Source organism: Drosophila tropicalis, unplaced genomic scaffold, assembly GCF_018151085.1.
Source record: "Drosophila tropicalis isolate 14030-0801.00 unplaced genomic scaffold, ASM1815108v1 contig_158, whole genome shotgun sequence".
Taxonomy (NCBI): Eukaryota; Metazoa; Arthropoda; class Insecta; order Diptera; family Drosophilidae; genus Drosophila; species Drosophila tropicalis.
Genome location: NW_027172602.1, coordinates 10577241 through 10639071, shown reverse-complemented (window position 1 = coordinate 10639071; position 61831 = coordinate 10577241). Strand labels below are relative to the sequence as shown.

Genomic DNA, 61831 nt, shown 5'->3' with positions numbered 1-61831 from the left:
TTAGAGGGGAGGGCAAGCCATAAGTAAGTAGTTGGAGGAGGAAGTGGAGCAGGACTAAAGAAGGACTAGTGGGAGCCTATAAAAAAGCGAACCAACGAACGAACGAACGAATAAACGAGGCGAACCAAAAAGCGAAACAATGGGAAACAGAAGCAGATTCACCTAGTCAAGGATTTTCTTCTTTTTCGTTTCTTTTTTAAGTGAAATGGAATGGGTTTGGAGGTGAATCCCCCCACGGTTGTTTGACGATTTACGAGTTGGCATTTTACTGCTCAACTGGACCATGAACTTTGTGTGTGTGTGGGGGTTATAGGTAGTGTGGCCAAGAGGAGGCCATTGGGAACTTCAGGTTTAGCTATATCTACTTTCCAGTGTCCTGTCGACTTTAGCTTTATTTTATATTACATAATTGGGCGTGTAACGAGTCTAATTGAGTTTTTATGTTGTTGCTTCAACCAGAGACACACACACACACACACACACACAGACGACGATCCTGTTGTACATTTCTATAAATATATGTTAAATGCTGTTGTTGGGGCATTTTTTTTTGCGTTTTTTTGGGTTTTTTTGTGTTGCGTCTTTTGGGGTTTTTGTGTGCAACCCTTGTGCTTGTGCAATTTTATAGCCGCTGGTCATTGCCACGCCCCCACTGGACTGCCCACAATCCACCTTCACCCACCCATTTGCAATTTGACCTAAAGGCTAATGCGTCTAGCTCATTTTTGCGTTCACTCGTCGGGGTCACCAAATCAATTAACTTTACTTGGGCAACATGTGTTTAATATCCTTTTCAACTTCCTGCCGACTGTGTCGTATGGAGAATTAAAAAGGGAAATCAAAGTCCAGCACATTCATACAGACACATGAAAAACATGCACACACACACACACACAATCATTTGGATTACAGAAATATAAACTCTCGATTGATATGGAAAATGAAAAGAAATGTTTGTGTTCTCTTTTTATCTCTTTTTCCCTCTCCCCCTATATTTTTCTGAGATCGTGATAGACTTGGAATATTTCTAGATTAAATGGCTCCACTTTGAACTCTGCCACAATTTACTAGATTTCTTTGTGCATTGTGTGGCATTGCATTTTTCGCATACTGATGCGTGTGTGCGCCATTTAGCTTGATGGGCCACGCCCACCCGCTGCCATCAACGATGCTGATGTCCTTGGGCGTGGAATTTGCGATGCTAATGAGAGAGAAAGGGCAGGCAGTGTCGACGACCAACTGCTGGGCGAAATGTATGTCCAGGCTGTAAATTGTCAAGAGTCAAAGAAGAACGAAGGAGTGGGACCTCTTTTGCCGCATTGCGCGTGCACAGAAGCCCTCTTGCCCTCTATTGTCATCTCGCTCATGTCCATCTAAAAGTATGTATGTGCGTGTGTGTGTGTGTGTGTGTGTTGCACAGCATGTTGGCAACGTTCTGTCATCGCCCGCTGAGACAGCGCACGCGATCTTTTCAGCCTCTGACGTTTTTCAACGAAACGGAACGGAGCGGAGCTCGCGCCTGCGGCTTTACGATATGCATTTTGCTTCATTGGAATGCCCAAGAAAGGATCGGCTATTGGGCTGTCGGGTATCGAGAATTGGGATCTCTACGATCGGAAAGTTAGAGGTGTCTACCTCATGCCCACTCGCTGTGCTCCGTCGCGTGCATTTGAAAAGCGTTAAATGTGAAATGCGTGCTGAGCGCACGACCAAAATGACGACAGGACACAGCACAGCACAGCACGGCTCAAGGTTGTAGGCTCTAGGCTGATGGCTTAAGGCTGAAGGTAGTAGCACCCAGATTCCGCTAATGGCAAACAGAGACACCGACTCCATGCCGTGCAATTGATTTGCACCTTTTCGCCTGCCGGACTCAAGACTAGTGCAAAAAATTGATCAGCAATTGTGTTTCCTCCTCTTGTTTGTTATCAATTACCATAAATGTTTCAGTTTATTGTTAGATGTATTCTTCCGATATCCTATCAGGAGTCCTTCGATCATTAAGGTTTGCACCCACCAGCAAATGTCCCCCCCTCTCAAACCATTATATTCTTACTCCAATGGATTTTCCTCTTAGTTAACGGCTGCTGCAAGCAACCCCATCCACCCGTCCATGTTCGTGTTCTTGCCCCACGGCTCTTTCCTTCGGTTGTTGCGCTTTGTCAGCCATTCAACTTCAACCCATTCCCCTGGTTTCTTTTTGCTTTATGGTGCAAAATTTTGTTCGTTCAGTTTGGTGTTGTACACGTTTTTATCCCCATCGTTTTCTTCTCTGTCTTGTGTCGTGTACCCAGTGTTGCAAAAGTCCATCTAACGAGCAGAGCCAACAACAAATTGTCATTGGGTCGAACACATTTGTAGGATAAACTCGTGGTCGTTCATTCTCGTTGATGCTGATGATGCCCGGCTGAGTTTTCTTTTTTTCCCCCTTTGGTGCTCATGCAACGGCTTCTGTTTCTGCAACATGCTGCAATTGTCTTTCCCGAAGGCCTCCCGCACACCCGCTTCTTGTCTGGCTACTGCTGCACACATTTTTTTTGCGGGTATCCGATATAGTTGGGTCAGCGCTTGTGGCCAGAACGGTTCTGGTTGCTCGTCATAGAGGAATGGTCAAAAAAGGAGCAAAAAAACTCGAACGAAATGGCAACAAGGTTGCATGGTGCATGCACGGCCAAAGCGTGAGAGTGATAGAGGGAGAGAGAGAGTCTGAAGAAGAGTTTGGGCCAGGGAAGAGAGTTAACGTTATTGAGTGCAAATAGCAATTTCGCAACAATTCGGACTCAGTGTAACAAAAAAATAGGAAAAAATAGCAAAAACCAAACGAAAGGTTCTGTGTTTTGTTCGTTTTTGCTTTCAGCACTTTAGGCCGAGATTCGCCAGGATCCCCCCTCGCGGCCTGCGTTCTCAAACTGGCCAAAGGATCCATCTATCCATCCATCCATTCTATCCAGCCTTCCTTGACATTCTTTGCGTCTATTGACTTGACTTGCTTGTTGTAGTTGTTGTTGTTGTTGTTGCTGTTGCTGCTGTTGTTTCTCCAATCCAATTCATTCGCCGCTTTTCACATCGCACAATGAACTGTCAAATCTTTTTTCTTCTTGTTTTGTTTTGCTTTTCGAGTTGTGTTTTCTTTTTTTTTTGTTTTGTACATTCCTGCAGTCGATTTTATTGGATTACGGTTTAGATTGCACTACGTGCAGAGTTGCTGCCCGAGTGGTGGTGGTGGTGCGCGATTGTGGCGCTAGGTGGGTGGGGGGGCTGGGCGTGTTGGGTGATGGAAAGTGCAGCATGTTGTTGTTTAGAAAACATGCAAAAAACTTAACGCTTGTCCTTGTCATCCGGTTTGGCTCCCAACTCCCTCCCAAGGGGACGTCTCTTCTTAATTTTTGTTTGTTTGCTTTTTTTGTTTTTTGGCGACGCATTCCAACAATATCCCTTTAGGTAGGAGGCGGGGGCGCATGGGGTCAGCAGCAGCGGGTGTTAACGAATTGAAATTTGTTTGTTTGTTCGTCTGTTTGTTTGTTTGTTTGTTTGCTGTTTGATGTTCGATTCCGTGCGCTTCCGTTGCAAAAATGTACGTGCAACCAAATGCAATTGGGCAAAGGCGCAAGACAACAGGATGGTTGGGGCCAGGAGAGTTTGGTGAGCTGGTTGGCGAATGTATGGCCTGTCGATTTCAACCCTCTTTTCAACGATACTTTAAAAAAGCACTCCAACTAGTTTAATTTAACCAAAAACCTTAGTTACTATCTTTTGATAAGGGAAAGAGAATAACAATAAAAAGGAAAAAGGGGATTAAACTCAATTCATTTCTATTCGAAATTATTCATTTTAAGGCATCAAGAATTCATAAATTTCAGTTTATAAACAGTAGTGGCCACGAAATTAGATTATCTGACTTTAGTTATTAGCTCCCAGGTAATATAATAGATAAGAATGGGAAACAGCTTCAACAATTTACTAAGTTCATCTGGTTCGACAATTGACCAAGAGATGGCGCTGTATACATTTCAAGGCTCTCAGTTGGCCCATACGAAACGTCAATTTCCTCTTCCCATTTCTCTCTCTCTCTCCCTCAATTTTATATGCAAATGTTTTTTGGGTAATTAATTAGCAAAAATAATGAATATGGATTGGTGTTTGTTGTTGTTATTCCTTATCTCTTTCGTTCGACAAATCCGATTTGTTAGGTTTTTTATTGGGTCCTTGCAAGTTGATTTTGGGAATGTTGTTAATAATGCTGCATGTTTAGCTCCCATGCAGGGAACTCACTAGCTCGCATGTCAAAGAGCCTTGGCTAAGCTAATTAAAATTTGGCCACAAAGCACAGCAACAACAGCAACAACAAAAAGGAGACACAAAAAACCAAAGGGAAAAACAACAAGCAAACGACCGGGTCAAAGAGCAGAGCGTATTTTAATTAAAAATTTCAGCTAAGCATCAGCCATCAGCAGTGGAGTAAAAAAAAAAAAACAGGAAAGGGAAGGGATCAAAAGCTAAACGCTATCGCTGATGCGGCGACCACAAAAAGCTGCAGGACATGAATGTGTGTAGATGTGAGAGTGTGTGTGTGTGTGTGTGTGAGGATTTTCTTTCTTGCCAGCTAATGCCCAACATATGCGTCAGATTAGACTAATTAAATTGCCAGATATTTTCAACAAACAACAACAACGACAACAACAACAAATTTTCGTAACCAATTTCCAAGCCGGCCAACAAAGTTAATCGATAAAGAGTGAATCCTTAAAAATATCGTAAAACACCCCCACCACACACACACACACACACACAACACACATATCATCTACCAACCCACCTACCCTCCCCACCCACCGCTCCTCAATTGATTGTTTAGTTTCGATGCATTGTATGCACTTTGCATTTGGTGTGTGTTTCGAAACGGCGGCAACCCTTTGCATTTATTTTGTTTTTTGCTTTTCTCGTTTAGTGTTCTATTGTGTTGTTGTTGTTTTTCATTGGAAATTTCACCGTCCTGTCCTGACGTCCTGACTGCTTTCCTTGCCGCCTGCCTGCATGTCGGCTTCTTACAACTTGTCAGTCATTTGAACAAAACTAATTTGCATGTCATTTCTTTAGCACTCTTGAAATTTTTGCTATGCACGAAATGTGCTGATGACTCCCCGCCAACCACCCACCCAACCACCCAACCCACCCACACATTGCCCTGCAAATTTTCGGCACTCATCACTCTTGGCGAGGAAAGTTTAGTTAGTTCTTCAAACACATCAAGAAACTGTTTCCAAAACCTCTTTGACTTCTTGTGGTTCACAAGTCCTCCCAAAACAGAAAGATACTACGTGATATAGCAACTGGATAATACTTTTGATTTAATTTTTTGTCGTTGTGATCGGTTGGTCGCAATGGTGCGTTAAACCGAATGGAATTTTGATTGTTCCATCATATAAATACTCTTGAAGCACGCCTCGCCAAATTTTGTTTGCCCGAATTCAACTTGAATAAATGATTTCCAATGGAGTAAGGAGAGGAACAACACAATTGGCTCAAGGTGGGTTTCCTAATTTCGCAAAAAGGTACTCGAATGCAATTTGTGGATTTTGGAATGAGGAGGATGTTGGGGGGTGAAACTGGAGCTTGAAGTGGGTAAAACTATTGGCCAGAACTCAATTTGCAATTCGCAAACACATGCCAACAAATTAGAGACTTTGCCTACGTCATTTGCTCCTCCTTCGCCTGCTTCTTCTTCGATTTGAGGTGTCCATTAAGCGGCATCGCCATCTGGCTCGAACGTCTCTGGTGACAACAATGCTGTGGCTAACCATAATGCCGTCAAGGATACATACTGCTCGTTTAGATTCTTCTTATAGGTGTCAATTTCAGCGGCAAGGATAATCAATTGGTCCTGAATAAAATCGCAAAGTCGTAAAATCTCAATCATTCTTCCCTCATGGACATCAGTTATCACATCACACTGACTGATGTACTGTTCCACTAATGTCATGACTGTAACTTGATCAAAGGCTGAGGAGCCATCAACCGTTGACGTTGTATTACTGGCAAGTTCCATGAGGTCCGTGTCCGTATATTCTTCTCCCATCTCGGACGACTGTTGACTCAGTTCTGGCGTGGCCAATTGAGGATCGAACATAGACTCGGCATCGCCTCCACCACTATGAGCACTCTGATTCAGCGGCAACTGGTCCACCATCGCGTCGGGGTCACCACCCACCATATAATTGATATGTTCCGTTTCCTGTTCCCAGCCACCATCATCATCTCCGACATCAACCTCTTCGTCGTCTGAACCATTCACCATCATCACTGGTTCGTCGCCTGTGTCGCCATCTTCTCCTCCTGCTCCGGCTTCTCCTCTAGCGGTCAAGGCCAATACTGCCTCTGTGACACCTTCAGGTACAGCTCCGTGTCGCCTATAGAGCTCTGGATTATGATGCAGGACCTCCACGTTTTGCAATGGCAAACTCTCAATATTATCGAGGTTCTCCAAAATTTCCCAAATGCTATCATTCTCTTCATGATAACTTTCATCAAGGTTATTGTTAGCGCTATTGTTTGATTCCATCCTTATGTAGTCTAAATACACTTATTGAATTTTGTTGGCCGAAACTTTGAACAAATTGTGTTTTTTTTTTTTTTTGTTGTTTTAGAACTGTTTGTTTTATTTCTGAGGGTTTTCAAATGGGTGCTACTACCAGCGTGTCTGTTTTAGGAATGAAATTATCTGGGAATGATCTGAACCTATTCGGTTTGGCACACTAACTCAAATCTTGACAGGAAAACTCACAGCCTTCTTGATAAGAGAACTATATAAATCTGATGCCAAATATTTTGCTAAGTTTGCTTAGATTAAAATCACATAAGGTCCATAGAAAGAGGTGAACTTAGTGTTTGCAGGTCAAGGTGGAGGAACGAACCAACGGACCTATCATTCTGCAAGTTGAAGCTACCAAACCCCAAAGAGGAAGGGCATGTGTAAGTAAGAGAGACAATTGGCTGAAGTTTCTTGGTACTTCTTCTATTTAATATTATACAACAACACAGAGAACCCGTGAAGTCATCTACAGGACTTTGGCGGACCCCGAAGCCTGCATTAACCCATCTTTCATAGTCCAGGTCTAGCGAACTTTGACACTTTTGGTGAAGATATATTAAGTTCTCTCTGGCGATCAAATTTATTAACAATATTAAACAGAAAAGTAATTATTAAGTAGATAAAATTATATATATACATACATACATAGGTGGTTATTAAGTCTTATGCCGCACATGTTGTCATTTTGTACGAAGGACATAAGAACAGCTTAAACAAATCATATTACACAAAAAAAGAGGAAGTACACACACACACTTACACACACACACACACGCACAGAGGAGAAGAGAAAAAAAATGGCAAAACTTTACACGCTTAAAAGCGCATGTAATTGGCTTTTGAAAGGTTAACACGTAGACATCGTCCTTTCGGCCAGGATGGGGCATGGTCTATGGGGCATCTGGTTGAACAATGAAGCACGGTTGAGAGTTCTGAGTCCTGGCGACACTCCTGCTCTTGGGATGCTAATAACAATAAGTGTCGGTCGAACGTTTGAAATATGAGCGACGCAGGCGACCGACCGACCGACCCAAAGGAGACACCGTACAAAAAACCCTTTTGCAGAAAGAAAACAACAACTACAACAAAATTTGTTCCCTTTGTTGTTGTTGTTGTTGTTCTAGGTTTATATGTATCTATCCTCCTATCTCTGTCTGATTTTTATTCAGTTTTTTTGTCGGTTGATTTTGCCCTCTGCTAATTTTTCGTGCTACCAGCAACTTAACCTGTGAATGTGTGTGTGTGTGCGAGTGTGCGAATGTGTGTGGCACTAGCGTTTGTTATATATCCTTGAAACTTTTTTATTTCCCCCATCCTCACGCCACTTCCATTTCCGAACTCTTTTGCTTTCGCTCTGCTCTTTGCCATTTTTGTTTGTGCCTTTTGCCTTTGGTTCGTTGTTAGCTCTGACGTATATTTAACATGCCGCACCGCAACTCACCTCCTCCCACCGCACCGCCTCACCCCACTTCGAACCCCCCAAAACAAAGCCAACATTTTTGGCTACCGATTTTTGAGTGTTGGCATGTTTGCTGTCAGACAAATTGTCAGAAATTGTATAGCCAAGCAGCATATTTTCCTCAGCTCTCCCCCTCTCTCTGTCTCTCTCTCTCTCTCTTTCTCCTTCTCTCTGGCCTCGGGTTTTTCTGAATTGCCTGGGCTAGATTTTTCATTAGGCCTGATGATTGGAAAAATTGACAGGCAGAAAGGTGAGTCAAAAGCGATAACTTTATGTGCATCAAATAAACAAAACAAAGCAAAAGAAATCGAACCAAAAAAAAAATAATAATAAATAATAGCTGAAATAATAGGCAAGCAATAAAAAAACAAAAACTTAAAAATTCATTTCAAAAAAGTCAAACAATTACAACAAATAAACACTGAAAATTTTGTCATTTGAAAAGATTTGAACTGAGTTTTGATTCTACATGATATCTCAGTTAACAAATTTAGAACAAATTAACATTCTTTTAAAGTTAATTGTTATTGCATTTAGAAGCAGGTGCTAATATAAATATATGTACTTATATGTAACTCAGCCATAAGCCACCAAATGTTCATTGTCTTAAGCCATTTCCATAAACAATTTCTTCTTGTTCTTGCTCCCCTCCATGAATTCTGCTAAAGTGTCTTTTCTTCCTTTTTGTTTTCTGTTGGTAAAGCAATGTGCCATGTTTTCACATTACCACAAAGTGTCATATGTAGGGCCCATTACAAACAAACATTAATATTAACTTCAAGTGGCATAGCTTAAAAAATGTTTAATTAGCCACAAAATATTAAAAAAAAACAACCAAAATGAGGCAATTTTGTATGTTGGAAAGACAGAAGAACCAAAGGACCCAAAAGGAGCTTACATTTAAAGTCTTGAATGGTTAAACTTGATAAGTTTGGACTGACAATGAGTAGAAGAATCTTGATTTCTTAGCTTAGAGAAGCCTTTAGGTCGTAGGTTTTGTTTCAGTTCTTGTCCTTGACACACATTATTCAAATATACATATGTACATATATAGGAAATGGCCGCCGTATTTGGTTTTGTTGTTGTTATTGTTGATGTGTGTTTGGCATATGTGTGTTTTATATTAACGATGGCACTCTAGAGGATGTGTGTGTGTGTGTGTGTGTGTTTCAGCCCATTGTTTGGTTATCTAATGCCCGCTGGGTGGTGCTGGACTGCTGTGTGGTGGTTTGTTTCGTATAATGGGATAGAGAGTGAGAGAGAGAAGGAGAGGTGGAGGGGGAAAGGTTGATAAAAACAAAAAACCAAAGATACAAGATACATTCATCATGTTTGTATGTCTCTTTATACGATTTGTGCCCTGCATATGGATGTTAATATTATAGTATACCCCAAAAAGAAATAAAAACCACCCCCCACCACCACCCCATAGCCCTAAGCGCCGCGTCGTCTCATTCCCCTTTTTGTTGGCTTCAATAGCATTTGAAGTGGTTGGTTGTGCGATTTGGATTTTGATTTCAATACCACTCCAACAACAACTGCTGGCCGCTGGGAAAATCGCCTTAAAAAGTCCATTTGGTGTGGCCCAACCCTCTGATAGGATATATGTATGTACATATCCATATACATACATACATATATAGATGTATGTGCATGTATTTATTTGAAACTCAGGAATGGGTGACGAACCATTGGCCGTGCCATTACCCTATGGCCATGGGGTTGCTTTTTCATTATCATTTGCCTCTGCACATAAATTATTTATTGTTACGCGATTTTCCCAAAAAGATAACATACACACAGAGAGACACAGAGAGACAGAAAGAGAGAGAGAGAGAGAGGTTACAGTAGCAGGACGAACGAAAGTTTTATTTATTTTGGTCGCGAATCTCCATTCACTTTTCTTTCTTCATCATCTTTCTGTCCCTCTCTCTCTCTCTCTCTCTGTGTGATATGTTTGTATCTGCATTCACCCCAAATCGCATCCTGCCCTGCTTTCCGGATGTAAATAAATATTTATAAGTTTCTGTTGCCTTTGCCACATTATTGCAAAAGAGAATTCTCATTCTCATCCTTCAACCATATTCATGCATCATCATACGCATCCTCATCCGCATTATCCATAAACATCCATTATCCATTATATCATTTTATATGCATTTTGTTCTTTCAAGCAAATAGCTCAAAGGCGGCAAATATCCCAAGTCCAAATATATGGATTACATGGATTTATCCCATATAACAGAATCTTATTAGCCATTTAACAAATTATCCTTAATAGAAACTTCTACTGTGATTGGTTTTTAGTTAATTGAAGTTATTTAATTCAATTAAGTTTTTAGTCTGAAAGTTTTGAAATGAAAGATCTCAAGACTGGCAACTTTACTTTAAAAGCCCACAAAGTTTAAACAGGTCGACAGTGATAAAAATCTTGGCATTAGCATAATCAATGAAATTTATAGCTTTTTTTCTCAATGGTTGATTTACCCATTTCAGTCCATTTGCAGTTATGAACTAATTGAATTGTTTACTTAATGGAACATAGATTAGAAATGCGAAAAGCCAAAAATTGATGCATCTCCAATTCATTCATTCATATGTCATGGCTTTATATCGATCCATGGGAATTGTGTGCCAATGTTTGGCAAAAATGTAAATTTTTCGTAAACCATTTAAATATAATTTAGTTTTATTTTCTCGCTTTTTGTGCAATGAAAAGAAACAAACTAGAGTAATAATAAAAAATTTGTTTTCCACAATTCAGTGGGGAGTCGAATTAACCCTTTGAGTGTAAAGTATTCATTCAAATACACTTTCATTTCAATTTTTTACTCTTTAAATACTTGACTTGACTTGAAAAGGACATTTTAGGAAATGAGCGAAATATGTATAAAGATATAATTCGTTTGATATAGGAGTGAAGTGACTCTCGCTATTAACAAATGTGCCCAGTTGGTAAGGGTATCAGAAAGCAAAAGGGGGGAAAAAAATGGTAAGCCGACTAAAACCACCAAACAATGCCACTACATTAGCAATGCCCCATACCGGCCTCCAGCCTACCCAGCTTCGTCCCTTTTTTGGTCCTCCGTTGCATGGTGGATGATTGCCCTTCAATGGTTGCCCGTTACCTCCTTTACCAAATAATTGAACTTTTGCGCCGGGCATACACAAAATACGTGAAAAAATCTCCAACGTGAGTTGGCTCTCCCCTTCTTCTCTTCCTTTGTGTTCCTCTGATGCACTGGCCAAAAGAGCGGAAGTTAACTTGCGTGTCCCCCCTCAGACACACACACACACACACAAACAAACCTCATCCACACATTTTGGAGCTGTTGCTGGCGGCTCGTCTCATTCGGTTGCGGTTCAAATTTAATATTCACTCGCGCAAATAATCCAACACAGAAAACAAACCAACACAATGGCAAAATGGCGCTGCTAAGCTGTCATATGAATAAGAGCCAACTCGACGAGTGGGGCGGAAGGTTGGAGGTTGGGGGGTATTGTGGGCGGTCTGTGCAAACTGCAAACTGCAAGTGAAGTGTTGTCTGTGGCTAGCCAGACTCTGACTCTGAGAGCCAAAGCAAAAGCCAGTAACAGGAGCAGAACCAGAAGCCCATCGAAGAGCGGAGAGGCGGGTCAAAATGTTATGTTTATTATATGCCAAAAGGGACTTCATTTACATACATATATCCTCGCACACACGCACACATCCTTCCATTTCCACTCCTTAGACCTGAAATTTAACAATTTCTGTACTCAAAGTTTGTATTAATTGTGATTGATTAGATATTTCAACTTTCGAAGTTCTTATCTATGTCTATTCAGCCTTTATTTTTGGCTGTCAAATTCTTTTGGCTTTTGCTGCTTTTGCGGCTCATTAAAAATTTCTGGCCAATTTCTGGTCTAACACTGCGACAATGTCCGTGTTGTGTGTGTGTGTGTGAGAAATTTAGTAAGTTAGATGGAAAAGCGAGTGACAGAAATGTTGCAGTTTTTGCCTAATTAGCCACAAATTCGTGGCACAAAACGGTAAGCGATGTCTGCCGTGTGTCTCTTCCTTCTGCTCCTCCTCCCGTCTGCCGGTGTCTGCCATGTCTGATGCAGGTTCAGGACGTTGGTCAAATCACTCCGTCACTTGCCGGGCATTTTGTTTGTCCAACAAATTTTTCGGAGAACTTTTAAACCTAGCAATTAGCTAGAGCAATAATATGGCTTGATTTGGACCAGCTTTCCGCCCTCTTAGCCCTCTCTTGCATCTGAATGTGAATCTGTGACCTGACCTGGACCGACCTGATGCATTTTTCACAGCTGAAACGTTGCGGATGACCGGTGCGGTGAGGTTGGGGACGAGTGGGGTGTTAAGGATTAGGGGGAAAGTTGCAACTGAATTCCCTTTGCCCGGCTTCCGCTTCGCTCTCCGCTGGATATGTCACTGTCGCGACGCGTTGCTCTTGCTGCTGTTTGTTTTCTTTTTTTTTTTTTTTTTTGCTCTCTCACTGATGCCTCCTCGTACAACTGTCCAAGTGACAGCTGCCAAGCCCTGCCCCACCTCCATTCCGCCCCCTCATGCACCATTCCAATGCGCAATCAGTTGCAACGCAATTTGATTTTGTCGCTTCATGGCTCATGCACTGCTACCAATGGCCTCTCTCCCACTTCCATTGACCGCCCAGCCCCCCTCTTTCGGGTCACCATAAAGTGCACATGTCGCTTCGTGTTCACAGTGACATTCATTCGCCGTCACCGAGCTGCTTTGTTTTACCCGTCTTCAACCTCCTCCTTTCCTATCCATTATGCCCCATCATCCCATCGACCATCCATTCGCATGACCATAAAAAGTTTGTTGCTTTTGTTTCTTGCTTTTTTTGCCTGTCTGGCCATTGCAATTGTTTCACCTTCGATCACTAACCGACACACAAAACCGCTCCACCCACCCACACCCCCTCTCCATGCAGTTTCTACAACTTTTTGTGGATTCTTCTTCTCTGTTTTTTGTTTTCTGTTTTATTTATTTTTTTTGTTTTTTTTTGGCAATTTGTTTGACGGCTTCAAGTTGACTACAATGGAGGCGGAGATGGTGACCCCGACGCCGACGGCGGCTGCTCCGTCGCCTGCGGTTGCAAGAGTGCATTAGTCGGACAGGCTCAACCTGTCCGTTTCCAAATTGAATGATGATGGCGCATTTTCTACTTGGTGGAAAGCGGAAATAGATAAACTGTGTCTCAATTGCGGCATTTCATCATAATTGTGTTTCAATTAGGCAAAAACAAAAACAACAAAAATTAAAGTAGCATCTCAGTAAAGTTAAAATTTTGAATACTTTTCCAACACACTACCAGAAAATTTAGTGTTATACAGTGATTACTTTCAAACAGTGTTGGGCAAATCATGCTTACATTTCCCTTGTTTCCTTTAAGTTGATGATAACTTTGCTATGAATTATAGTGGAATCTGTTCCATTATAAATAATCTTCATTCCGATGTTTTTATACGTTTAAGCCCAGTCCGTACTTTGAGTTGGCCAAGTTAAGAGTGCATTGTTTTGGGGAAATTAACAATTTAACCTCAACGATTTATAGTTAAGTGATCTTTGCCTTAATTTAAAAGGCTCTCATATGTATGTATTTTTTGTTGGTTTTGCTTTTTGTTCACCCTTTGGCAAATGTTTGACCTCCACTTCATATTGCGCTGCGGTGGAGTTGGTCCTCAGCTGTTTTGATGATGACGATGACGATGACGATGACGTTGCATGGCGTTTGATTTTCTTTTTTTTTTAATCCTCCTTCTGGTCAATATTCATTCCCGCTTTGTTGGGCTCCTCTCCCCCACGTCGACGGTCCTCGGGCCGGGTGATTCGCGTCCATGGAGGGCCTTCACATGCGATTGGAGCCCATTAATCATGTCATGTAATGCCGCCATAAATCCAACAACAATTTTTGCCGACCAAGCGTTGCATTACGCCCCAATAACCGCCTGGAACAGCTCTCCCGAACCCCACCTTACCCCCACGCAGAGTGAAGGGCAGCAAACCTTTGGCAGGGACCCCCGAAATCCATTTTATTAAATGACCAAATGAAAAGTCGCGCCAGAAATAAAGAGCAAAAGAGGAAGGAAGGAAGGTGAATGGAGGCTGCTGAATGGATTGGCGGTGGTAAAGTGAGGTAAGATGCAAAGTAAGGGGTGAGACCTGGACAATGGACATGAATTTCTGCATGTATGTGTGTTGTGTGCGTGTGTGTGTGTGTGTGTGTCTACGTGGATGATGGGGGGCGTGGCTGGCGTTGCATATTTGCGGCGCGCATTAAATTTTGGCTGACAACGAACGGCGCATGAAGCATGGCCCCATCAATACACGGTCACTCGCATGTCAATGTCTCTCTCTATGTGTGTGTGTGTGTGTGTATGTGTGTGTGTGTGTTTGGCATATGTGGGCGTGTATGCAAACGCAATATGGCGACCGCAATGCTTCGAGTATTCAGAGAACAGTGAAGATAAAAATCATGGGCGTAGCCCAGTCTCATCTCCCATCTTGACTGTATCTCATCCAAATGCTGTCTAGTTTCGGAATGTTTGGCTCTCGAAATATAAATTTAACGATTCATTTTATTATATCATTTTGGCATCCTTCGGTTTTTGATCCATTCCTTGGCTACGCCTGCGGTTCAGATACAGAACAAAAGCAGCAGCAAGAACAGAAATTTTACAATATCCGTTGAGGCTCTCTCTATCTCTCTCTCTTTTTCTCTCTTGACCAAGTCAAACAAACGTTGCCATAATGCAACAACTGCAGCAACAACAACAACAACAACAGCAACAAAATCAATTGAGTGCTAAAAACCAACAATAAAAACAACAACAACAACTACCCATTGTCGTTAACGTTGGCTTCCTACCACCCACACCCATTGCCGCCCTCTCTCTCTTTCTCTCTCTGTCTCTCCTTCTTTCTTTTTCATCCTAGACAGGTAAAAATAAAACAAATATATGTTTACATATTGTATATATGTAGGTGGATCCATATAACCAAAAAATAGCACTCCAAATTAAAGTCCTTGCTGGAAATGTGTTCAATTCATTCAATCTTTGACCCTTTAATTACTGAACCTCATGTGATAGTCGTTTTAGGCACGAATAACTTTTGTTTTAAGTTTTCAAATTCCTTACAAAATTCTGCCTGAAACCCAAAACTAAATCAAAGCCAAGTTAAAGGACCCTACGAATGCATCAGTTATTAAATTGGCTGTAAATTGGATTTAATTGGCCAACTCAAAACTCTAAATTAACACATCAAAACTGTTCACTGATCAAATCAAAATTAAAGAATGAAATATTCATACTTCAAATCTTTTTCCACAATTCTGTATATACATTTGAGTCAAAGGATCTACAAATAACGATTTAAATGGTGTCATTTTAAGGCTGGAAGGATTATACACAAAACTTAAATGGATTTAATTGGCTATCAATGATTTGTTTTTGCCATTTGTAGGTCAGTGGAATGGAAGCTTTAAAAATTCCGGTTCAGTCTTTAAAACTAAATGAAAACTAAAATAGGTTTATGTCTATTTGAAGGTATGTAATGATATATGTAATGAACCATCTGAAGTGCCACCCACCTGTCCAACACTTTCTCCTCCTTCTACTGCTCAACTGTCATCCGCATCATCATCATCACCATCATCATCATCATCGTGGTGTTAGTCCTGTCTCCTGCCTGTTTCGAAATGCCAGACTCAATTCGCAAATTCCCAATTACCTCAAATGCTTCTCTGTGTGTTGTTGTCTCTCGTTGCCTCGCTTACGATTCGTTGATTCTGTTGATCCATCAAATGAAAAATGTAATGCTTCAACATTTAAACAGACACCCCCCTTACCCCAAGTTTGCCTAGCTTCGACTAATAAGTGCAATCAACTCCCATTGCAGTTCCCTTTTGTTTTTTGGGTTCATTTTGTTATTTTTTTTTTTTTTTTGTGCCTTTTTTGTATTCATTCGTTTTCCTAATGAACTGAGCGAGTTGGTGAGAGGGCAGAGGGCAGATGTGGGGGAGCGGGGGAGTGGGAGAGAGACCTGGACGAACGGCAGACGTCCGACCATCAAGTGCCATCAACGTTGTCATGATTTCTGCTTGTTAACATGGCTACCGTAGGAGCAAAACTCTCACCCCTAACCCATCACCCCTGGCTCCCTCTCTGAAACGACACACATATACTATATACTAGCTACAGTTTAATCCCCTCCCCCACCCCCCGGCCTGTGGTGGTTGTGCCATCTTTCGAATTGTGAATTCTGAAAATTTAACTCTTAACGTAGCGGTGATGTTGACTGTGAATGGGGAACCGTTGCTTTCCTACTACTACCTACTCAGCTACTACTACTACCACTCCACCCACCATTCTGATTCTCATTCTGATTCTGATTCTGATGACTGCCATAATTCCTCGTCGACATGTCAACAGAGGAAACTGTTTTCAGACAACGACAACGAGAACGATGACGATGGCGATGACGACGACGACTCTAGAAGTCTCCCGGACAGACACTCGACGTGTTAGTTCATTTTGATTGCTAATTGGTTTGTTAAACAATGGCTTCATGGGTTTTAACGAATTGGCCAAAATTTTATCAGCGAACCGACTACCGAGCCAGCAAGAGAGAAAGAAGGAGACTTCAGCTGCCATTGGATTGAGGAATTCACATGATGGTTGGCAATGGATTTGGCATGGCCCTTAGATATATAAACTGGTCGAGAATGTTAAGCAGTCTTTTGTCCTAACCTTACCCAACTTAACTCAATATTAAATTTTTGACCAATTTACTGAATGCCTTATTTCATTTGAATTTCACCTGGGCCTATCTCAATCTGAGTGACAGATCTATATTGGGCCTAACTTTATCATAAACTTATCAGACTTTTTCGAAAAGTTTTAGCTCCAGTCAAGGTCATTGCGTAAAATGGTTTTGGGCTAGATGACCATGCCAGGTATCAGGGAAATGGCCGGTGAAAAGTAATAGCAGAGATGTAGGAGATAGAGGGAGAAAGCAACAAGTGTGGTAACCGCATAATCCACAGTAACCACAAAGGCCACACACAGCAAACACACACACACACACACACACACGGACACATATACCACCCACTTTTTCACTCAGCGACACAAAAGTTGGCGCATTAATAAATTTTTGCTTGTTGCAAAATATTGAAAATTGGATCTCACCCACACACGCACACACACACACACACACACACACACACACACATGCTTGTCAGTGTTTTTTGCTGTTGGCGTGCAGCAACCACAGCACGGATTAAAGCCCTGTATGGACACACAGTGCCAGCCAGCCAGAGCACAACAATATGGCTAACAAATGCAAACAACAAAACGCTGCCCGTTGGCAATCCAACTCAAACAATGACTCGTTGATATTGACAACTTTTTAATCACTTAATAAATTCAATAAAATTAAATGCGGTTATGCGTCAACAACGACCACAAGAAGAGGTTCAACACAAAATCCCCACCAACATCATCATCATCACCATCATCACCATCATCCCCATACATACATATATCCCATTCATTCATGGAGTCAATCAAGCGTTTGACAAAAACTCAAAGCTTACAATAAACAAAGAACAATCTTCTTCTTCTTCCGCCCATCCCACCAAAGAAAAAAAGGGTTCTACCCACACAGTTTCTTGGTAAGGAGGAAAAACAACAAAAAATGTGTTTCCCCCTAAATTATGTCAAATATTTTCTTAGGTTATATAGACAAGAGGGTTTAGAAAAATCTAGAGAGTTTTACGCATTAACTAAAGAGAAGTTGGCAAATCAAGTCATTATATACTTGGATATTCTTAATGAATTGCTCAATCACAACTCAATCAGATATACAACCCCAAAACCATAGCGAAAATCAATCGAGTATCCCTTTCCTTTTGCCAAGTTGACAGTTGTGCAAAAAATAAAATAAATTGAATGACATTTAATTAGCGTGAATTATTTTTTGCCAAACAATTTTAATTTGACAAATTAAGTGGGAGACTTTAACATTTCACAAGTCAATTCCTGTCAGATACCGCTACCCCTCAACACACACACACACAGACCGACCATGGCTACACCTCAAGTCCCTAACTACCTATGTTTGTATGAGTGTATAGGAAAAAATCTCAGCAGCTTTCAGGGATTATGCTGGCTACCTACCAACGGGCCAAGTCAATCCATCAAGCAAGCTACAAGCACCTAACACCAAAAGATACAAGATACTAATTGGCTAGAGCTTTGGAGTATTTTTCTCTGTTAAGCGCATTAGAAAGCAGATTGGCTGTGAGGAGAGAGAGAGCGGGAGACACTTGGGGGATGGGGACCATCTACCTTTACTGGGGGTTAACCGCGAAACCATTGGAACCTCTCAGTTTGAACTTCATCTACTTCTTCGGCAATCGATAGGGTGACAATAAACAAATTGCCAACATTGGCATTTAAAGTGTAATTCTAAGGGAAAACCTCGCATTTAAAGTTTGCCCAGGCAATTGACTTTGCTTGCGTGACAGTGTCCGGTCAATGGATGTTAAAAATTCAATTTGACTACTATGCCCATGGACAGAGGATGGAAGAGAATGGGAAAGGGACTTTAGGCCACATGCAATCAGCGTCGAACAGCGCATTTCATTAGCAGCAAATTAAACAACCAAAAAAAATTCACAAAAATACACAAAAATTAACAAAATCTTGCGAAAAACATAAAGTACATACGAACGATGTTAATACCCTGGAAAAGGTTATGTTTTAAGCTTTAGAGAGTCCTTGTAATATTTCATTTAAATATTCCTTATAACCTTATAACCAAAACATCCTTTATACTAACAAAAGATTCGAACTTGGCTGAAATGGGGCCACAATTTTCATCTTGAATCTCATACCATTTGAATACAATTTTAGCTAGTTTTCATGGTTAATTGAAAGGCATTTAATATTTAAATAACTTATTTTTTTATCGTCACATCAAAGAGAATATCGAATTATTTGTAATCTTCATTGAGATCGAAATACTTTTACAGGAATGTATCTTATTTCTGTGAGAATGGAAGTTTTTCCATTTTGATTCCATTCCATATCCAATTTGGTTAGCCTCAACTTCCCCTTTAATATTAACCATTTTTATTTTTTTGCACCTTTTTGTACCATTTGCTCGGTATTTCTTAGCGAGATGACAACAAAAAAGCGATTGCAATTCATTTGGGCATCAACAAAAGGGATAAGAATCAAAAAGACGTTGAAGAACTTGGCTAAGACGAATTTTCTACACCCTGAAAAGGGTGTTTGGATCTTTCTCTGAGTCATTTAAGTTTTTATAGTGAATGGACTCTGTTGGCCAAAATGTCAGAGTATATAAAATCGACGAAAAAGACGAAAAATTCAAATGGAACTCGCTCATTTCGTTTGTAATTTGTATTGAGGGCGTGCAATGCGGTAGGGGTATGTGGGTACGTGTTACGTGGCATGAGGTATGAGGTAAATGCGCCACTGCCCCGCCCCTCTACACATCTGCATGTCCCACAAGCTCTTTGTAATTTCTGGCCAACCATTTTCCATTTTCCATGGTAGGGCCATTTTTATATTTTCAGCTCATTTCTCTTATTCTGTTCTGTTGTCTGTTTTCCTCTCCACCAACTGAATCGGTGTGTGTATAGGCATTTTGTGTGTGTGTGTGTGTGCGTGTGTGGGGGTTTTTTCTTTTTTTTTTTTGGCATTCTCACAGTTCCAACACACACTCTTTTATCCTTCATCGTCCAACTCCTGCAATCACATAGTCAACCTCAGTCGCGGCGGTGGACGAGCAACAACAAGAACAACCAATGCCAAATAGTCAAATAGTTTTCCACGCGCCGCATTTCACAAAAGAGACAGAGACAGTGGCGCCCAACGTGAATGCAACAACGGAAAAACATCATCAGCAACAACAGCAACAGCTACATGAACAAGGGAAAACAACTTGAACAACTTCGAAGAGCTGCAAAGCTGCAATAAAAAAATCCTACACCAAACAACACAACAGTGAACGAAAACAATAAGTAAAACAACAACAACACCATCGGAAAAGTGTAAAACACATTGCGAAAATGTAAATTTTCCATTGATTAAATGAAAAATTGCATAAAGTGGCACGACTAGGAGGACGAGGAGATCACAGGGCACTGGGCACAAGTGGCAAGAGATTCTGGCGACGTTTCTTCTTATCGAAACATAAATAACGGAAACTGAATAGCACACATTCCTCATACCTTCCATTTCCAGATTTCTTCCAACTAGAAAATAAAACAAAAACTTTTCATTTTATGACAGAATATCATTAACATTATAATTATTCAAGTCGATATATTTCCATGTCCGTCGGCAGTGGGATAGAGACATTAATTCCTGAAGCACCATCAATTGGCCGTAATGCTAAGATTTAGAGACCTTGATTTGGGTTGTAGAATATCTCGAGGTATTGAGACCATGACTAATTGTCATGTGGTCAAAGTGCAAATGTCCTTGGAAGTTGGTCAACACCTTGCCCAGCATACTAAATGATTTTCATGTACGTTTTCTTTATCTGTTTCTTTTTTTTTGTTTCTTTGTTTTTTGTCAATTGCCAAATGTCCTGCGGTTGGGTAAGAAAATTGAGTTAGCCATGCCAATTAATGTAACCATTGTTCAAGTCAGACTCAAAGTCAGAGATAGAGAGAGTTGAAACTCTGCAGGAATTAACTCCTCGTTAGGCGTATTAATTGATGGCAATTTGTAGGTTTTTGGTTGGTTGACCTTCAATTTGCAGACCACCACGACGAGTGGAACCAAAAACCATATAACGATACATAATCTGGCCATAACTGTGGGCGATTTCCAACAATTTAACAAGTTCAAATGGCTTTTTGAGCCATATTTAATCAAAAAAAATTCACGAAATTCTATTGATTTGTGCGTAAAGGAAGTTTTTTGATTTCAAATCTTGTGATAGTCAAATAAAATGAAGGACTAGAAGTCCATTTGAGTCGATGACAAAAGTGATAAGATGAGAGTTCCTCTATTCATCTTACAATTAGAAATTAGTCGTAATATATTCTCAATTAACCCTCGTGTTGAACACTTAAAGTTAATATTCATTTACCTATTTAGTTGAGACGTCAATCAAAATTATTGATATATTTCGTTTTAAATAGTCCGTTTACCCCCCACCCAGCTGTTGATATGGGGTTTTTCCTGCCTCTCCACTCTAGTCCTATCGAACAAACCGCAAATACTCAAGTGAGCCAAAGAAATAGATAAGAGTAAACAAAAAGGGGGAGAAGAATTGAATGGAAATGAACAACTGACTGAGAAGTCCGAGACACTCGATAGATAATGCCAATGGGTGATCAATATTAGTAGAGTGAGGTTTATCTCACGATCAAGTACGACTGAATTTGTCACTTATTTGCCTGGTTTCGAGTTGATAATTAAATTGTGGGATTTCTCACATTTTATTGCGGGTAATTTTTACCTTAATGAAAGAGCCGATAAGCTAAAAAATTGTTCAAGATAATATTAAAATTTCCCACAAAACAAAAAACAAAAAGAGGGACTGTTTAGCGGATCATCTAGATCATGCTAAACTAACTTCAAAAACTAAAGCTATTAAGTTTTTCTGTCTTCAATTTCGAATCTGTGAATTGTTTGTTAAATTCTTTCCAACTTTGTTTTAAAATATTTCTGAAATATTTTTTAATAATGTTTATAATTTTTTTTTTGCTGGATTGTCCTTAAATATTTTTTGTGAAGCTTTGCTGAATTTTTCGAAAAATTTACTCTAATGATTTCCAAGTTTTCCGAAAAGATGTTTCTCTAATGAATATTTTCTATTTGAATCAAAGGATCACATCCTTGTCAGCAGATCCTGTCGAATAAGTTGCTTAAAGACTAGAAAAAATAAACTTTTAAATAACCAAACCAGCCCAAGAAGAAGCATAAAGTTGATTTTTTTTTTTCTATAAATTTTCTTTTGTGTGTATTTGTTGTTTTTTGGTATTTTTTTCGCAATTTTTTGGTTTTTTTTCTTTTTCTTTTTCCTTTTTTTTTGTTTTGTTGTTGGAAATTCGTTTGTGTTATTATTTTCTTTCGCGCTAAAACTTAACTCTAGACAAAAAATGTATCTTCTTTCGCTTAGATCTAGACAAAAAATACTTAAATACTATCAATACCTAAATTCGATTTATAAAAAAAAAAAAAAAAAAATTATAATAATAATAAAAATAATTGCAAATGGAAATGAATAATCGATGAAGTAAAATGATAAAAGGGGAAAGGATGGAAAAAAAAAATTAAAAGTGAAATGTGTGTTTGTTGTTTGGTTTTTGTTTGGTTTTTTGTGTGTGTGGACAACCAGACATTGATGGTTTTCGCAAGGATCGATCGCAATGGCGATCAGGTGAAATCATCTGTGTGGCATTTGTGTGTGTGTGTTTGTGTGTGTGTGGGTGAGGGACGAAACTCAGCGCAGGATTTTATGAATCGAGCATAAAACATCAAGGGAGCCCGTTTAGCACCTAGATAGAGATATCTCCTCCGTTTGCCGGCCGGAGGCATCGTTTCTAGTTAAACTTATATGACTATATCACAATATTACTTTTCGCTCTGCGCCCAAAAAAAAAAAAAAAAAAAAAATGAAAATTCCATTTGAGTTTGTGAGGAGGTGGAAGGGAGAGGGTATCTAATAAGGCCTCCATACGGTCTTCTGCTGAACAGCGGCACTCTTGAGCTTGGTGGCCGCCGTCGTTAGGCTGGTGGTCTCTGGTGACGTTTGAAGGAGGCCAGCTGTGGGCGATGTCGATGTGGATTCGTGGAGCAGGGGCTTCAGGGAGGATGGAGCCTTCAAATCGCAACGCATACGCAATGGCATGGAGATTTGCTGGGTGGGCGAACTACGTGTCGAATCGATGGACTTGTCCAGATCGTATTCCGATTTGACCACATCGATTTGCTCGTCATCCGAATCGGCATCCGAGGCGGATTGCTCGTGTATGGAGCTTGTCTCAATCGATGTATTCAGCTTGAGCAGGACTTGTTGATGATGGTGATGATGATGATGATGCGAATGCGAATGATGGTGCGGATGGTGCGAGTGATGCTGATGATGTGGGAGTTGCGTCGGCGATGAGGACGAGGGACGCGATGAGACTGGACTCGTCTGTTGCTGGTGTTGCTGATGTTGCTGGTGGAGAGCAGCCGCGGCGGCATTTCGCGCCCGCAGACCGGCAGCGGCGGCAAAATTGTATGGATGGAAGGCATGAGGCGTCGATTTCTGTTGCTGGGCCGAGGCAGCAGCAGCTGCTGCAGCAGCGGCGGCCACATGATTGAAGGGAAACTGTGGCATGGCCATGGCAGCCGCAGCGGCAGCGGCGGCACTGGCGGGCACAGGAACGGCAGCAGCACCAGGCGGTGGCGATGGCATCATGCCACTGGATGCCGCCGGATGGTGGTGCTGAGGTTGCTGAGGTGTGCTGGCCAAAGCCGTGGCCGAGCCAGTTGTTGGTTGGTTGGATGTTGCTCCGGCTGGTGGTGGCGTTAGTTGCGATACATGGTGATAGTCTGGTGGTGTTGGTGCAGCACCACCGCCTCCACTTGGTGGCGGGGCACCACCGCCCGGCGATGTTTTCGCCAAAGCCGGATGATGGACAGCAGCAGCGGCTGCCTGATGGCGGAAGTAATCCGCATAGCCGTACGTCATGTAGGCGGCATCTAGCCAGGCGGGATTGAGCATGAAAGGATTAAAGGCTCCGGGATGTGGATAGCCATAGCCTAGAAAAAGCAAAACAAAACGAAGAATACAAATTAGTTTAAATCAATTTTTTAACTTAAATTTCATTTTAAATGGGTGGGTGGTTGGTTGGATGGTTGGATGGTTGGTTGGGGGAAAAAACTAAAAACATAAATTGAAACTAAAAAACTCACTTTGCTTACTTCTTGGCTCCCGTGGCCCATCGACCGTGACCTTAATGGCCTTGCTGTAGCTGGCTATTTGCACCGGATACGTGGCAATTGTGATGGTCAGTGTAAAGGACTTGCCTCGCCCCGAACGTCCAACGAAGCGCAGATCATTGAATTTGGCCACTTGATTCTTCATTGTTGTCGTACAGTTCCTCAGCTCGCCGCAATAGTTCTCATCGTTGCCGCATTTAATGGACACGAGCGTGCCATCGGGCACATCGTCCAATGCAATCACTTTGAAGGCACCCGGCAGGGATTTATTCGAACGCCAATGGTTGGGCAGGGCGCTGCACAGTATGGATGGTGAGCCTGTTTGGGCCAATTCTCCATGATATTCTTGGAGCATCTCATGTAGGCTGGCGAACATATCGGTCATTGAGCTGGGCATTTTGGCTGATGACGATGATGCGGACGATGATGAGGCGGATGATGATGATGTGGCGGAGGAGTTTGTGTTGTTGTTGTTGTTGGTAGTACTACTGTTGTTGTTGTTGCTATGACTGTTGTTGTTGTTACTGTTGTTAATATTATCCGGTGTTGAGCTACCCGTACTGCTGGCCGTTGTGGAGGCGGATGATACATTGGCCGCCGCCACAGCCGCTGCAGCTGCTGCAGCAGCCTGTAGAACCTGCGTATTGGCCACCGCTGCTGCTGCCGCTGCGGCTGCTGCTGTTGCTTGTGTTGATGTTGTTGTTGTGTTATTGGTAACCACCATAGTGGGTCCGGCAGGCAAATGCATTTTTGCAACCGTTTGGACTATCCAAAGTTTCAATTGTTATCAGTGTAATCCTTCTTCGTCACTTATCACTTAATTTTTTGTTTGGTTTGGTTTGTTGTGCGAGCTGGCAATGCCGTGCAACGCTTTGCACACACTTGTGGCAACACTTGCAAAAAATTCTATATTTCTGATAGATACATATATGTACATATGTATTGGTATTGGTATTCGGTTTCTGTTACACGGATATTTCACGTCGCGCAAAATCTCGTTTTAATCAGTGTGTTGGTTGTAATTGTATCTCGTTCTCGTTACTCGATATATAATTCGATGTGCGTGTATAGGTGTATGTGTGAATATGTGTGTGTGTGTTTGTGTGTGGATGTAAATATTTATAGGGAGAGATGCGTTTCTGTACGCCGTTCTCGACACGTTAAAGTCGCTGAGTGAACTGATTCTCTGCTGCGATCGTTGCCAGTATTTAAAGTAGAATTGCCAACGTCGTCAACGTCAACGTCGTCGCTGTCGTCGCTAGGCTAGCGCGCGGTCGTCACAGGGGTCTGTCTTCTCTTCTCTCTCTTTTTCTCCGACTTTCCTTCTCGCTTGCTCGCACACTCGCTTGCCCGCTTGGTGCCCGCCCGCTCGTTCACTTACTCGCTCACTCGCACACATCCTGCCTTCGTTCGGTTGGCTCTTTTGGTTTTTATTTTATTATATGCTATGCTATGTGTTTTTTTTTTTCTGCTTCTTTTCCTTTTTTTTGTTCTTCCTTCTTCGGCGATGTTGCTGTTGTTGTTGTTGCTTCCCTTGTTTTCGTACCTAAGGGTGCAGGTAGCAGGCAGCAACCACCATTGCCGCCACAACAACAACCACAGAGGCAGAGCCAGAGCCAGAACCCAGAGTTGGACGAAGGCAACGTCGGCGACGTCGCAGCAGCAGCAGCAGCAGCCACCGCCGCCGCCGCAGCAGCAGCAACAGCAGAAAAATTTTCCCATTGCGGTATGTGTGAGGGAAGTCGATTGTGGCCAAAAGGGGCGCGCGGCCGCATAAAAAAATATACACAGAGCATAAAAAAACAAGGAAAAAATTGAAAAAAATTCAAACCAGAGAGCCAGCCGCGCGCTCTCTCTTTCTCTGTTTCTCTTCCTATCTCTATTGCTCTTGCTTACTTTTATGCTCTCTCTCTGTCGCTTTCTCTTTCTCTCCCTCACTGGGAGCGCGCATTGGAAAGGAGCGCAGCAGAAACAAAAAAAGAAAAAAATGAAAATGAAGACAAAACAAACCACTAAGAAAAATTCACTCCATCTAGCTATCTCTTTCTGGCCCACAAACCCCCACAACGGGAGGTCGCAGCTCTGGAAAATTTGCTTTCTTTTACGCACATCCAAAATGGGCATGGGCATGGGCATGGGCATGGACATTTTTTCGTTCCTTGTCTTGGGTTTTCAATGTGGCAAGCGCAACAGTTCCAATCGTGAGCGCGTGTTCCTAGAGAGCGGAACAACGGGCGGGCGACCAACAACCAGGCATCCATCTAAACGCATCCTTAGCAAGTCAGGTAAGACTGGCCAGCCAGTCCATAAACTGTCCCCATGAACTGTCAGTGGGCAGAGGCGTCCCACCGATAGGATATCATGAGGACTCAATTAGTAGCTCAGCAGCCAAGGATAACCAAAGATGATACTTCGTCTTTCTCTCTAAGAATCCTACGATCGAAGAAATGATAACTTAAGACTTCAGCCCATTGTGCAGTATTCTCCTGCCATGTTATCCTTGCGGAGCACCCAAAATAAAACCAAAAAACCCAAGTCAAAACGAGGCCAATCCGCACATAGACGATGGAGGCGAAAAAATGGCTTGACAGGGCAACCACAATGAGGGGTAACAACTTGGCCACAGACATGAACTAAACGACAAGGACAACGACGACTAGGATGACGACGACGACGACGACGACGATGGAGACGACGACGATGTATTCGTCGTGTCAATTGCTTAGCAAGGGGTTAGGTGGGGGACAGAGAGAGAGAGAGAGAGGAAGGGAAGGCAAGGCATGGTGATGGACAGAGCCAACCAGAAAAAGGCCGTGCGCGAGAACGCGCCTCACAGCAAGGGGCAAAGGAGGAGATAAGGTAACAGAATCAGAAGCAGAAGCCGCCGCTATAGGATATCGTCAAAGAGCAGGGAGCTAAGATGGAAATATGGGAAAATACACGCACACTTTCCAATAAAAGCAGCCAAAACGCGCGCGCCCTCTTGCTGTGAGGGTGCCTTGGATAGATGGATGGATGGACTTGGTCTCGGACTGGTACTGGGTCTGTTTGTTGTTATTCTTTTCGGTGTTGTCACAGGTTAGAGCGTTTTCCAATGAATCCCATACAAGAACGTACAACAAATTGCTCTCCGGCGGCTCGTACGCGCGGCGTATCCTGTCGCGTTTCCCGGCAATTGCGCGGCTCGGTTCGTTTCAGTTCAGTTCAGTTCGTTTTGGTTCTCATTCAACGCCCGCTGATCCAGCCAGCACAGAAGCTATGCGTAGCACGCGAATACACACACACACACACACGCACAACATGCACAATTTACCTGTTTATCCTGAGGAATAAATTTGAAAATGCAGCTGTACCAAGGACATGGAGATCGGCAGGCGGTAGCTCTTCTTCATCGGCGAATTTGTCTCTTCTTTTTTTATGACCGTTTTTCGTTATTTTTTTTTTTTTTTTTTTTGTGACATTTACATTCCCCCAAATCGTATCCAGCATTTTTATTGATTTCAGGTAGTCCCTGCAGCACTTTCACTTAATCCTTTACTTATAAAAGTCAATCTCGGGGATTAACCAATACGCCCCGCCAAATATTTTGGGCGATTAGCCGCCTCTGGCCCGCAAAACGATCATAAAAACAGGTAGAAAATCCCATTTTGTTTTACCCACAATATATGTACGTATGTTTTCGAGTATATTTGTGTGTCCTAAATGTGGGTGAATACGCTTTTTGTCCACCAATCGCCACCAATTGCAAATGTAAAGTTTTTGATTGCACTTTAATTGCAGCTAATAAAAATTTGTTACCTACTGAAATGCTACCGATCTCTCTGTCTCTCGATCATCGATCTTCGATCATTAAATGAGTATTTATTCATGAATAAATGAGTTTAATAAACTCTTTCAACTTCTGTTCTCAGAATTGCGCATGATCAAGAGAGATTTTTGATTGGATCTCAGAGAGATCAAGAGTTCTTTATCAACTTCTTTTACCTTTTGTCAATGGAGAGTAAAGATCCACTCGATCAAATGTGTGTGTGTGTGTGTGTTGGCGAGGTGGAAAGGGGCGGAGGAACAGATTAGCCAACCGCTGATCAGCAACCACATAAAATGCACGAACCAATGAACGAACAAGACCAACGAACTACAGATTGACCGAACGATCGATTGATCGAGCACAAGGGCAATGATGGGGGATGAAATGTTGCTGTTGTTGTTGTTGTTGTATTTGTGGCACGTATACACACATACATATAAATAGAATTGTGGTTAGCCAAGCGTATACTGATCGTGGCCATGTCTCTCTCTCTCTCTCTCTGTGTCTAGCTCCGCCTTTTTCTTGAGGAAAGAAGCAGACAACTTTCTACAGTTTTTCTTTTTGGCGTCTTTGTGTGGGTGGGGGGCAGCGATTCCAGTTTGAAAACGGGAAATAATAATGCGCTCAGGGGAAATGCAACCACAGGCAACTGCCACGAAGAAGACCTTTGAGTAAGTGAATTGTGGTTTGTTGTTTTGGTTGGCGCTGCCAGCTGCCATCTACGTCGACGCCAACGCCAACGCCAACGCCAACGTCAACGTTGACGCAACAGCAGGATCTCCTCTTCCCCGTTTTTCATGCTTTCACACTCCCATTCTCTCTGTCTATCTCTCATCTCTCTCACCGAGTGAGTGAAAAAATATGCTCATCACTTCCAATGGAATATTGTTTGAGTTTTTTTTTTGTTTGCATTTTTTCCCTCGGTTTATTATTGTTCGGGGGTTGGTGTGGTGAGTTTACATCTTTCTTTTTCTCTGTTTTCACGCTGGTGACACTCCCACAATATTGTGTGTGTGTGCGTGTGTGTGTGCGTGTGTGTGTAGTGGTTGGTGTGTTGCTTGGTGAGCCCAACCCCCTTTCTCTCACCCCCACACCACTTTACTCACTCCTCTTAGCGGGCAGATGGCTGGCCACGTTCTCCTCTGTCTCTCCCCTACATTTGGATTTCTCGAGTATGTCAATTCTTTATATTTATGCTCGTGCCATTTTTTATCCTCTTCTTTCGTATAGTCGGTCTTTTCTACTTCTTTTCTGTTGTCGTTGTTGTTGCTGTTGTTGTTGAAAGTTGTTTATAGAGTGTTTCTCAGGTGTTTTACGATCGCATGGCAAGAGCCATTCCCATGGCGGGGAAAGGCCTTATAGCCTATGGGTTGGGGAGGGGGGCGGCAGCTGCTGAAATCCTTAATGATTGTTTCGAACCACTGAAACTAATGTATGCCTTTCTATTTTTGTTAAAAAAAAAGCAAAACTACAAAAAGAAAGATCAACACAACAAAATAAAAGACACATTTTCCATTTTACAATTTTTGATTTATGGCAATGAAAATTCTACAAATTTGTTTGTTTTTGTTATTGCTGTTTATTGACTTTCAAAATGATCGATCGCATCAAGAAATTGTCACATTGTTGTTAAAGAAAAACTCAAAGTTCTTATTAATAACTTTTTGTCCAAAAAATATCTGAAAAACTATAAGAAATATGAAGTATTTCAAAAGAACAATTATAATATATAAAGTATGATTAATATTTCAAGAAACATAGAAAAAAACGATTGAAAATTTTGTAGTTTTTTAATATTTAGAGAGATTCCGTTTCAATATCCCTCAAAGGTGACAAAATTTAATTAAAATTTATAATGCGTTTCTTTAAAGGTTTTTACTCAATTATATATTTATTTTTGAAGTGATCTTTTACACCAAATTCGGCATATATTAACTATAGAATGTTTTTCTTTTAAAATGTGAATGAAATTTGAAAATAAAAGCAACTATCACTAATCTGTGGCTAAACTATAAACTATGACAACATTTTTGGCTTTAACTGCAAGACCCAGATATAAAATGTATCTAAAACACAGAGAGTTGGAGATTCTCTCTCGAAAACAACAAGCTCTTAAAAAAAAATCAAACAGGAGATAATGTGAAAGGAGATTAAAGCTGAAAATCCGTTAAGCCCGCCCTGACAATGCGCCCTTAATGCGATTGCCCTTCGACAGGAGCAACAAACAGTAAACAGAATCTAAGAATTGATAAACTGACAGAGGCCCGGAAACAGGAACCAGCAACCAGTTTGATGATGCACACACACCACACACACACACACGCAAACAACTCAAATATCAAATTTCATATAATTTATTCGCCATTTTTGAATTACCAAAATAAAATGCATTACAAAATGGAAAATTTCTCTTTTTGATGTCAAAACTGATATGCCTTAATTTTGAAATGTGCTTGTATCTGTGTGTGTGTGTGTGTGTGTGTGAGTGTGTAGGGGAAAATGAAAAGAAAAAACGAGGGGGCAAGCAAATGGGTGGCATATGGAATGCATTTTTTGATGGAGAACCGATTTTAGCCATTTTTTTTGCTGTTATTTCCGTTTAGCTTACCTTTTCTCTTCATTGTTTGCTCTCAAGGAGCAGCGGCGCCCCAGGACTCAAATGGGGTCTATATAATAACTAAACTAAACTGTAACTAAATTTCAATGAGAAATAAATGTTTTTTATATATCTAACCAAATATTTTGAAACTAAGATGAGGCTATTTATGATTTCGAACCCCCTTTCTGAGCCACTGGGTGGTTCCTTCCATACTTTATTTTGTTGTTTAACCAGCACCATGACAACTCTTTGGGTTTTTGTTGTTGCTCTGGTCTGAGAAATAAAAAGAAATCACTTTTTTACGCTCACATCTCGTCACATGGCCTGGAAATCAGAGAGAGAGAGAGAGAAGAGAGAGAACGAGAGACTCTTGGAAATGGGAAAATGTGTAAATTTTTACATTTTGTTGCAAAATGGAACTACCCCGTTTTAAACTGTAGGTGAAGTGGCGCAAGGAAAGGAGTGAAGGAAAGGGGGGGGCAAAAGTCTAGAGAAATGGTTGATAATGGGTTGGTGTTGGCTTGTCGTGCCGGGGGAGGGGTGGGGAGGCTTACGCCAGTGTGTTGTTAGAGGGTTGCGGCAGCTGCGGCCACACGACGCTGCCACAAAACTAGTTTTGGCTTTGGTGTATGTGGATGGTTGGTCGTTCGGTCGGTCGGTCGGTTGGTTTGGTTTGGTTTGGTTTAGAGGGTTACCAACATTCGAGAGCGACTCGAGAAGGGCTTTTTGGGAGGGTTGGGTTGGGTTGGGTTTTTAGCGGGTAAGCGGGGAAACAGACCAAAAATTTCCACCCACTTTTTGTTGGTTAAGTTTCTTAGAATGTTGTTGTTATTGTTTTTTTTTTTTTTTGTTAAGGGTTGCAAATCAAAACGCGGTTTGTCGGTTTGTATTTTTGGCCAAAGAAAGAGAACGAGCATATCGATGAGTGAGTTAAACAGAGAAAGCTAGCAGGCAGCCAAAATGAGTGAGAGAGTAGAAGTGTGACAGGGTGAAAGACTGAGAGAGAGAGATATTTGTGAGAAAGAGTGAGAGAGAGAGAGAGCGAACACGTGAGAGAGAAAAAAGAAAGGGAGGAGCTGGGGCCTCTATTCAAGAGTTTTTCAACGCCATTATTGACACTTGGCATCTCTCGTTTACTGCCCCCTCCCCTCCCCCTTCGCTCACCACAAACCACCTCACCACGAATTGCCTGCCTGGAAGTTGTCAACTCATATGCATAATTGCCCAGTACTTTCTCTCTCTCGCTCGCTCTCTCTGTCTCATTTGTTTTCTTTTTTTTATAAATTTTGTTGGGGCTTTTTGTGTGGGTGGCAGATGTTCGGGTAAGGGGGGTCGTTCGTTCGTTTGTACTGTCGGTCGGTCGGTCCGTTGGTCCGTCGGTCGGTTAGTCTGTGTTGTTCTTGTTGTTGTTGTTTGTGTGCATTTTAGTTTGAGATTTTCGTGGCATTTTTGTGGCCTTTTGTCTGGTTAACCGTGGTTGGTTATTGGTCAACACGGAGGCCAACACACACACACACACACATACGCACATACGCTCGTTAAAGTTTGTCAACGTTGTCAACCGCTAAAAAAATATTGACTTGACCCAAGCCAAAATGCTTAATTCTCATTCAGCCAATTTAAATGCTAGACAATTTAATCATCATTTAATAAATATTTCAAAATTATATTCAATCGTTTTAAACAGTTTATTATCAGTTGAGTAACTAAATTTCGTCTAAGAACTATAAGTAGTTTCCAAGTTGAAACTTTTGAAATAAAAAGGATAAAAGTGTTTAGTGGGATAAAGAATCTGATGATGAAAGTTCAAGGTGATCTTAGAAATATTAGCATACAGATAATCTTTGCCATAAACTGAGATAGTTTTAGTATCAAGACAAAGAAAAGAAGTCTCTTAATTTGATGACTAAATTTTGAAAAACAAAATTCCACTTTTTTATGCAATTTTCGTGGGCTTTTCCTTCAAAAAAATTGAGTTTGTTCCTTTGGCTCGGCGTTCATCGTTTGTTCGTTTGTTTTTTGTCCTTGCCAAAACCGCAAAAAAGAAAACCGAATAAACAATGAATATCTGGAACCCGCAAAGGACTACTACCCAAGGGACTAATAAAAATGTTGCTCCAGTTTTTTGACCAATTTTTAGTGCAGTTTTTTTCGTCTTCTTTTTTGTTTGATTTTTTTGTTTCTTTCTCTGCTTCTTTTTTAGACCAAAAAGCGTCGCAACAATGGCTAATTCCCTATAAATGGCTCAAGGAATCTATGGAAATTTTAAGAAAAATACAAACAACAGAAAAGTCTGTTGTAAAAAAAATCATAAAAATTATTTAGATCTAGATCAGAGGCTGTGGGTCATAAATCTTTTGACCTACAAATTGGTCTACATAGAAAAAAAAAACAAGAACAAGAACAACAAAAAAAAAACACAGTCAAAACGTAATAGAAAATTCCTAGAACACTGTAAACTGTGACAAGGACTTGCATAATAATTTGCATTTTTTTTTCGTTTTTCGTTCGTTTTTCATTCAAGGCGCGAAACAAACAAAAAATTGCCCTAAAAATTACCTAAGAGATTGTAAAAATAGCACAAACAAATGAGGATGCTTATGTAATGCACACACACATCCACACACACACACACACACACGCATAGGATCGACCCATGGCATTTTAAGGAGACTAGGACTTTGAGGATTCTTTTTTTTGTGGCCTAATAAAAATACAACGAGGCAATTTGTCGAAATTCTCTAAAAAAGAGAGCAAATTTCAAAAATTTCAAACTAATTTAGGCGGGTGGTGGTTTATGATCTTACGATGGAGTACCTCAAAGTCTTTGAAATTTCCCTGTCCTGCCCATGTCCCTAGGTCGAACATGGAACTGGAGCAAACTATTGTGGACAAGTTTTTGTTGGTATTTTTTGTTTCGAAGGAGTCCTTGTTCTTTTTTTGGTATTTGCCCATAAGTTTGTTGGCCACCTGCCGTTTATTTGCAATATGTCGAGGTTTTTTATATCATTCTCAACCCTTCCCCATGCTAATTTGTGAAGTCTTTTCAGCCTATGGTAATTCAATTGATTGTCTGTTTGAATGTGTTTTGTTATCTTTATCATGGACCAATCTGCTATTGAGTTTTCTGCATGAAATGTCATATATAGAAAACAGAGTTTGGAAGACAAGTCGAAGCAAAGGAGGATAAGAATATCAGTGGAAAAGGCAGATCAAAAAGTACGATCGATATAACAAGTTAAAGAGGCAGCTAAGAGACAAAAGCCAAGTAAAATGACAGAAAAACCTTCAGCTGCATCAATTGACCAACTAAAATGTCTCAGTAGGTATATGAAAGAATATTAATAACTTAGTTTATTGTTAATGGAATGAATGATATCGGGTATTCGAGGCTGATAATTGGCCAGTATCAGAGATAGAGGGATCGTTATACCATTTCGCATTATAATCCCTAGGAGAGCCTACTGAAAATTTCCTTAAAAATCTTTGAAAATCTATTATAAAATCAGAGAAATTAATATTTTAGTGTTCTTTTGCCTGTTGGTATCGATATGAAATGAGGAAATTGTGAAAATATTTCCAAATTTTTGGTAACAAATTTGATTAGGGAAAATTGAATGGGCCCCCTCCCGAAAATATTATGCCAACATATTAGTACAAGGAAATGGAAGGCATTTGGCCACTAACCCTTTTCCCATATGTCATGCCAGGAAAATAAATTGCAAATCATTTTTAACATTCGTGGGCATTGTGGGGGGTAGGGACAGGGCCAGGAGCAGGAGCAAGCCAGGTTAGAGGCTCAGAATGCATTCGTCAAGCTCCAACTCCAACGCCAACTCGAACCTCAGACAATGGTTGAGGCAAATATTATGCCTCATGTCTAAGGATGTAAGGGGCTTGTGGGAATGGGGAAGGACTAAGGGCATGGAGAAGTGTTTTCATATTGTAAGGATGTGTTTCGTGTTGTTTATTTTACCACCCTTTGTGCTGGTTCTCCTGGTTTCCTTCATTCATTCGTTTTTTTTGTTTTTTGTTTAGTGGAAAAATAATCCTTTCCGGCTGCAAGTGCTCAACTTGAATGTTGTTTTTTCTGTGTGTGTTAGTGTGTGTGTGTGTGTGTGTGTGTTTGCTGACATTTTCGCGTTTGGCTTTGTCAGCAATGTCCTTGCTGCTGTCATTTGTTTGCATTTCCACAAAAGGTGATTGCGATTGCGATTGCGAATTCCGTTGACGTTTTTATGGCGCATTCAGTGTAAAACGTTAAAACACACAGACATACATACATACATAGAAAGAGAGAAAGAGTGGCGAGAGGGAATAGGAAGCCCTTTTTGGGCTAAACAAGGGTTAACACACGCCGACTCTCGCGCGCCCTTTTCCCATGCATTTCTCAAACTCAACTCAGCCCGACACTCCAAGGCAGCAAAAAAGCAAGAATAAAAGGACAGCGCACAACGACCAGAAAGGAAGAAAGGATTCGCTCAAGCATGACAAGCTACAACACCCGCGTCTTCTTTTCTTTTCTTTCGTTTTTTTTTCTATTTTTTGCAAATTTTTATGGTTTGTTTAACAAAACGCAACGTTATATAAGCAAACAAGGAGGAAACGCTTGACAGAAATATACAAAAAAACAAGCAAAAATAAAAGGCAAATAAAAATGTGAAAAAGAAAAACCCCTGCAAAAAGTCAAATGATAGAAGAGTTGCATTTACTTACATACGAATATCCCTTTTGCTTTTCTCTTTGCTTGTAGTTTTTATCCTTGTTTCCTTGGAAAACGACTGTCATATGCGACCTTGACTTGAGAGAAATGCGGCCTTGACTTGACTTTTTTTTTATTTTATTTCCCTTCAATGGAAAACTATGTGATTAAAGAGAGGACAATTTGAGACTTGGAGGAGTTTGAAAAACTCAATTCAAAATTTTTGATTACGTTGAGTAATTGATTGTATGTCTAGGTTACCTTAGAGTCCTCCAAGGGAGAAATATTGAAATGCTTTATTCACATTTTGTCCATCTGATTCATGGAGATTTTGAGTGGTTTATTAGGACCGCCAATAATGGGGCCAAGAAAATGGAGATTCAATCAATTTTGCTGGTCAATCTGATTTGGTTTTGGTGTGTGTTTTTTTGTTCTCTGTTTGCCATTTAATTTCGTGATTAAGTTTTATTAAATGTTGCCACTCTGATTCTATGGCTCACACTCTCTCGAATTGGCAAAATCAGGCAAAATCCTCGTAATACCCAACGAAACCCAAAAACGTGCGGACGAGTGTCAAATTAATTAAAATGTCAGCAAAATATGTTCAATTGTTGCTGTTGTTGTTGTTGTTGTTGTTTGGATGGTCATGGAGATGGATGGATGGATGGATGAACGGATGAATGTGCCACCTCATCGCCTCAGAGCCTGTCAAACTTCATTGACAATATTGGCAGGCAGGCAGGCAGACAGAAAGACACACAGAGAGACAGACCTATCGGACTGTACTGGACAGGACAGGCCTAGGCCATGCCAGGACATGGACACGGACGTGGACAGGAAGAGCGCCCTAAGCAGCACCAGTAGCAGCAGCAGCAGCAGCCGGACAAAGGACACATCAGATCGACCCCTGTCCGAAATGAGAGGAGACCCGTTTGATTTGTCATATTTTCAATTTTGCAATTCGCACGGTTGCCTCTGTCTGTCTACTCTTCTCCCTCTCTCTATCTATCTATATATGTATGCCTGCTGGTAGTATCCTGCATCCTCTGTCATCCCCCGTCAATAGTTTCGACCTCTTCTCCCCTACCACCACCGTCACTCCATCACCATCATTCCATCATCATGTTTGTGTTGCCCGTTAATGTGCATTTGACGTTTGCGAAATGAGAATCTGGGCAAATGAATTGGATTTATGGCAAATTTGTCGAGCGATTTGTGCAGATTTACATGAAGTGCCAAAGCCAAGTGGCCACTTGAGAATGCCTACCAGTCCTGGCGAGATGATAATGATGTGTCTGATGGCGATGATGGGATGACTTGAAGGCCTTAAGCAAAACGATAACTTGTACTTCAAGTTGGATTGTGGGTCGAAACAAATAAAGGATAAGGTAGGTAAGGTGAACCGCAGAAAGTGCAAAAGGATCTAAGACGAGTAATCGAAAGATTGTTAATAATTCCAACTTATATAAAAAACTTGATCGATAACAATTCTCAGGACAAGACTCTGCATCATACTTATATGTATTATGGGATGGGTGGGTGAGTGTGTACCTGAGATCATTCGCTTGTTCGTTCTTCTCGCCCGTCTAATTTCGTTTTAATCCTTTCCTTAACCATGCACCACCAAAACGAAACACGAACAATTTTCATGCCCACTAATCCGGCCGAGTTTTACGGGTGCGGCGGGCGGCTTTAGTTTCAATGCCGAAAGCGGAGCGAGAAACAATGGCATCATCTATAAAATGACAATTGCAAACAACAATGACGACAATCGCGGCAAGGACAAACAGTAGTAGTGCAGCAATGCGCGGCATTTTGTTTGCCTGAGGTTCAGTTTAGCTCGGTTCGGTTCGGCAGCAGCCCTTTCACTCCTTTTATCCCAGTCACTGCGGTGCAGTGCACTCCTTTTTGTCGGCCCTCTATTTATAATTAGTTGCAGGCAATTAAGGCAGCTCCCGCGGTTGCTCACAAGGACAGCGGCACGCACGTCTTTTGGTCCTTCAGTCCTGCCCAGCTCAAACGTTCTGCCGTCCTATCTTGCTCTCGTTGTGGGCGTCAACGCCCTTTTTGCGCCTGCGCATCCGTGTGCATTTGCAATTTGTTTATTTTGAAAACAAGCGACACCCCTTTCACTTCGATCGTCTTAATCTGATCTAGTTGCATCTCTCTCTGGCCCATCTAAATAGGATTCAGGCCCTTAATCCTTTGACTTTTCGCCTGTGACTTCGCGAAAATTTTTACTCCATGTTCTGTGTCCGTGTGTGTGTGTGTGTGTTTGTGACTTTCCGGAAAGTGTGGCTTACTTTGGTTCCGCTCACCAAAGTTGGTAATTAACATTTGCGCCTAAGCCCAGTTACCTTGGGCATAAGGAAGATCAGGCCCAGAATCCAGTTCCAACTTCAGGTCCAGGTCCAAAGACCACCGCCTGTGTGCTTATGTGGGCGTTGGCAAAATCTTTCCCTTGAAACCCAGGGGCGAAATAGCTGAGTGGGCGCGACTAGGGCGAAAGGGTTTAGTTTTAATTAGCTGACTTTGGACGCGCCTTGATCCTCGATTTCACTCTTCCAACCCAAATGATGCAAATCACAACACAACACACACACGCACACACACACACAAGAACATTGTTCAACCAACTTAATTTGTTAGTAAATATTAAAATGAAGCGGGAAACAAAAAGTTGTCATCCGCCCGCCTAGTTCAGGACATTAAAGACATATTCTACTTTAATTGTGTTAAATTTTCAACCACTGTGCATCACTCTCCACCCACTCACACCCACACACACACCTTACTTCACACAGAAATCGTGAGTGTTGTTACAAATTGAAATTAATTATGCGGGGCGTTAAGTAAGAAAACTTGAAACTTTGTTAAATTATGCAAGACAGAAGGCTCAAGGACTTCTGCCTAGTTACATAGATCCTGCCTTGCAAAGGGATGCTTAGTGTGAAATTTTTGGCAATTTTTCCGGATTCTGGTGTAAAAGGCTTGGGCGACAAATTCTCATCATTAATGCAAGACCCAAAAAAAAAAAAAAAACAATAAAAGGAAATTAAATGTCTCGCCACGTTGAAAGTTTTGTGCTGGCGCAAGGATTCCAAGGACCAAGGCGCAACCACATTAAGAACCTAAATCGCTCATAAAACGCCCTCTGTTTTTTTTTTTTTTTGGTCAATAATCAATTTTGAGCTAAACCGTTTCACTCGGCGTTTAATAACGCCAATTTATTTGCCCATATCCAGGACTTTAGGTTGGATGGAATGGAAGAAAAAAGGGTTGAACGTCATGTGAATCCAGGGATTTAGCTTCGGGTTACACGTGTCCCCTGCCAGCCAAAATGCCAGCAATTTATCTGTTTGATTTTTAGATATACCCATACAAACAAAGCCAACTCTATATATGTATGTATATATTCTGATATATATCAGAACTAAACTGATTTATTTATTGTTTCATATGATTTCATGTCAATTTCATGGGAACGACTAGCGCCGGCGACGAGATCTAGCGCTTAGATCACGCTTGAAATTCTGTATGATATTAATTCTTGGCAAGCGGGGCAAATCGGCCCCAGATGATGAGGCGGGAGCAGGAGTCTCCACTGCATACAGATTGACATCAGTCGGGGCACTTGGAGTAGCCTCGGAATCGGGTCTAACTGAAGTCGTCGGATTGGATTTCTCCTTGAGTGGAGTTGAGTCTGTTCTCTTTGCATCGTTGGGCTTATCATTCTTGGTTGACTTGGGTTTCGTTGATTTCTCATTGCCAGTATTTGGTTTTGAATTCTTGTTCTTCTTCTTTGAGTTCGAGTTCGAGGACGACGACGACGACTTCGAATTGCCGGACTTCGGTTTGCCTTTCGGTTTGCCTTTCGGTTTGCCTTTCGGTTTGTTAGCCGGTGCTGAATAGGGCAGAATGTCATCTATTTGTATTTTGCGTCTTTTTTGCGCTGGAGCTAGGGCCATTTCCAGGGCCGAGGCTGTGGCTGCTGATAATCTTGAACGATTTTCGGCTTCCAGGGCTGCAGAACGAGAAATTGGTGGTGCTGCTGGTGGGGGTGGGTGTGGTGCTCTGGGTGCTCTGGGTGCCGGTGGTGGTGAATTTACTTTGCCCTTATTCGTACTCTTGAATTTGGGTCTCTTTGGGGAAGTTGGATTCTTACTGAATACTTTTTTTCAATTTATCTACTGCTGGCCCGCTGTTATCGTCGCTCTCCGAAGACGAGTCCGAACCCGATGGTAGGCCCATTAGCGAGGCTTTATGTAAACCAAACTCATCATCATCGTCCACTGGGGGTTCATATCCCTCCGGGAATATTTTAAGCAAGCCACTGGGATCTATTCCGTCATCGGATCCAGCTGTATCCACTGAGGTGAGCTCAGGTTGTGCCCCAATTTGGCAATGTCGCCACGGTGGCAAGTTCATATTATTCTCCGTAAATGGCACCAATATGGGCATACTATTCACAGCAGGAATCCTCCGATTTATAGTAATCTTGACATTAGATATAGGAACCGGCTTCTTCTTCCTTCCTCTTTGGGACATGACTAAATCTTGCAACTCGGGTTTCTTATGGTCACTGTAATCGGCAAAAAGCTTGGCATTCATTAGCAAATCTCGGGTCTTGGCTAAACGATGAGTCGGCAAAATTTATTGGCAAATAATTCACTCGCACAATAAAGAAAAAGGAAAGAAAAATATCGTCTCACTTACTATAACAAAAGTCTAGCAAAAGGCAGTAAACTTCGTCATGCACTGGCATGCCACGCGATTCCTCTAGAATTATAGTTTTAATAAATTCAAAATCTTTTTCACTATCGACACTTGTGCTCAGTACGTGTAACTGCCCTTTCAATCCTTCGGGCATAATGAAAAATTAGAAAAGGAAAGAAAGAAAAGTTCTGACAATCCGCAGAGAAAAAAAGGGTTGCTAGGTCACTATAAAAAGCACGAGCTGAGTTTTCTATTTAATTGAAATGATGGAATCGAAACGATAAATTTTAAAATATTTGTTAATAAGATCTTTTTTAATGGCCAACAAGGATAAAAAACGAATGAAAGGAAATCAGGAATGAATTCTTTTTTAAGAAATATGAAGTTAGCCAAGTTTTCAACACATAAACTTAACATCCATCGCAAAAAATTACTATTAAAGTCTTGAAATTTTTAGTCTTTAATGGCGTCTTTAGGGATCTAAAGTGGATCTGCCTGACTTGGCTACCAAATTATCCCTAAATTCGTTGAATTTTTCTTCAATTGATCTGGCCCATTGAGACGTTCATTAGTGCTCAAATCTGTCAACTGACTTAATAATGATAATAAAGAATCGATAAACATATATACATACATGGTTGGAATATTGCCATTTGGCTATTTTAATTGTTCTCTCTACTTATTTGTGGGTATATTTTCTATGTGTGTGTGTGTGTGTGTTTGGTATGTTGTCATGACATCATTATTATTTGCAAGTCCTTTTCACCAAATGCCACCCAAATAGAATACATAGTTCAGTTGGTTAAAAAGGAACTCTTAGTTTAGAACAATATCCACCCAGGTGGCAGCCCTTCAGTCAAACCAGAAAAGAACAAAAACAAAAACCAAAAAATGGAAAATCATTTCTTTTGACTTGATGCCTGGAAGGACCCACGCAGATTGCCGCCTGATGACAACAATTAGTGCAGAATTTTGCTTTTGCTTTATGAGTAATTGAGAGGAGAGTAAAGTAGACCAAAGAAGACCCAAAGAGGCAGAGCAAGTGCAAGTTGAGAACATAATCAGCAATGGCCACGTGGGGTGCAGTGCATCCGCTGCGGGTTACTCACTGGCTGACTGGCTGACTGACTTATTTACCCCCGACAGGCGGTGAAGCGTGAAGACTCACTCAGTCAGTCAGTCAATGAAAACGCATTTTTGCTTACTCTATTGCAGACACTTCAGTTATGAATAAGGTAAATATTTTGGTAGAAACAAACGCAACAGGATATCAATTGAACAAAATCGACGAATCGGCCAGAGGAGAGGAGAGGAGAGAAGAGCGAGTCCCAACAAAATATGCCCATGTGTGAGTGTTGCGAGAGCCAACTCCGTTTGACATTTGAATAACTCAATTTGACACAAAAAGTCAATGGATGAGAGGCATCCCAGCAGCCAGCAGCCAGCAGCCGGCCACCCCGGAAGCCATTTGGAGTGCTAGAGAAAACAAAACACAAAACCTGACGAGGAAGAGAAATCAATGCGAATATTTCTTCATCAAGCAGGCAGTCAGTCAGTCAGTCGGGACAGAAGGCAGCTGCCTGCATTTTTGCACTACGTCTCAAATTGCGTAAGCCATAAAATTGTTGTTGTTGTTGTTGTTTTTTTTTTCAGTTTCTCTCTCTTTTTTTCTAGGTTCTTGTCAACCTTTCCACGAAGCAAACCAAACCATGTCACACCAAAAACCAAATGAAACTACTCACAAACCATTCGGGCACGCATCCTTCGCGTGTCGCGGTCGGTCTAAAAAACTAGCCAAAAAAAACTACTAAACTAAAAAAGAAAGGTAACAAACCCACCCACGCGTCATAAAAACCAAAAACCAAACAAAAAACAGGCACATTGCATTAAAAAATATCTAAAAAATGACGCAAATTCGCAGAAGATTACGCAAAATGCAATCGGGCAAATCGTAAATCATTTCGCATCGTAAACCCAACAAAAAACCAAAAATATTAAAATGCCATGGTTATGGTTAGCCTTGAAGTGCAGTTTTTTAGGTTTTTAGATTTTTAGGTTTTTAGGTTTGCATTTTTTGTAAGAAAAGTTTTTACAATCTCACCTCGCACCAGTTGACGTAACCGAGAGGGACAATCGTAAAAAAAAAACAACAAAAAAATTACAAAAAACTGACATGGAAAAAAAAACAACATAAGATTTTCAACTTCAAATATGTACATATGCGACCAATAAAAAAGTAAAACAAAAATATATTTTCTTGCTCATTTTGGTTACTTGGAAAACGCTTAAAGTCCTTAGAACTCTTAATATCACCTGCTGAAACAAAGAAAATTACCAAAAATTCTACAAATGATATATACATAGATGTATATTAGGTCAGTCTAAATCGGAAACTCATGTTTGCACTTAACTTGAAAGAAGTTCATTGTAAGTTAGATATCTAAGCCATTTTTGAAATGGCCCAAACCCTAGTAAAACAATTCGAGTGTCTCATATCAAAATGATAGATAATCCTGCTACATATGTACGCTTACTAAGGCAGGGCCAAAGACGAGCAATTCTGGAAAACTTTCGGAGAGAAACACAGTCTCTTCGAAGAGTATTAACTTTACTTAAATTAATTTGAATTCGAATAAACAGTCCTCTTATTTGCCATTGCACCTTTATTCCGTTAGGTGCTATCCACCAGTTTCACAGGATAATAGTTGAATAGATTATTTCCAACAATATTTACTGTTTGGATGAGACTTCAACAGGGGAGTTGAATGGTTTGTTTGGGCCTGGTTCCTTTTGATGCCCTTTTGCCTTTTGGTCATTAAGGAGCGTTAATTATTAGATTGAGTCCTTTTTTCTTTGCCGTCAAACGGGAATTCCTTGTAAATGGCATGACATAGCAAAAAGAAAAACGAGAGAAAAGTTGTGAAACAGCAGAGAGAGGGGGAGGGAGAGCAAGGCTCCGTGTGGTCTGCCACTCTTAGCCGGAATGGTTAATTATGCATTTTTTGACTTATCATTGTCGTCTTGTCATAATTAGCACTGGGCGAAAGAGATGGCACGAGGACCAAGGAATAAGGCTGAAAAGGAAGTGGAAGTGTTTGGGCTGTTGTAATTTATAACGGTTCTGCAATTCTCCACTTCTACTCTGTCCCTCTGTAGCTCTTCTCTATCTCTGTCCGTGTGTGTGTGTGCTGACACACAATGACAGCAACTGCAAAAGATTCAATTTACGAGAACAGAAGAGTCGAGTCGAGTGAACAGAAGTTGGCACTGAAATTAAAACGAAAATTTTTCGCCATCCACCCTGTCATTAGATGCCCGATCCATTGATGCCGATTCAATTGTTTGCCAAAATAGTAGGAAACAAAAAAAAAAACAAAACTGAAAATGAAAAGGGTCCTGGACCGGGAATTTCCCCTTGTAGATTGTTCGATTGTTCACACACACACACACACACACTCTTGGGGGGTGGGGGGAGGGGATATAAATGTTGTGATTTCTTAATTTTTGTTTGCATTTTTCTCAAATTTAGTAGGCTGTTGAGGTAATTACACTAATTATATGGCTCCGACTTGGACGATCTCTCACTCTTGCACTCACGCTGCCTCTGTCCCCCCCTCCACTGGTCTGCGTCTCTGGGTTAAGGGTTGCTGCTGCCACTCACATATTCCAATCGAATAGAACTTCAAGTTCCTAACAAGGTCAGATGGCGCGCATTTTCTGGATTATTTGACATGTCAAGAAGCGACAGTAGCTCGAGGTAGATCGCACATTGTTTGTGCCTTTCTGTATGTGTGTGTGCCTGATTTAGCGGGTGTGATGATATATGTATATGTATATAGATATCCTTGACATTGATGCCAGTGATTTGGATCAAGATTATGTCGATTATCATCATAGAAAAAACGAAAGGGAGTTAAACAGAAAAATAGAGCAATATAGACAGAGAGAGAGATAGATATATTGGTTCCGATAGCATATTTCCGATACTTATATTTTCTTTGTCAACAAAGTAGTCGCTCACAAAATTGCCATAATTTTTCATTCATTTGAATGCGACAACTTCATACTTTCTCATTCCATTTTAGGCTTTCAGCCGTGCGAGACATAGAACAAAAAAAATTTCAGTTCATTTTTTTTACTTTCTTGATAACCAGTGAGTTAAATAACTGCTAAAAGTAAACCAAACCAATTAAGCAGCTCCTCACGAAATTTCAAGTTCACAAACGGATCTTCTCCTGATTATCATCATGCAGCGCCATTGGGAGTTGCAAAAGAATATTTTGCATCTTACACAACAAATGCAGAAGAGTAAGTCGCAGGATTTGGTATCCTGAAATTCGTATCTTTCATTTTACTTTTGTTTTATACTTGGCAGAGCAAATCTGTGGCTTTGCAAGACCATCAATATCATTTACATCAATCAACGGTTCCAAGAAACAGCAGCAGCAGTCAAGGAAGGATCATGTGGCAAATGGCACCAACAACGGCAATGGCATAATGCCCAAAAAGCTGGAGAATGGGGCACGTATACCAACCGCTGTTAGCTATTTGATCGGCATGAAACAGAGCTCCCAGATGCCACGCAACGAGTGGCAAATGGCTAACATCAAGTATGGCAAATCGATGAGTACTTTGGAGCAGTCGGCCCGTCAGTTGTATAAGAAAGCCAAACTAAAGTCAACGGTTTGCAGGATGCAAGCCAGAAATCAACCAACCCATCAACCATCAGCAACGGTATCTGCCACAAATTTGTTTGGAGGCAAAATAAAATGCTTTGCCGCCTCCACATCTCTGGCCCAGTTGGATGATAATAAGGCCCGAGCCTCTGCTATTTCCATGCGTCTTTCTAAACTATTTTTGGTCGAGACAGATGATGAAGAGTCTTCTCTAAATCGAGACCGCGAACCCTAAATGGAAATATCATATGACAAGTTTTTCTTCACTTTCTCACCTCAGACCACCCCGCACCGGAGCAGCGACCCACCAGCAGCCTTCACTTCTTTTAATGAACTTACTGTTTTCTTTTGTACATCTCAATCATTGGTAGATGACTTGTTTTTTTTTTACAAAAAAAAAAACCAGAACAAATTTTCTGTAACGAAATAAATGATACATATGTTAACATATTTTCATGTCACATAGCAAGCGTTTAAGGGGGGAAAGAGGGGCCATACAGACCGTTCAACTAGCTAAGATAAGTAGAAATGTCTACAACGAAAATCATGAACTTTGGCATTCTTAGATTTGCCTTTCCGTTTCGCCCCACTCACTTGGGATTCTTAATTTATTCTAGCCGAGATTTAGTCGATAACTGAAGAGTCATTCTCATAAGTTGTTAGACCGCAAACTAAATAGTAACATTTTTTTGATTAGGTCTATCTATTCTTCCCCCAATGGTCCCATTTTATAGATAAATTAAAGGCTTTCAATCTATTTTAACTATTTATTTTATTTATTTGACATTAACGAAAAGCGTTGTTAATGTACTAAAACGTTCATCAAATCATAGCCTCTATTTAGGAGAGAGGAGCCGCCGTAAGGTAACCAAACATTAATCACCAAAGGTTAAATCAAAAAGTGTGAAATGCTAATCCAAAAAAATCCATAAAAATTTGTGATCATCCAAAATCAGTTGTGCAGTTTACGTCCATTTTATCATCGGGTTAATAGGTTCAAGTCAGGTAGGTAGGTAGGTCGCTCCAGTAGTGTCCACAAAGCCAGTGCCTAAAAGTATCTCTTGCTGCTAGCTCTGTACTTCGACTGAGAAGGATGCGGACCTTGCATTAGCTTTTGTTCGGCGCAAAGACGAGAGATGGGAGAATCCTTGAATGCCCCTAGGTGGAATTGCAATTTATTTACCTCGGCAGCACGGGCACGATGGTAGGCTGCTGCTGCACTCTCACTATGAGAGCTTTGATGCCTACGTTTGTTCCGTTGGCTCTGAGCTTGCACATCAGCATTATCAGAGTGGGCGTTCGTGGGAGTGTATTTCGGGTAATGAAATTCTGGCCTGGTGTCGGTTGAGTGCCGCCTGCGGAGCTCGCACTTCTGGGGCCTATAGCATGATAGGGCTTCGAATTGATATTTGCCCAAGTCGGAAGGCAACATTCTACGCGATGGAGAGCCTCTCCCATTATATTTAATGGGCGGGGGATCAAATAGTTCATCAAGTTTTATGTTCTGCTGGCCCATCAAATTCAGCAGCTTTACTTGGATATTTTCACCTCGTCCTTGGTTGTTGAAAGCAAACTGTTCTGTATTGCTAGGACGACGTGTGTTCCTTTCAGTGCAGTCCACTTGCTCTTTGCCATGTAACTTGGTTTCAGATTTTTGTTTTAATTGTCTTCCAGCCTTCGCCTGGGTCTTTTGGGGATACACGTAACGATCATCTTTCTCTGTTTTCAACTGATCCCGTTGGCGTTGCTGCTGACGCTGCTGACGATCCTGGTGTTGGTAGTGCTGGTGTTGGTGTTGATGAAGTTGGTTGTGTTTGTGTTGATTAAGTTGGTTGTGTTTGTGTTTGTGTTGGTGTTGGTGATGATTCTGGAGATTCTTGCGATGCTTATGGTGTTGGTGCTGGTGTGGATGATGGTGTGGATGATGGTGTTGGTGTTGGTGTGGATGATGGTGTGGATGATGGTGTGGATGATGGTGTGGATGATGGTGTGGATGATGGTGTGGATGATGGTGTTGGTGTTGGTGTGGATGATGATGTTGCTGGTCGTGGTGCCGATGGGACCGTCTGGGCTGTTGTTGTGGCTGCTGCTGATTGGAACTCTGCTCCTTGCTACCCTGCTCCTTGCGGCCCTGCTCCTTGCGACTCTGCTCTATGCGACCCTGCTCCTTGCGAATCTGCTCCTTGCGAATCTGCTCCTTGCGAATCTGCTCCATGCGACCCTGCTCCATGCGACTCTGCTCCATGCGACTCTGCTCCTTGCGACTCTGCTCCATGCGACCCTGCTCCATGCGACTCTGCTCCTTGCGGCCCTGCTCCTTGCGACCCTGCTCCATGCGACCCTGCTCCTTGCGAATCTGCTCCTTGCGAATCTGCTCCTTGCGAATCTGCTCCATGCGACTCTGCTCCATGCGAGTCTGCTCCATGCGACTCTGCTCCATGCGAGTCTGCTCCATGCGAGTCCGCTCCTTGCGAGTCTGCTCCATGCGAGTCCGCTCCTTGGTACTCTCCTGCTTGGGATTATTTTGCTGCGGCTGACGTTCATAATGCCATCGATAGCCATGCTTCGCCTCTTGAAGCTCCTTCAGTTCTTGCTCCCTCTTTTGGTTTGCATCACACTCTCTATTATGTTGGATGACTTTCATCAGATTTTTCATGTTCGTGCTGTCAACCTTATTAGTACTGGTGGGCACATCATCATCTTCATTATCTTCATCTTCATCATCATGATGATGATGATGATGATGATTACGAACGCTCTCATATTCTAGGAAGGGCACAACACCGCCCTTTGACTTCTTTAGTACGTTGATTCCAATGCCATTGTACTTTGGGAATACAGTCGACTGGCCAAATCTTTCGGAATAATTTGATAGGGAAGCCCTCTGGATTAATTGTGGCAGGTGAACTTGCGATATTTGTTTCATAATTTCGAATTGGGGCTTCGTTATATATTGATAACGTAGATTATTCGGACCAGGATATGGGTACACTGGAGGAAACTTGAACTGCGTGACATAATTCTTGCACAAAATGTTGTCCGTATCTGCAAAATAAAGTTTGAGAACAGGATCAGCAAACTGCATTCCTTGCCCCCCATATAGTTTTGGAACCCCACGGCCATAAATATTGCTTACTAGTCCACATCCTTGAGGATGTCCCCATTTCACTTACTTGTCTTTAGCGCCGCCAATTGACGCATCATAAAGGTAGTTTTTTTATTCATATAGGTTACACTTCTTTTCAACATTTTTGGATTTTAAATATTTGATCACAAAAAATTAAGTAAAAAATTTTATGTACAAAAAAAAACTGTGAATTTTTTACCAATATTCGAAAGAGAAATTACTTTTTAAATTTTTTATTTTTTTGTTTTGTTTTTTGATCTGAATTACACTAAATTTTTAATCTGACTCGTACGGCTGTTGATTTGAACTGATGAAACTAGGGTTTGCGTTCCAGGTACTTGACCAAAATCGAGCCGTCCAGGCCGACTAGATTGAAAAATCCAAATTTGTGTCGAAATCAGAGCCAACTTTGATACGAGAATATTTCGATAATTTTAATTCCCTTTTCGCCCTTAGATGCGGCGAATTGGAGGGCAGATTGACACTTGTGCTCAAATGAGGCGAAACAATGTTACGGGCTTAGCAGAGGCAACTTCATCATCATCATCGTACATATGTAAATGGACAACCATGAAAATCATGGAAAATCGCTGCATATAAAATGAAAATGAAAATGAAAATGGTAATGGAAATGAAGACTCCTGACTGACATATTTTATGCATTTGCCTGGCCTGGCGCTACTTCACTTCAAAGCCATCAGCACAAAGAACACAAAAAGGAAAAGGAAAATAAGAAAAAGAAAGCGCACAGAGAGAGAGAGAGAGAGAGAAGAAAAACGAATATAAAAAAGCCGAACAAATAAATAAATAAATAATTTCGACTGCATAATTTATGCATTTAATGTAAACAGACAATTTGGTTCGCACAAAGTCATCAAGCTCCTGGAACTTGAAGTTCATCATGATGAGGATGACACTGAGGTCGGCAGGGAAGAAGGCAGCAACTTGCCCACTACAAAGGCAAAGCAAGAGCTTACCTAAAGTAACAGGCGAGGGTCACTCCATGAGTTGTCAAATGAGGCCGTGTTTATCATAGATGATGTATGTATAAAGAATATCTAAAATACATTCGTTTCGACAGATGTTTCTACAAACTGAAATATATATCCATTTATCTTTTTAAGCCATTCCATAAGCCGATTCGTGCAGTTTTTTGGAATCATCTTTTAACATTGGTATGGACATTTTTGAAAGCTTTGGTGCCACCTCTCGCAGGCAGCGAATGTAGAGGAAAGTAAATGGAAAACATGATTTTTAGTTGTACAAAGAACTTACTAGATTGAGGGTTGGACTCAGGCTCAATAGAGGCCAAAAAGGAGGACCACTTGATGAGCAAATCACGGCTCATGGATCATTGACATAGCAAATTGGAACTTCCTTTGGGAGTCCTCATTTGACGATGACGATGATGATGGTGATGGTGAGTGGTGATGTAACTCCCCGAACGCACACTAAGGACACGCATACACACACACAGGGCACAGACTGGAGGCAGGTAACCGATTCCTTACAACGTAACACGAAACACACACAAATTGAAACGGAACAAAACTGACGAGAAAAGAGAGACGAGCAGGAAGTGCAATGCATATTAATGCCACTGATTGTGCCGCACAGATAACTAAGATGCGATAAAAACCTAGATACAGATACTGAGAGATGTAAGCAAAGTCGGCTACTTGAATTACATTTACATGGACCTCCCCCGCACACCCAACAACCAAGAGAGAGAGAGAGAGAGAGAGAAACAAAAACCGTCCTAAGTACATTAACAGAAGATGCGAATCAAACGAGATCTTTGTTGCAGTTTTACTTATTATGTCAGAGGCTCGGATGGATGCATCGATATATATGTATATATGTTTAGATGAATGGATGGATCCATTGATGCTTCTACAGTCTGTTTACCTTACCTTATGTACATATATATAGATATCTGAGATGGAGGACGAGCAGCAAGAGAGAATGTATATAGATGAACAGCCAAAGATACGCATAATGTGCGAAATTGTCTCATCGTTCCTCAGTCTGTCTGTCTCTGTGTCAGTCGTAAAAACTTCCAGAGCAGAGATCAAAGTGTGTGGCGGCGCCCACATGAAAAGCGAAAATGGCAAAGGCAAAACTTAACAAAAAAAAAAATGGTAATTAATTTTACTTTGTTGCAAATTAAAAGCATGTAACCAATTGATTTTCTTCTCGAATTTGGGAGCAAATAATTCAAAATTTTTCAGGTTTATCAAGTCTTACTTCGAAATGCTTGGGAATACTTAAAGGACGCTTTTTGCGTTGCAAAGTATGCAACGAAATTGTCTGCTAATCTTTTCATATTTTTCTTAACCACATTAATTATTATAATTGCTTTAGATTTCTATATAAGACATATGAAATTCTGCTTAATCATCTAAAATATAAACAATTCCTCTAAAACACTTAATTTTCATTAATTTCAAGTGTCTCACAACACCCAAATTTTAATAGCTTTGTATGGATATTAATCCCAGGTAAGAATTACTTCATTACGTCAAGTAGGCCAGGAATAATCTTTCTTACTATCCCAAAAATTACCAGTCATAATCAATTTATTTAAAGTTTACAAAATATTTAGCGTCAGTTACATTTTTATGATATCCTTGTGAGTCCGTTCACATACGAAATATTTCTTGGAACAACTGCTAACAAAAAATTACTATAGGCCATGGTTCATTAGCCAAAAAATGACGTCTTCTTTCTGTTTTGCCTGCTTTGTTTTGTCTACGCGAACGAGCATTAACATTCATAATCTTTTATGGCAATTGAAATATTTCGTTTGACAACCTTAATTAGTTTGTAACGTGGAATGGGATGTTACGGGATGGGATACCAACTGGCTACTTCCGCTTAACCATTTCACATGTGCATTGTGGATGGTGGATGGATGATTGAACTTGGTGCAACAGCAATTTGGGCTCATTAAAATGAATGCGCGCCGCGTGAAGCTGAAGGAAGAAACGTTTATGTGTCCAAGCTGTGGATGGGAAGGAGACCCAAGAGGAGATGCAGATGGAGTTGGTAAAGAAGTAGTTGTAGTTGCTGTTGTAGTAGTAGTAGTAATAGTAGGTAGTAGTAGGAGTAGGAGTGTCATTGCATCGTCGTCGCCGGCGTCGACAACATGTGGGAAATGAGCAATAAAAACACAAACTAAAAAAACCCAAAAAAAAGGGGCCCAGGAAATCGACGACGAACGAAGACAATAGAATTGCGGCGGTCGGTTTGGTTCGTTTCGGGCCTATACTTAGTAATTGTTGGCGTTGGTCATGGTGAACCGTAACAACAGCAACTGACGGACACAACGTTGCAGATGGAGTTAAAGGCACAGCCGGGGGAGAAGGAGGAGGGGGAGTTAAAATGAAGAACAAGTGCAACCTACAACACGTGCGTCGCGTGGGAGCATTCACATGCAAACCGGCCCATGACAGTGAGCGTAATTTGCTATGGTACAAGGCGATCATATGATCGCAACATCGACAACCAATAAGTTGGCTACAAAGTCGGTATTAATGATATAAAATGTTGCTTTGATTTCGTTATTCTAGTTAAGGCTTGAAAAAGTCAAACGAATGTTGAGTGTCAAAATGATTGGAACTCTTTGTAGTTATACTTTATTGATATAGTGTATGTGATTCTTGGCCTGACCAGGGTCTAATTAGGTGCCCTAATGCCATGTGGACGACGACAGCAGCTGCTCTTCTCTCTCTCTCACCTCTCTCTGTCTTTTACCGCTCATCCTTTTATTTAATTTTCTGGTGTTTGCGTAGGTTTATGTAAATTAGCCCCAGGGCCAGCAAGTGATTCCTAGAAGGTTAACCAGCCCAACTCTTTCGTTCTTTCCATTCACATGAATAAGACAAATTTTTATGTTGTGTGTGCCCATATACGCACACACACACCCACACACATACACACTCACGCACGCACGCACACAAATTTGTTTCCATTTACATATAGCACATAGGCAACGGTTTTTCCTTTTTATGACATTGCGCACCCCGTTGTAAACCCTTTTTGGGAGGCGGCGGCGGCATAAGGTCCTAGCTCGATCCTGCAGACCACCGTGATGGCCGTTGGCCACTAGCCGCTAGCCACTGGCCACTGTTGATTTTTCGCGGTCTAATAAAACAGAGAAACAGTAAATAGAGAAAATAATAAAAGGAAAAAGTAAAAACTAACGAAAGATCCCGAGAAAGAGTTGGACTGCATTTGTGTGAGTTTCCCTTTCCTAGGAAATCACGACCAAGAAAACAGCAGCAGCACCAACAACAACAACAAAATCAGCGGCCTTCTTTGTGTCTTGGGTGTGAGCATTTGCATAACCCGCCTGTCGACGCCGAAAATTCATCTCAAAAGTGGCCAGATTTCAAAAGGCAGACCTGCTAATCCTTTGGTTTTGATTATGTGCATTTTTTTTTTTGGCTAGAAATCCAATAACTGATACCATTTGCTTTCAATAGTTAAGAAAGAGAGAGAGAGGAGCAATTTGTAATATGTCTTAAAGGACGAGCCACAAAGAGAGATCCTTTAAATGCTCGACGGCATAAGGCGTTCATCGAATCCGTTTGAAAGGATGTAGATTCTGTTTTCTTTATCACAAAAACTTTTAATGAGTTGCATAGAAAGCTGATTGGTTCTTTTAAGATTGACCTTGCCCCACTTTATATGGCTAATTCTGTCTACTATTTGAGCCTTAATTCTTAGTATATTGCTTAATTATAATAAGTAAACATTAAAAAACAACAAACTAACAATAGAAACCCACATAAAACGTAAGCAATTTCTAATGATTGTTTTGTTTTTTACAGGTTTACCAAGTTGGCATCACTGACTAACAACTAGTTAGTCTTGACTAGTGTGCTAAACTTTGATATTTGCTTATAACTAATGAATGGGTGAGTGACGGACCCATTAACAGCCATGCGGATGGATGACGTAGATTTGGTAGTATGTTTGATATTGCACGCGATCAGGCCACTGGGCAAAGGCCTTGCCTTTAGACTGATAAGAGCTATCAACAATTGTTTTCAATTTTCTGTTTTTTGGGTCGCTAAATAATACGATAAACATACAAGTTAAGTATTCAAAAAAAAAAAAAAGAAATATATATAGTACATCACTTGCATTTCATATGTTTAAAAAGAACATAGCAAAATTTATTATTTTCCTTTCGTTTTCTTTTTTCATTGTGTGTGTGAGTGTGGGTGTGGGTGTGAGTGTGTGTTGATAGCGTGCCAAAAGTATTTACAATTAATGTATGTATGCTGAATCCAGATGATGTATATAACAAAGATGATTTGATTTGATTTGGATATGTTTGTATGTATATGTATATGCTATAGATCGTAACAGTCAACAATTTTGAGGTAAATGCTATGCTCGCTGGCAAGTAAAGCGAACTTTGGATCGAAGCTGATTTGCTCCACTGTCTGATCGCACAATTCGACTTGATGCTGTCGTAGAAAGTATATAAGGCCCAATTTGATCTGCAATTGTCCGATCTGCATTCCAATACAATTATGCGGCCCCGCACCATATGGCAGATATGACATTGGCACTTGATGGGACTTGTTCAATGCACTGAAACGTTCTGGATCAAAACGCTCCGGATCGGGCCAATACTGAAAGGAAATGAAATGAGTGGAAAGAACTGATGGCGCGATGGAGTGGAAGGAACTCAACTCACCTTGGGATCGTGATGTATGGCCAAATTGGATATGTATATGGGCATACCTCGCCTGGCATAACATTCGGCATGCGGACGTAGAGAGTAAAATCGTTTCTTGCTTGTCGGTGTGCATTCTCGCTCTAGCAACGGGACAATGGGATACTTTCTCAATGTCTCCTCGACAACCATGCGCAGATACTCCATGCTGGCAATACGTTCGTAGCTCAAGGATTCGCTGCCATCGTCGCTTTGGCGCCGAAATGCTTCGCGTATCTCGCGGCGCAGACGGGCCTGCATCAAGGGTTGTTTGGCCAACTCATATAGGGCGAAGGACATACTGGACGAGCATGTCTCAATGCCAGCCACCTCAAAGCTGGCCGCTTGGGCGGCTAGAAAATCCTGATGATGGGTGAAATGCGATTTATCCTGCTGCAGATCAGCCTCCTTCTTCAATGTTAAAAGCATTTCAATGAGATCATTGCGCAAAATGCCGCCACGTTCACGCTCCTCGATGACCAACTGGATCACACGGCGCAGGAACTCCGAATGCGATTCGGTGAACAGTTTCGAGCGCAACAGCGGCACCAATTTGGGCAAATAGAATATCACAAAAAAGTCTATAATTCGTCGCATATTGGGACGAAAGATGTCCTGGCAATGTGAACCGATTTCCGACTGTGTATTCCGCAGACTGTACGATCTCAGGCCGAAGGCAATGCTGGCTATCATATCAGTGTTGTAAAGATCACAGATATCCTTGATGCTAACAATGGCTCCATTACGATCAGAGGTTGAGTCTCCACGGCGTAAGCTGCGCATTAAACGTTTTAAATACCATTCCAGATCGCATCCAATCTACAGAAGAGACCCAGAAAGAGAGAGAGTGGGAGTATTTGTAAATGAGAGTAAATTGCACTTTGAGATCAAAAGAGAATTGTAGATAAGAATGCCAAAGCACACCCACATGGGCCACAAGTGTTGGCTCGTTTCTCATATTGTGTTGACTAGTGTCAATATTTTTTTTGTTTATGCATGTTTTCGAGTGCGCGTGTGTGTGTGTGCGGGGGGCTTGACTTTTGCGCTTCTCTAAACGATTGTCTGACAGACAGACTCACTCACTCACCCACTGACTGACTCACTCACCTCCTCCATTAGCGAAAACATTTGCTTGATCTTGGCCTCCGTGAATGCGGGCGAGAGTCTGGTGCGTATCTCACGCCATTCCGCCTGTTTGGCGAAAAACAAATTCAGTGCACCCATTTTATCGTGCCTCAAATCGCACTTGGCAAATCGATTCGAGAAGCTAACAAAGTCCTCAATTAAGACGGTTCGCACCAATTCCAAATCGCGTATTAACAATGCCGGCTGATGAAACAGATATATCCCAATAACTGGCTCTCTTTCGAATCGCCGATCGAAGTAGAAGCGACGAAGCTGCAGGGCGAACGACTCCTCCAATTTGAGCACCTTCTTCAGATTACCCAGCAGCGGAATGGGCTGAACGAATTTCACCCGGCGACGTTGCCAATAAACGTAGGTGCGACGCGACCAAATGAACACAGCCGTCAATATGGTGACGATACCCAGCAATATGTTGGTGGAGTAAGCCATGTCTGTGTGCGTGTGTGGGTGTGTGTGATGAGACTTCGCGGTTATATATGTGTGTGTGTGTATATTAGAGCCACATCAGAATAAAATCTACTTAAATTATATCACAATTAGAGGGATTAATTAAAATGTTTTTTGTTTGTTGTTTTAAAATTTGTTGTGTGTGTGTGTTTTTTTTTGTTTTCTTTTATAGTTTTGTGCGGCAACGCACATCCAAAACAAAACGCGAAACAGATGATGATGACGACGAGAAAAGAAGGGAAAAGGAGAGAGACGGAGATAGAGAGTGAGAGAGAGAGAGGCGAGCGTGGTAATAGTAGCAGTAACAGCAGCAGCAGCAGCAGAACCGTATGAAAAACGCACGCCAACTGGCTTCAACCACAGAGCTCCACAACAGACCAAAGCAATGTACCCACCGACGACGACGTCGACGTCGAAGTCGACTGCTGCTGTTTGCGTTGGCGAGAACGTTGGCAAAGCTCTCTGCCGGTGATTATCAACAAAAAACTAAGTACAAAAACAAAAACTCATATAAACCACATACAGACAAACACACACTCACACACACACACATGCATATGATATATAAATTTATGAAAAACTTAAAAGTTATCAAGGCGAGATGTTAATACTCTACCGATGAAAATGTCATACTGTCAGACAAATGTGAATACATACTCTGTCAAATTGTTGAAACAGAAAGAAGTGGCAACTTTCGATGACAAAGGAATGGAGAGACTTTTCTTTTGGTTAGGGTATAGGAAACTTTTTGCAGGGCTGCAGCACAAAAGCAGAACCAACGATATTGACAGGCCGCAGCAACCGCAGGTTTTGCAGTACCGTTCCGGCCGCTCCACCTCCCCCGCAAGACGCGACGCGCCGATGCTTCGTCTGTATTCTCGACGCCTTCGTCATTGTGATTAACCGCAAAAGTGTTTTGCGGGGTCCATTTTGGGGGCAGCGACGCAACGTCAGCGCTAAAAGATCTGCCAAGACCCGGTCTCGGACAGAAAACGGCGCAAGAAGCAAACAAAGAAAGAGCAAAAGAGACAAGCAAAGAATTGAAAAATCATTGACGGCACAGTGGGACACAAACGAAAAGACAAGAGCTGCAAGTGATCCCAAAGAGAGTTCTGATGAAGATTGAAAATAATCTCTTTGAATCCATCCAAAAAGAACAAAATTCGTAATCTATAGAGTGTCCACTTGTCGTACACGTAATGCTTATATTAAAGTCATCTCTTGTCAAGTTATTTTTTTCAATGCTTTGCCCCACTGTGGCCCCCATCGAAGGGGCACACAAAGTAGACCGCAAAATAAATGTGATTATTAAAAGCGAAGCACCGATAGGCGACAAAAAGCGGCGAAGAATGCCGCACGCTCCACGTGACAAATATACGAAGCTTGTGACGAAAACAGAAGAGAGTCTAAGACCCGCGAGAGAGAGAGAGAGAGCGAGTGAGAGAGCAGTTCGTTCTATAAATAAACGTGCCCCCGTATGCTTTTATTTCGTTTCTTGCTTATCATCGACCAGGGCCGACAATTGTTACCTACCTACCTACTGGGGGCCACCAGTTGACTAGGGCTGCACACTCATTCACTTGCAAGTTGCGCGCCAAATAGTATTGAATTGAAATCTTCAAGTGAAATGTCTGTCTGTCTCTCCGACTGTGTGTGTGTGTCCGTAACTCAATTGTTGCAACAAATTGCTGTAGACAGACTAAGAGACACATTGTTGTTGGCAACCTTTTGTCAAGTGCAGGAAATCGGAAACTCCGTTTACAATAAATTGACAGAAATTAGCACTTTTCTTTGTGTGTGTGTGTGTGTGTGTGTGTGGGGGGAGCAAAACTTTCGTGTTTCTTCCACCCACACATGGCCCAGAGTATCTTAGCTTTGGCATAGACCTCATATGTACATACATAGGTCAAAGGAATTGCAAAATTGAAGAAACGTCATAAATCTACTATCAAATTTAGCAACCTTCTTAAGTCTTCTCCATAGTTATTCAAACAAGAGAAACAGAGAAAGAGAGAGAGGGTATTTGCTAGTCAGATTAGGGCCAAAAGACTTTTCTTTATCTTGCATCTCCAACTCCGGCTTGAGAGTTTTGTAAAAAGATGGACTGACTACAGTTACAGTTACAAATGTGCAACATTTCCGGGACCCTGAGACACCAAAAACTGTTGGCCACATTGATGGCACACACACACACACACACACAGACACTTACATACCGATTGGAATTGTTGAATGATGAGGTGGTGGGTGGGTGGAGGGTTGGAGTCAGAGAGACTTGCTTTGATTAAATTTCACGCACGACCGCATAGCAAGGGTTGCTTGAATTGGATTGGGATTGGGATGGGTTTGAGTTTGGGCTTGGGTTCGGGTTGTTGGGTTTTAGTTTTGGTCTGGGATTCCAAAGACACACGTTGACATGCGACGATTTGCATTTGTCTTGCGCAAGTGTTTGGTTTTGGGATTTGGATTGCTTAGTGCGAATGTGACTGTGTGTGTGTGTGTGTGTGCGTGTGTGTGAGGGCGAGATTGGTGATGTGTCAATAATCGGCGTTGCTTATGCATACAATGACTCTGTAAATATGCACATACAATACGTACGCGCGGCACTTGTCGTTGCGTTTCCTACCCCCCTGTCAAATCCTCATCATCCACATCTCTCTATCTCTCTGATGAAGGCATCAAAATCAGCTCAGTGCAAATCAAAGCCGTCTCAATAAACAAATAAACAAACAAACACAACAATTGCACATTTCATGCCGCGTAGAAGGGACAACAAAGAGACAAGAGATTGTGGGGAACACGAAGGGGGAACAAGTCACGGCGGTGCAGTAGGAGGAGAAGGCTTACCATCTCGGGGATTTACTGTTGCTATTTAGTTTTCGGCTGCGACCGACGACTTTGTTTTGATTCCATTTATGCTGTTGACATTGGAAATCTTTTAATTATTGTCACGCATCTCCCTCGGATGGATAGATGGAGCATATGGTTTTCATCCCACTCCCGGCAACGCATGTTGACAATTTGGTTTCTCTCTTTGGTCAGGTCTGGGAATTTGAGCAGGTGGTTTGGCATGCTTAAGAAGGATAAAGGACACAATTGGGTTACCATTCATTAAGTTGGTTATTTGTATTAATATTGAAAAGTAAGCTAAAAAAAATAACTAATGGGCAAATACTTAGTTTGTTGTGGTTAAGAGAGAAAGAGGGTCAGTCCATTGGATCTATGTATGTAAATTCATCACTTTCAGGTTCAAAATCGAATCTTAGTTCTTAATTTCCATAGATTGGAAAGAGGGATTGAAATATTGGCCCATGTCTGCTTCAAATGTCAGACAGAGGTTTCTCTATTCCAAGTATTTTTGGAGAATATTTCATAATCACACTATGTGACTCCATTCCATTGCCTCTACTCCTCTCACCTCACCTAGGGAGAACCAAGTGCATGCTGAAAATAATTATGCGTGTGCATTCCGTGGCCACACCAAAATGAGCTGCGATTTATGAATGCCAAAAACCTCCGAATGCCGAAACTCCCCGTCCTCGCACAACTGTGACCCGTAGCCCGTAGCCAGGAGCCCGGTAGCCGGTTGGCCCAAACGAAAAGTCTGTTCCGTTCTCTCCTCCTCTCGCTGGCGTCTGCAACATGGCGACCGTGGCACGACAAGCGCAGACATTATAATTATTAATAAATGCAACCCAAGAGGAGCAAGCGAATACAAGGGAGCGGGGATCGACGGGGGGTAGAGAATGTGCAACGACGTCCTGCAGCAACTATTTACGGTATGTCCTGGGTCTGGCTCCAGCTTTCATTTCACCCGTGTGTACCCTCCATCTCCGAAACAGAGTGCGAAACTGGAATTAATATGTGGCACCCGACCAGAAAGCGCTGCTCCTGACATAACCACCAAGTGGACGGGTGGGTGAGTGTGTGAGTGGGCGTGAGGTGGGCGTACGCATTTATACACTCACTCACTGAACTGGCTGGCTAGCTGACTGGCTGGCTGGCTAGCTGGGTGGTTGGCATTTTAAAATTTATGATATGAAATTGATTTTATTAAATAAAGTCGCCACCGTCAACGAGGTGCTGAGGTCGAGAGACAGCTGCATTAACGTGCCGGCTTAATTAAGCAAACGTCAACAAATTATTTACCATGGATATTTAATTTTCCAAAAAACACAGAAAGGGCCAACAGAATAACAGAATCAGCAATCAAGGTGTAAGTCCCAAGGTCATCATAGGGACAATCAATTATCTCTAATAACTAAATAACTGTTTAACTAAATCTCATGCGAAAACGTTTTAAACTGTGGAAGTACTTGGAATGGATTAGTGTAATTTGGTTCCTCCCAGAACTAAATACTGTAGATTTTGGTCCTTGTTCTCTCTTCCTGTGTGTGTGTGTGTGTGTGTGTGTTTACAATTCGTTCTGTGTTTGGTATGACGTGCCAAGAGATGGGGCTGAAGTCCATCTATTCAAGTTGCCATCATCTGCTACTTCTTCCTTTGGGCAATGGTTGCACTTTTCGTCTGTTGCAACTGCATTATTATGGGCTTGTGTGGGCTTGTGGCCAAATGTTGGTCAGCATGGGGCTTTAGCTTCAGCCTTGGCTTAGACATGACCAACACGACAACAAGCTGATTGAGTGCCCCCCATCCGCCCGCCCTTACACATCCTACCACATGCCCACCCATTTCGTAGACCTAGGAAGTGTATGAAAGACCATTTAACACTTGTGGCAGCGCAACGTTTCATCCTTCTGCCTAATGTTTCCGCCACAAGAGCCCAGAAATGAAGATGATTCCTTCAAGAATTGTTAATTTGGGATGCATGGATATTAATTGAAAGATTTTCTTCTCATGGTAATAACTTAATTAGAGCATAGCCAGTTCGCCTCACTCTCTGAGCCAGGGCCCAAATGAGATGTGTAAACTCTGGCCAAAACATATGGCGTGAGCAAGCGAGAGGGTTGGAGAGAAGCTGGCCAACTCGACCACCGACAAATACCACAGCAATTTGTACAAATTTGTTAGGCCTCATAAAAATGTCGCTCCCTCTTTCGATCTTCGCTTCCTTTGGCATGAGAAAAAAATTAATTGAGAAATTAAGGCAACACCAAACATGGTAGATAAGAAGAGAAAAGAAACAAAAAACAAATTATTATTAATATGTAAAAAAAAAAAGAAAAACTGAAAATGTAGAAAAAGAAATGAGGAAAACAAAAAAAAAAAAAATACCAACTGAAATTTGTTCCATTGTTCCAGTTTTTGATGGGCCAAACCGAACCGGTGGTTGACTTATGCGACAGTTTTATTGGGCCTTGTCGGCATCATCTCTTGGAAGACGAAGAAGAAGAAGAAGAAGGTCTCCGTCACAAAAGGGTTAATGTTAATTGCGCCTTTATGTTAAAAAGTCGCGTCGTCATCTTTTCGATTTTTAGGCCGCAGCAGTCAAAACTCGAAACAAAACAAAAAACTAGACCCAAAAAAAAACAAACGAAGAAACTACAAAACTTTTAAAAACCAACCCACACACACACACACACACACACACATACACACAGAAAATTTTCAGTTTTTCTCCAAAAACCATTCAGTTTCCTTTGAATACTTTTTTGTGCCAAACAAAATATAACGGGTGAAAATTAACCCATTCGCTAACCAAAAAAAAACACAAAAACAAAAAGAACAAGTCATAAATGAAATTACAAAGATTGACCTAAAAAATGCTTAGATTTTGCCATATCCTTTTTTTTTAACCCTTAAATAGTGTCTCTGTCTGTATCTATGTGTGTGTGTGTGTGTGTGTTCTCGTTCCACATTTTTAGTGTTTAGTGTTCGAATCGATTTTTATTGTTTTATGGATTTATGGTTTTATGATATGCCGATTTTCATGTCTTTTTTTTTCGTTTCTCTATTTTTTAACCCCTTCAGCAAAAAGAGAAGAAGAAAAAATGCATACTACCTACCCAAAGGACTCTCTGGACTTTGGTCCTCTACCGGGAAATGTGTTTTATGCGATGCTTTTTGTTTTGTCTCTTTGTTTCTCAACTCGTTTCGTTTTATTTTCTTCTTAGTTTTTTGTGTTTTTTTTTTTATTTTTTGGCCGATCTATTTCTAGTTCTATTTAGGTTTGTAGGTTTCTAGTGCAGACTAGAAAAAATGTTATCCTTTTTTTATGGTGCTGTTGCTTCTTGGTTTTTGTTTTTTGTTGGGCTTCTTGGAAGTTTTGACATTGGCTTGACTAAGTTCTTTTTAATGTCTCATCGGGGTTTTTACATGCCACTCACCAGGTTTTGACTTCATATTTGTAGGGGTTTGACTTTATGGCGAACAAAAAAAAAAGTAGTCAAGGACACATTCGAGTAGAGAACGAAATTTCTATGACCCTCTAGTATTTGTTAGTCGCACGTTTAGTTAATCGTTAGTTCCATTTGGATTATCAAAACAAAGTAAAGCAAATCCTTGCCCTCATATGGTTCATTTGCCAATGATAATTTCCACATATCTTCTACTTTAAAAACACATATCTAAATCTAAACAAGATTTCCCGTTCATGTGAGGCCTGACCCTTGCTTCACCTGATGCAATAACAAAAGATTATCCAGCGTCCGGCAAAGAAAACCAAAAGAAAAATGAAAATCTTTCACATAAATCCCCTGACCCAATCTGAGGCCTTGTCGGAGGCGAAGGTGTAGGCACACACATGTGCCTATCTCTTCGCTGATTTCAGTTCCTTTATGTTTTATTTTTTGAAGTGTTGCCGCCGAATTGGAGAGAGGAAGGAGGGAAGAGAGATAAAGTGCGCAAAATAGATGCGTAATTTGACGTT

The 61831-nt window shown here is 41.3% G+C and overlaps 4 protein-coding genes and 1 long non-coding RNA gene across 8 annotated transcripts; 1 reads left to right on the top strand and 4 right to left on the bottom strand.

Annotated features, from left to right (window-relative positions):
- Window positions 1–22367: 22367 nt before the first annotated feature.
- Window positions 22368–24937, bottom strand: run (segmentation protein runt). Its single transcript, XM_068302936.1, has 2 exons — window positions 24024–24937; window positions 22368–23870 (listed from the first exon to the last, which is right to left on the bottom strand). Exons 1-2 carry the CDS (start codon window positions 24796–24798, stop codon window positions 22783–22785), a joined length of 1863 nt encoding a protein of 620 aa, XP_068159037.1. The 5' UTR covers window positions 24799–24937; the 3' UTR covers window positions 22368–22782.
- Window positions 24938–38564: 13627 nt separating this feature from the next.
- LOC137587272 (uncharacterized) lies at window positions 38565–40015 on the bottom strand. The gene is made up of 2 exons (XR_011033908.1): window positions 39876–40015; window positions 38565–39741 (listed from the first exon to the last, which is right to left on the bottom strand). It is a non-coding gene; the product is annotated as an uncharacterized lncRNA (long non-coding RNA).
- Window positions 40016–43903: 3888 nt separating this feature from the next.
- Window positions 43904–45001, top strand: LOC137587002 (uncharacterized). Its single transcript, XM_068303227.1, has 2 exons — window positions 43904–44183; window positions 44251–45001. Exons 1-2 carry the CDS (start codon window positions 44123–44125, stop codon window positions 44784–44786), a joined length of 597 nt encoding a protein of 198 aa, XP_068159328.1. The 5' UTR covers window positions 43904–44122; the 3' UTR covers window positions 44787–45001.
- A 303-nt stretch (window positions 45002–45304) lies between these two features.
- LOC137587282 (GATA zinc finger domain-containing protein 10-like) lies at window positions 45305–47969 on the bottom strand. Its single transcript, XM_068303610.1, has 2 exons — window positions 47725–47969; window positions 45305–47596 (listed from the first exon to the last, which is right to left on the bottom strand). Exons 1-2 carry the CDS (start codon window positions 47798–47800, stop codon window positions 45600–45602), a joined length of 2073 nt encoding a protein of 690 aa, XP_068159711.1. The 5' UTR covers window positions 47801–47969; the 3' UTR covers window positions 45305–45599.
- Window positions 47970–52812: 4843 nt separating this feature from the next.
- Cyp6v1 (Cytochrome P450 6v1) lies at window positions 52813–55978 on the bottom strand. Of its 4 annotated transcripts, none has more exons than XM_068303138.1 (4): window positions 55660–55978; window positions 54517–55074; window positions 53392–54228; window positions 52813–53326 (listed from the first exon to the last, which is right to left on the bottom strand). In XM_068303138.1, the coding sequence occupies exons 2-4, from the start codon at window positions 54982–54984 to the stop codon at window positions 53042–53044; spliced, it is 1590 nt and encodes a 529-aa protein (XP_068159239.1). In that variant the 5' UTR covers window positions 54985–55074; window positions 55660–55978; the 3' UTR covers window positions 52813–53041. The 4 variants fall into 4 exon arrangements, with proteins under 4 accessions (XP_068159239.1, XP_068159240.1, XP_068159238.1 ...); XM_068303139.1 differs by having other exon boundaries at window positions 54517–55071; XM_068303137.1 differs by lacking the exon at window positions 55660–55978 and having other exon boundaries at window positions 54517–55521.
- Window positions 55979–61831: the final 5853 nt, after the last annotated feature.

Excerpts from the sequence above, each read along its gene's own strand:
- run (XM_068302936.1), bottom strand. The coding sequence starts at position 24,798 with ATGCATTTGCCTGCCGGACCCACTATGGTGGTTACCAATAACACAACA. Across the intron at positions 23,871-24,023 it reads GGAGCCAAGAAGTAAGCAAA|GCTATGGCTATCCACATCCC; the intron begins GTGAGTTTTTTA and ends TGCTTTTTCTAG.
- LOC137587002 (XM_068303227.1), top strand. The coding sequence starts at position 44,123 with ATGCAGCGCCATTGGGAGTTGCAAAAGAATATTTTGCATCTTACACAA. Across the intron at positions 44,184-44,250 it reads TACACAACAAATGCAGAAGA|AGCAAATCTGTGGCTTTGCA; the intron begins GTAAGTCGCAGG and ends TATACTTGGCAG.
- LOC137587282 (XM_068303610.1), bottom strand. The coding sequence starts at position 47,800 with ATGTTGAAAAGAAGTGTAACCTATATGAATAAAAAAACTACCTTTATG. Across the intron at positions 47,597-47,724 it reads ATTGGCGGCGCTAAAGACAA|ATACGGACAACATTTTGTGC; the intron begins GTAAGTGAAATG and ends TTTATTTTGCAG.
- Cyp6v1 (XM_068303138.1), bottom strand. The coding sequence starts at position 54,984 with ATGGCTTACTCCACCAACATATTGCTGGGTATCGTCACCATATTGACG. Across the intron at positions 54,229-54,516 it reads TGTTTTCGCTAATGGAGGAG|ATTGGATGCGATCTGGAATG; the intron begins GTGAGTGAGTCA and ends TCTCTTCTGTAG. Across the intron at positions 53,327-53,391 it reads CCATACATCACGATCCCAAG|TATTGGCCCGATCCGGAGCG; the intron begins GTGAGTTGAGTT and ends ATTTCCTTTCAG.